Here is a 72,089-nt window from a genome sequence, read left to right as displayed (position 1 = left end):
TCCTGATTCGAATAGCTATGATAGTCGGCCAAAGTGATAACATTTCAGGAGAAATAGGATTAGGGAGACACCAAGTACCGTTAGCGATGAACTCGGAAACCTTCCAATCTTTGGGAGCCCCAAGATCTTTTCGTATTCTGTCGCCATATAATTGAAATATACTCTTCCCATTCACCCAAGGATCGTACCACATATTAGTACTAGTTCCAGAAGAGATTGCATACGAAATGTGTTTGATTAGCCAATTCCTTGCCTTTAAAATTCCTTTCCAAGCTGCAGAGTGGTATGTTCTTGTTGAAATTTCCCATATTGATTCCTTTGAGAGATACTTAGCAGAAACCCAATGTGACCATAAGGAACATTTGTTTTGCAAAAGATCCCACAATTGCTGTACCAAACATGCTTGATTCCAATCTCTAGTATTTCTTAAATTTAGCCCCCCTTCATCTTTCGGTTTGCAAATACTATCCCAATTTACCATATGCATTGCCTTATCATTTGTGCCATTCCAGAAGAAGTTCATTAATAACCGTTCAATATCTTGGAGAAGTCCAGCAGGCAGAAGAAATGCATTACACCAATATATAGAGTAGGAGTGCAATACCGAACGGATGAGTTCGAGTCGTCCTGCTTTTGATAGAAACCTATTTTTCCAAGAAGAAATTCTATTCTTTATTTTTTGCAAGATAGGTTGACAGTGGGTTTTGTGAATGCCTGTGGATATGAGCGGGAGACCCAAATAAGGAACTGGCAAGCTTCCTTCACTAACCCCCAAAGTTTGTGAAATAAAGACCTTATCCTCAACGTAAGGGCTCATATATACTTTACTTTTCGCATGATTTAACTGAAGTCCAGAAACCATACCAAAGTCATTCATAATAGTAGCCAGGTTCTTTACTGAAGTTGGTTCATTTTGGAGAAAGATAAGTAAGTCATCTGCAAATGTTATATGTGATATATGAACAGAACCAGCACTGGGTACCTTAATGCTGTCATTTAAGACTGCGTGTTCCAACATACAGCTAAGTCCTTCCATCGCAATAGTAAAGAGATACGGAGAGAGTGGATCACCTTGTCGGATGCCATTCGTGCTCCCAAAAAAACCAATAGGTGAGCCATTAAAGAGTATCGAAAACTTTGGAGTTTCTAGGCAAGATTGAATCCAATTAATCCATTGCTGTGGGAAGTTCATATCAAGAAGCATCTTATAGATAAATTTCCTATTAACTGAATCAAAGGCTTTCCTTAGATCAGCTTTAATGCAGATTTTTGTCCCTCTTGCTTTTGAATGCAAATCTTTGACCAAGTCATTAGCAAGCAAAATGTTATGATGTATACTTCTCCCTTTGATGAAAGCAGCTTGATTTGGGCTAATGATCTTGTGTAATACCTTTTGCATTCTATTTGCCAATACTTTGGAGATGATCTTGTATATAAAGTTGCATAATGATATGGGTCGATAGTTCTCTAGTGAATCAGCCCCTGCATTCTTCGGAATTAAAGAAATAAAAGTGCAATTCATCTCTCTAAGAATATGACCTGAAGAGAAACCACTTGATATGTGTTTATGATTTAATCTACATTTTGAGTGATGCAGGTCTACTCGATCAGGATTAGACAGTTACGCAGGAGGAATTGACGTTGCGCTGGAGGAGATCACGTTAGGATATTGGATGACAGAAGGCTTCGGACGTCGGGCATCGGGCCAAGAGTGGAATTGCGCCAAGGATATCGGGGTTACGGAGGTCAACCGTCAATTGGGCAACAAGCCGCAAGAGAGGACGATGCGTTGAAGAATCGGATGAAGCACCAACCAATGACGTGTCGGGCAACAAAATGTCAATTCGCGTTGTAATAATTGTCTAGATCGGAGTAGAGTTTTGGCTTGTGTGTGCAGGATAAACTATGATAACGATGAAGACATAAAGCGAAACAAAGTGTCGAAGTCAAGCGTGAAGGATTTGTTGCGAGTTCAAGAGTTCGATGGAAGTCCGAAGGTTCGTCGGGAATGCTGCTGGAACTAGCCGAGAATGAGTAGGGAGCTTGCCGAAGGGTTTTTCGGAAGCTCGCCGGAAGGTTTGTTGGAAGTTCGCGGAGCTCGCCGAGAAAGATTGGAGCTTGCTGAAGAAGCTCGTTGGAACTCGCCAAGATCAAATCGTGAAGTCTAGGAGCTTGCTGGGAGTCCGCAGAATGGTTTCCGAGAGTTCATCGGAAGACCGCCGGAAGCTCACCGAAAAAAGTCTTGAGTTGTGGACTTTGTAATAGCTTAGGAAATGTCTTTAAATTCATAGTTAGCACATTAATTAGGGTTAGGATTAGGTGTGAATCTTATAACCCAAGTATGGGCCAATTGGGCCTGCGTTCGGACTGGTTTGGGACAAGTTTGGAGCCCAACAAATGAGCTGAAATAGTGTAGGCGGTGGCACCGCTAAATTAGGCGGTGGCACCGCCCAGCACCCGAGAGCCAAGCAGTGGCACCGCCAGTACACTATCAGTGTTAGACACTAACAGACGGTGGCACCACCACTAACAAGCGGTGGCATTGCCAACATCGGGAACCAAGAGAATTCAAATTTTGGAGCCTAAATTTGAATCCTCTTGAGGCCTATAAATACCACTCAATTCTCAGCTGAGATTACAACTTTTTGAGTAGCAATTGATTGAGAGAAAGGTCTTAGAAAAGTCTTAGCAAGTCTTGTTTTCAATTTGCTAGAGTGTTCACGTCCTTCTTTATTGCTGAAAATTTATAAGAGTGTGAACCGCTTTTAAAAGGTTGTAAGAGGGGTATTTGCCATTCTCCTTCAAGAGATTTGCTAGTGGAAGGTGGGAGCCTCATCGAAGAGGGCCTCGCAAGTGGATGTAGGTCATTTGACCGAACCACTTTAAAATTAGAGTGATCTCTGGTTTGCATTTTCATATTGCTATTTACATTACTGTAAACCTTCTTACATGCTTTATTTCCTCGTTACCTTTGCTGCATACCTTTACAAACACGTATTCAAGTTAAGCTTTTCAAGTTCGGTTTTTATCGTATCAAAAGATTTTTCCAAAACTGAAGTTTTAATCCGCTGCACTAATTCACCCCCCCTCTTAGTGCGGCTCCGATCCTAACAATTGGTATCAGAGCCTGGTATTTCTCATTTCGGATTTACACTTGAGAAATGGCTCTTCATGGCTTTCAAGAGGGCTTATCGGTTGTTCGTCCACCGTTGTTTAACGGATTGGACTACACTTATTGAAAAACTCGAATGAGAGTTTTCTTGATTTCTATGAATTTGGATTTATGGAATATTGTTGAAAATGGTTTTCAACTTCCCTCTAAACCGATGAACGAATGGTCGGATTTGGAGAAGACATATTTTTCTTTAAACGCAAATGCTTTGAATGCCTTATTTTGCGCTTTCGATAAAAATGAGTTCAATCTGATTTCTACGTGCGTAACGGCTTTTGATATTTGGCGAACACTTGAAATCATGCACGAGGGAACTAGTAGAGTCAAAGACTCGAAAGTAAACATTTTATTGCATGATTTTGAGCTTTGTCAAATGCAACCAAGCGAGACTATAGGCGACATGTACACCTGTTTCACGGATGTCGTCAATAATCTAAGAGTTCTTGATAAATCTTTTTCGAATTTTGATCACGTAAGTAAGATCTTAAGATCCCTTCCAAAAAGGATGGATCCAAAAATAACTACAATACAAGAAGCAAAAGATTTAAATATTTTTCCACTTAAAGAACTAATTGGTTCGTTGATGATATTTGAAATGATGCAAATGCACATGATGAACTTGATGAACAAAATCACCTTCCAAAGAACAGGAAGGATTTGGAACTCCAAACAAATGAATACCACTTGAGCGATTACTCAAGTGATGAGGACAATGATGAACTTGAACTTTGAACACTAAATTTTAATAAGTTTATTAAAAAAAAATCTAAAATAAACAATGAACTTGAACGGAGGAAGAGGCCAAAGAAGAGGAAGGCAACCAAGGATGAATAAAAAACTTCCAAAGGTGAAACGACGAATTGGGCTTTGATGAACATCGACTACAAGGTAAGTAACTCAACTCTCTTGAATTATTTTGAAATTATATAATACTTTTCATGAGTTATTTTTTATTTAGTTTAAGATTAATTTTCTTAAAAATTACATGAAAATAAAAAAAATAGAAATCATGCTTATTATTCTAGTAATTTTTAAAATAATCAAGAAAATTATATGTTTATGATAAACAAAATGATTTTGATTAAAAATACCTTATGAAAAATGATATCATGCCTAATAAATTTATTTTTTGAAGCTATGCATGATAATGATGAGTTTTGGGTAATTTATAGTTTATTGATTATTGATGATTTCCATAATAATCTTTTACGATTTATGGATTATCGATTTATACCATGATGAAAGTTGCTTTCCAAAATGATGCACGACTTTTGTATACAAACTAAGCATGAAAAGATAGATTCACCTAAAAAGAAAAATGTATGACTACAACAAATAACAAATGATTTTGGTTGAAAATACTTTATACTCAATGAAACCATCATTGATGAATATGCTTTATGTTTAATAGTTTTTTTGGCTTATATGCTCTATCAAGTTGCTCCTCCACCATATCCTCTCCAGAGAGAAACTCCTTCGATGGAGCAGCATCGAAGCAGGTCGCGCTCTAGATCGCGGCAGCCTGCTCTAATTTCCAATGACCCTCGGCCTTGGACTAGCCTATTCAAGGCTCCGGTTGGAAGTCCAGATCTAAGCTTGGAATTCATTACGCCAGAAGTTCAGACTGATAAGAAGATTGCTGTATACGAGACTACTGATTCAGCAGAGCTTATTGAGACATGGTCAATGGCGATTGTTGGCTATGTGGTAGGTCTCAAAACATCTTATTTCCCATTATCCTCATTTATCAAAACTCGATGGGGAATATCGTCATTTGATCTTCATATGCTGGAGAACGGATTCTTTGTTTGCAAGCTATACTCTGAAGAAGATTTGCAACGAATCCTCGAAGGATTCTGGACTATCCGCGGTCATCCAATGATTTTACGACGTTGGTCTCCTGATGTCCGTTTGGAGTTAGATAGCCTACAGTCTATTCCATTATGGGTATCCTTTCAAGGACTGCCTCTACATCTTTGGAGTCGACGTTTTATTGCAAAGTTATGCAGCACTCTGGGACAGCCACTCTACATCGACAAAGCAACAGCAGCTCAGACGAGATTAGCATTTGCACGAGCATGTGTGCTGGTTTCTTCCGATGAAGATCTTCCTAATGAAGTTTTCTATCGCGATCTTGACGGGAACACTCGGAAGGTACATGTCTCATATTCCTGGAAGCCACAACGATGTCAGCGTTGCTTATCTTTTGGTCATGCAAATGGAGCTTGTCAGCAAACCCCACAACCAACCACAAAGGTCTATCGACCACGTCAAGCACCTCAGCAACAAAGTGATTCTTCTCTAATGGCAGTAGCAACGATGGTGGCGAAAACTATTGAGCATTCCGACTCGCAAGGAAAGCACCGCGGACAGAAAGACAATTCCAAAACTTTATCTCTTCCTATAATGTCAGAGCCTTCCACAACAGAGGTTTCCCATGGTACTAGTGGACAGGAGAAACATAAGTCAGGAACTTCATCTCTTCTAATATCATCGGATCCATCCACAATAGCTCAACGAACTCAGGCCCAAGCAAATCTCGCCAGCAACGATATTCTTCCTCAACAAACTCAGGCCACAACAAACATCGCCAACAAGGATATTCCGACTCAACAAACTCATGCCCCAACAAACCTCTCTAGCCATGCTGCTCCAACAAGTACTATCCAGGATATTGTGCTGCAACAATCTTATCGAGCTTCAACAAACCCTGCCAATCAAGACCACATGATTCAAGGTACTTTAAAGTTTAAAAATCTGCAAGCTGTAGATGAAGTGGATAAATATAGGAATAAAGCCATAAAAGGTAAGGATATTGTGCGGGAAGAAAATACAAAACCGAAGGATAAGAAAAAGGATGGTACAATCCATCCAAAGTCGTAGGATGAATACCTTACTACCTTTTCATTTGTTTATTACTAATGAAGATAACATGCTGGAATGTTCGCGGACTTAATAAGTCGGAGAAATGTCGGGAGCTCAACAGAATAATCAAGTCTGCCGCATGTGATATTGTTATTCTAGTGGAAACGAAAATTAAACAATCGCGCGTTCAAGCTCAAAAGAATTTAATATGGCCGGACGCAGAACTGTTTACCAATGACTCAAATGAAACTTTTGGTAGAATATGGGTCTTATGGAATCCTAACTCTATTAATGCTTGGTTTATTTCTGCTACTGATCAATTCATTCATCTTAAGGTAGAGGATAAAAAGAATGGCTGTCAATTCAATTTCACTGGTATATATGCTTCAAACAGTATGCAAGAAAGAAATACTCTTTGGTCTGACCTGACTAATATTGTAAATGGCTGTCTCAATGTACCTTGGATTGTTCTTGGAGACTTTAATACTGTTCGGTACACAAATGAAAAAGTGGGGGGTAGACAACTTTCAGAAAGTCAGCTTCAAAGTTTTAATGATTACATTGACACTGCAGCATTGTTTGATATGAAATCTGTGGGTAATTGGCTCTCCTGGAGTAATCAAGGTGCTGCTAACAGAAAAATAATGGCTCGACTTGATAGGTGTTTGATTAACCATGAATGGTTAACAGTTTACCCAGATTCACTTCTTGAGTATGGTGCTCCTTTGTTTTCTGACCATTCTTTAATGTATATACACGCAGAAAAAGCGACACCAAGAGGCAAGAAACCGTTTAGATTCTTTAACATGTGGAGTACTCATCCTCAATTTCTTGATGTTATCAGATCTGCTTGGAATGTTAATGTGCATGGATCTCCCCCTTACATCTTATGTCAAAAGCTCAAAGCCTGTAAAGCAGCACTAAAGGAGTGGAATACAAATACCTTTGGCAATATTACCACCAGAGTTCAATTTTGCAGAAAGGAACTAATGTCATTGCAACATGAGCTACAACTTCAGCCAAATGATGAAAATATTATCTACAAAGAGACGGAAGCCAGAAATAACTTCATGCAAGCCTTAAAACAGGAGGAAAGTTTTGCAAAGCAGAAGTCTCGACAGCATTGGCTTACACTAGGGGATTCCAATACTAAATTTTTCTATGCTTCAATTGCTACTCGAAGGGCTGTTAACCGTATCAGCAAATGCAGAGACAAAGATGATAATCTTATTGAGAATTTAGATGAGGTTAAAGCACACACAAAGCAATTTTTTTATTCCTTACTCAATCAAGCTGGGAAACCTAATAACATTCATGTGGAGCCGACTAGAAAACTTGATTCGGAAGCTATTTCAATCCTCAATGCCCCAATTACAGATGACGAAATTGTATGTGTTATCTTTAAGTCACCAAAGCACAAAAGCCCAGGTCCAGATGGATTTCCAACTGAATTTTACCAAACTGCTTGGTCTATTATTGGAAATGATGTGATCAAAGCTTGCCAACATTTTTTCTCTTCAGGTTATATTCTTAGAGAGATGAATTGCACTTTTATTTCTTTAATTCCGAAGAATGCAGGGGCTGATTCACTAGAGAACTATCGACCCATATCATTATGCAACTTTATATACAAGATCATCTCCAAAGTATTGGCAAATAGAATGCAAAAGGTATTACACAAGATCATTAGCCCAAATCAAGCTGCTTTCATCAAAGGGAGAAGTATACATCATAACATTTTGCTTGCTAATGACTTGGTCAAAGATTTGCATTCAAAAGCAAGAGGGACAAAAATCTGCATTAAAGCTGATCTAAGGAAAGCCTTTGATTCAGTTAATAGGAAATTTATCTATAAGATGCTCCTTGATATGAACTTCCCACAGCAATGGATTAATTGGATTCAATCTTGCCTAGAAACTCCAAAGTTTTCGATACTCTTTAATGGCTCACCTATTGGTTTTTTTGGGAGCACGAATGGCATCCGACAAGGTGATCCACTCTCTCCGTATCTCTTTACTATTGCGATGGAAGGACTTAGCTGTATGTTGGAACACGCAGTCTTAAATGGCAGCATTAAGGTACCCAGTGCTGGTTCTGTTCATATATCACATATAACATTTGCAGATGACTTACTTATCTTTCTCCAAAATGAACCAACTTCAGTAAAGAACCTGGCTACTATTATGAATGACTTTGGTATGGTTTCTGGACTTCAGTTAAATCATGCAAAAAGTAAAGTATATATGAGCCCTTACGTTGAGGATAAGGTCTTTATTTCACAAACTTTGGGGGTTAGTGAAGGAAGCTTACCAGTTCCTTATTTGGGTCTCCCGCTCATATCCACAGGCATTCACAAAACCCACTGTCAACCTATCTTGCAAAAAATAAAGAATAGAATTTCTTCTTGGAAAAATAGGCTTCTATCAAAAGCAGGACGACTCGAACTCATCCGTTCGGTATTGCACTCCTACTCTATATATTGGTGTAATGCATTTCTTCTGCCTGCTGGACTTCTCCAAGATATTGAACGGTTATTAATGAACTTCTTCTGGAATGGCACAAATGAAAAGGCAATGCATATGGTAAATTGGGATAGCATTTGCAAACCGAAAGATGAAGGGGGGCTAAATTTGAGAAATACTAGAGATTGGAATCAAGCATGTTTGGTACAGCAATTGTGGGATCTTTTGCAAAACAAATGTTCCTTATGGTCACATTGGGTTTCTGCTAAGTATCTCTCAAAGGAATCAATATGGGAAATTTCAACAAGAACATACCACTCTGCAGCTTGGAAAGGAATTTTAAAGGCAAAGAATTGGCTAATCAAACACATTTCGTATGCAATCTCTTCTGGAACTAGTACTAATATGTGGTACGATCCTTGGGTGAATGGGAAGAGTATATTTCAATTATATGGCGACAGAATACGAAAAGATCTTGGGGCTCCCAAAGATTGGAAGGTTTTCGAGTTCATCGCTAACGGTACTTGGTGTCTCCCTAATCCTATTTCTCCTGAAATGTTATCACTTTGGCCGACTATCATAGCTATTCGAATCAGGAACAACTCTTCAGATATACTTATTTGGCCTCATGACAATGGTAAATTTAGTGCCACATCCGCATGGAATCAAATTAGGCAAAGAAATAACAAGTGGGTCCCAAGCAATTGGACATGGGATCGACCGGGATCACAAAGACACTCCTTATGTACATGGCAGGCCCTGCTCAATAAACTACCTACAATAGACAATATGAAAAGAAGAGGTATCTATCATGTTAACCGATGCTCCCTTTGTTTACAAGAAGAAGAAACTGTTGACCACCTCTATTTTGCTTGTGATTATACAAAATGGATATGGAAGGAGATTCTCCAGCGATTTGAACTCAATAGACTGCCGCAACCAAACTTGCACCAAGAACTAGGCGACCTTATGCAATGTTTCTCAAGAAAAGGGCCTCTTACACAACTGGCAAAGGTTATTTTCAGATGTGCTATTTGGTGGATGTGGAAGGAGAGATGTAATAGAATCTTTGAATGTCAACACACAAACAATGCACAGCTCTTGAAAGAGATTATTAGAGACTCAAGATCCTGTATGGAGCATGAACTCAAAACCGAGCACTTCACCCGAAGAGAAAAAGATATTTTTATCAAATTTAATTTTGCTATTAGCTAAAGATCTTGGGAATGATGCCAAATAATGTACCCACAGGTAGTTATAGTCTACAGCATGTGTAGTCATAACTATCGCATTAGCACTCTATGAGTTACTTGGCTTTGTCTATGACTTGTATAGATAAAGCTATTTGTAGAAACTTTACACATAATGAATTTTACTTTTACTTACCAAAAAAAAAATTATATGCTCTATCATGATAAATATTTTGAAATTAAATGAAATCATGTTTGATTTAAAGTAATGCATAATGATCATGCTTAATGATGCATTTTTTGATTTGACATAAAAGTGTCTTTAAAAAAAATGATGTATGTTTTGATTTGACATAAATGAAATAGGCATGCTTATATGAAATAGTGAAGTGTCATGCTTGACAATTATATACTTAATGATGCATAAAGTTGTAATAAAAATATTAATATTTTAATACTATGATTTGACGATTTTATGCATGACATTGTAAAGTTATATATAATGATGCATAATGATGAAATTATGTAATAAACATATTAAATATTTTGAAACCATGTTTTAGTGTCATGCATATTGATCATGCTTAATAAATTTTGAAATTATGCATGATGAATCTTACGATTTATGAATTATTTATTTTACCATAATGAAAGTACCTTATTGATCTTTATTGAAATAAATCTTACTCTTTCGGTTTTAAACATGATACATGTTTTATTTGGCATAAATGAAACAAAATCTTATGTTTTGAAACAATCGAAAATAGGAAAACATTCTTGAAAATTATTTTGCTCAATCTTATTGATTTCGATGAATCCATTTATATCATCTTTGTGAATCTCTTGGATTTTGACAATGATTTTGATGAGTTAAATTTGAATAATTTTTTATCGAAATCATGATCTAGATCTCCTAAAATTTATAACATGAAATCCTTTATGAATCAAGATTGTTTTCTATTTAAAAGGAGATTTGTCGAAATGTTTTATAGTCTTTTAGTATTCATGATCTTGATAATTATGTTTTGAAACTTTATATTAACCAAGAATGTTTATCATGATTCTCTTGTTGAATATAAAGAGGAGAATTTTCTAGATGAATCATGATTTTGACGATTGAATATTTGATGTGCATGAATTGAGATCTTGCTCTCCTATTATTCTTTTTGCTATTCACCAAAAGGAAGACTAATTCTAATAAACTATGATATTCTATATGAATTTTATTGTATTCATAAAGTAATATCTCATCACTAATTGTTGTTTATATTCCTTCATGTGATGATATGAATGTATAAAACACTTATGATATGATTTTTTATACAATTCCATGTATTCGTGAAATATTTATCTCATCACCCAATTAATTCTTCTTGATACTCCTAATGTGATGAAGTGAAATTATGCATGAAATACAGATGGGGAGAAGTTTTGATCATGCATGATAGGATATAATTTGACAAAATGATACCATCATGATATGAAACATTTATGATTTGCAATGATCTATGCAATACTTATGCTTTCTAATTTTGATGTGATGTATTACATATGATGTAAATCATGATTTAAAATACTATGAGTTGTTGCTAAAATGATGTATTATAAATATTGATTTAATGTTTTGTATCATGAATACTCTAAATGATGAATGCTTGGTATCATGACCAAAATGTTGATAAATAGTTAAAAAATTTTAGTATCATGTATGATATCCTCATAATGTTGATCGATTTATTCAATATCGTGCATGAATGAATATAAGGTTTTTAAAAATGTGCATATTCTAATTTGAAAATATGATGATGCACAAATAAGATTGATACTTACCTTTGTCATAATTGATATAAAGGGTCTTTCCTTCTTTTTGACAATAACAAAGGGGGAGATGGCTAGCTTGCACAAGTCAAGAAGATGCAAAAACTTGATTGCTAGCTTACCTATCTTAAGTAGCAAAGATTGCTAACTTGCTTATTTCAAGAAGCAAAAGTTGTCTTCTTGAACATCACTATCTTGCCTATCTCAAGAAGCAAATCTTGCAACCTGCATATTATAATAGGAAGCAAGAATCGATAGCTTACACACTTCAAAAAGAAAGCTATCTTGTATTTGCTTTTGAAATTTTTGCTAGCTTGTATGTTGCAAAACTTGATCACATTTTCAAACACTTTGCTAGCTTGCACTTTGTAAAGGAAGCGAAAATAGCACTTCTCAAATGAGAAGAAAGAACTTACTATCTTGAACATCACAAAAATTTGCTATCTTACATGAAGTAAAATTTGCTAAGATCACTATCTCAAACGAGTTGCTATCTCAAAAAAAAGTAAATGTGCTATCTTGCCTATCTCAAAATACAAAACATGCTAACTTTTTACGGAAGCAAAATTGCTAGCTTGCAACTTGCATATCATGAAAATTGCTAGCTTGTAGTCTAAAGAGAAGCAATTAGTTGTTACCTCAAGAAAAGTAAACATGCTAAACTTACACATTTTTAATTGCTAGATTGCATGACGATAAAATTTGATACTATGTTTTTCATGCAATGTATGAAACTTTTTATCTCTAAACACATAAGAGTAGGAACTTCTCCTTTTTGTTGATGACAAAGGGGGAGAAGTATGATGACATGACATGTTATGCATATGTTTATGATGACATTTTGCTTGTATTCTTGAATCCAAGAGTTTCTATCAATAAGCCATATTGATAGGGTGAGTTTGTTTAAACTCCGGGAGTTAAGGTTAACTCCGTCATCAAGTGGTTGTCATCATAAAAAATGGGGAGATTGTTGAATCTCGTATTTTAATGATGAAACCACTTGATATGTGTTTATGATTTAATCTATGTTTTGAGTGATGCAGGTCTACTCGATCAGGATTAGACAGCTAACGCAGGAGGAATTGACGTTGCATTGGAGGAGATCACGTTATGATATTGGATGGCAGAAGGCTTCGGGCGCCGGGCATTGGGCTAAGAGCAAAATTGTGCCAAGGATATTGGGGTTGCGGAGGTCAATCGTCGATTGGCAACAAGCCGCAAGAGAGGACGATGCGCTGAAGAATCGGATGAAGCGCCAACCAAAGACGTGTCGGGCAACAGAATGTCAATTCGCGTTGTAATAATTGTCTAGATCGGAGTAGAGTTTTGGCTTGTGTGTGCACGATTAACTACGATAATGATGAAGACATAAAGCGAAACAAAGTGTCGGGGTCAAGCATGAAGGATTTGTTGCAAGTTCAAGAGTTTGACAAAAGTCCGAAGGTTCATCGGGAATGTTGCTGGAACTAGCCGAGAATGAGTAGGGAGCTTAAGGAAGGGTTTTTCGGAAGCTCACCGGAAGGTTCGTTGGAAGTTCGCGGAGCTCACCGAGAAAGATCGGAGCTTGCCGAAGAAGCTCGTTGGAACTCGCCAAGATCTAATTGTGAAGTCTAGGAGCTTGCCGGGAGTCCGCAGAATGGTTTCCGAGAGTTCATTGGAAGACTGCCGGAAGTTCGCCGGAAGCTCACCGAAAAAAGTCTTGACTTGCAAACTTTGTAATAGCTTAGGAAATGTCTTTAAATTCATAGTTAGCACATTAATTAGAGTTAAGATTAGGTGTTAATCTTATAACCCAAGTAGGGGCCAATTGGGCCTGAGTTCGGACTAGTTTGGGCCAAGTTTGGAGCCCAACCAATGAGCTGAAATAGTGTAGGCGGTGGCATCGCCTGGCTGGGCAGTGGCTCCGCTAGTACACTATCAGTGTTATACACTGATAGGCGGTGGCACTGCCACTGATAAGCGGTGGCTCCGCTAGCATCGGGAACCAAAGAGAATTCAAATTTTGGAGCCCAAATTTGAATCCTCTTGAGGCCTATAAATACCCCTCAATTCTCAGCTGAGATTACAACTTTTTGAGTAGCAATTGATTGAGAGAAACGTCTTAGAAAAGTCTTAGCAAGTCTTGTTTTCAATTTGCTAGAGTGTTCACCTCCTTCTTTCTTGCTGAAAATTTATAAGAGTGTGAACCGCTTGTAAAAGGTTGTAAGAGGGGTATTTGCCCTTCTCCTTCAAGAGATTTGCTAGTGGAAGGTGGGAGCCTCATCGAAGAGGTCCTCGCATGTGGATGTAGGTCATTTGATCGAACCACTTTAAAATTAGCGTGATCTCTAGTTTGCATTTTCTTATTGCTATTTACATTACTGCAAACTTGTTGAATCTCGGATTTTGATGATGAAGTTAATTGTTATTTGTTATCTAATCTATATGTTAAGTTAATTGCTTAGGATTAATTGTCTCGATCAAAGTTTTGTTTTAAGTGTGCAGGATTAACTACGATGAAAGTAAGACATGCAGCAGGAGTTGCGCCGGAGTCAAGACATTGATCACATTGGGAGTTTGAGAGTTCGATGGAAGTTCGGACAGTCGTCGAAGGTTCTGCGGGAACAAATCCGAGAAGTCCATAAGCTTGCTAAAGAAGCTCGTCGGAACTCGCCAAGTGGATCGTCGCAAGTCCAGGAGTTTGCCGGAAGTCCGCAGGAGCATCACCGAGGGTTCATCGGATGATCGACGGAAGTTCGCCGGAAGCTTGCCGGAAGAAGCGATTGACGCACCGCTTGGGGCTCAGTCTCCGAGCGAGACTAGGCGGTGCAACCTCCCCTGACAAGAGGTGGCACCGCCTGAGCTCAGTCTTCGAGCTCTGCCAGGCGGTGCAACCGCCTCAGTCAGGAGGTGCAACCACCTGAGCTCGGTCTTCGAGCTCTGTCAGGAGGTGCAACCACCCCTGACAAGAGGTAGCACCACCCAGAGGCTCAATCTTCGAGCTCTGCCAAGAGGTGCAACCGCTCCAGTCAAGAGGTGCAACCGCCTGATCCCGGAATTCCGGGAATTGACAGTTTTGAGCTCCAAATTTGAATTGGGTTGGGGCTTATAAATACCCCACCCATTCAGCACTGAAAGGCAGCAATTTAACACCGAAATCTTGATCCTTTCTGTGATTCTTAGAGCTCAAAATTGTTGTAAAGGCCAAAAGGTCTTCTCCCTCTGTTCTTCCAAGTTCTGAGTTGTAAAGAGAGGAGAGAAAATTTCTGTAAGGGTTGTCTCCTAAGCCCGTCAGAAGGAGTGAAACTGTAAAAGGGTGGTTGGCCTTCGCCTATTGAAGGAAGGAGAGAGTTGACGTCGGTGACCTCGTTAGTGGAGGAAGCCAAAAGTGGAGTAGGTCAAGATTGACCGAACCACTCTAAATCTCGGTTTGTATTTACTTTGAGCATATTATCTTTACTGCAAACCTCCTCTGAAGCTTACTGCTTTCTGTGTATATACGATCGGGTTTCAAGCCTTTCACTTTCCAAATCAGCGTTTAGACGTAAATCTGCTTTTTCGTACAATCATCATATTTCAGATTGCGTTTATGTTTTGAGCTCTACCATAATTGCAAACTGCCTTTATACTCTTGATTAAACTGCATCTTGCCTAATCAAGTGATTTACAAATCAGCATTTAGACGTAAATCAGTTTCTTCGTACGAAAGTCGTATTTCAGTTTGCGCCTATATTTTGGTTTTCATCATAGCTGCAAACTGCCTTCATAGATTGACTTTAACATCATCTTGCTTAGAATCGGCTTTCACACAGAAATCATTTTTATCGTTCGAACGCAGTTTCGTTTTAATCGCAGAAAGTTTTCTACTGCACTAATTCACCCCCCCCCCCTCTTAGTGCTCTTGATCCTAATAATTCCTTCTTACGTGCTTTATTTCCTCGTTACCTTTGCTGCATACCTTTACAAACACGCATTCAAGTTAAGCTTTTCAAGTTCGGTTTTTATCGTATCAAAAGATTTTTCCAAAACTGAAGTTTTAATCCGCTGCACTAATTCACCCCCCCTCTTAGTGCGGCTCCGATCCTAACAATTGGTATCAAAGCCCGGTATTTCTCATTTCGGATTTACATATGAGAAATGGCTCTTCATGGCTTTCAAGAGGGCTTATCGGTTGTTCATCCACCGTTGTTTAACGGATTGGACTACACTTATTGGAAAACTCGAATGAGAGTTTTCTTGATTTCTATGAATTTGGATTGTTGGAATATTGTTGAAAACGGTTTTCAACTTCCCTCTAAACCGATGAACGAATGGTTAGACTTGGAGAAGAGATATTTTTCTTTAAATGCAAATGCTATGAATGCCTTATTTTGCGCTTTGGACAAAAATGATTTCAATCGGATTTCTACGTGCGAAATGGTTTTGATATTTAGCGAACACTTGAAATCATGCACGAGGGAACTAGTAGAGTCAAAGACTCGAAATTTAACATTTTATTGCATGATTTTGAGCTTTTTCAAATGCAACCAAGTGAGACTATAGGCGACATGTACACCCGTTTCACGGATGTCGTCAATAATCTAAGAGTTCTTGATAAATCTTTTTCAAATTTTGATCTCGTAAGCAAGATCTTAAGATCCCTTCCAAAAAGGTGGGATCCTAAAATAACCGCAATACAAGAAGCAAAAGATTTAAATATTTTCCATTGAAGAACTAATTGCTTCGTTGATGATATATCAAATGGTGCACAATGCACATGATGAACTTGATAAACAAAATCACCTTCCAAAGAACAGGAAGGATTTGGAACTCTAGACAAATGAATACCACTTGAGCAATTACTTAAGTGGTGAGGACAATGATGAACTTGAACTTCGAACACTAAATCTTAATAAGTTTATTAAATAAAAATCTAAAATAAACAACGAACTTAAACGGAGGAAGAGGCCAAAGAAGAGGAAGGCAACCAAGGATGAATCAAAAACGGCGAATTGGGCTTTGACGAGCTTCGACTACAAGGTAAGTAACTCAACTCTCTTGAATTATTTTGAAATTACATAATACTTTTCATGAGTTATTTTTAATTTAGTTTAAGATTAATTTTCTTAAAAATTACATGAAAATAAAAAAAATTAGAAATCATGCTTATTATTCTAGTAATTTTGAAAATAATCATGAAAATTTTATGTTTATGATAAACAAAATGATTTTTATTAAAAATACCTTATGAAATATGATATCATGCCTAATAAATTTATTTTTTGAAGCTATGCATGATGATGATGAGTTTTGGGTAATTTATAGTTTATTGATTATTGATGATTTCCATACTGATCTTTTACAATTTATGGATTATTGATTTATACCATGATGAAAGTTACTTTCGAAAATGATGCACGGCTTTTGTATGCAAACTAAGAATGAAAAGATAGATTCACCTAAAATGAAAAATGTATGAATGCAACAAATAACAAATGATTTTGGTTGAAAATACTTTATACTCAATGAAACCATCATTGATGAATATGCTTTATGTTTAATAGTTTCTTTGGCTTATATGCTCTATCATGATAAATATTTTGAAATTAAATAAAATCATGTTTGATTTAAAGTAATGCATAATGATCATGCTTAATGATGCATTTTTTGATTTGACATAAAAGTGGCTTTAAGAAAAATGATTATGTTTTGATTTGATATAAATGAAATAGGCATGCTTATATGAAATAGTGAAGTGTCATTCTTGACAATTGTATACTTAATGATGCATAAAGTTGTAATAAAAATATTAATATTTTAATAGTATTATTTGATTATTTTATGCATGACATTGTAAAGTTATATATAATAATGCATAATGATGAAATTATGTAATAAACATATTAAATATTTTGAAACCATGTTTTATTGTCTTGCACATCGATCATGCTTAATAAATTTTGAAATTATGCATGATGAATCTTGCGATTTATGAATTATTTATTTTTACCCCAATGAAAGTACCTTATTGATCTTTGTTGAAATAAATCTTACTCTTTTGGTTTTAAATATGATACATGTTTTATTTGGCATAAATGAAACAAAATCATATGTTTTGAAACAAACGAAAAGAGGAAAACATTCTTGAAAATTATTTTGCTCAATCTTATTGATTTTGATGAATCCATTTGTATCATCTTTGTGAATCTCATGGATTTTGATAATGATTTTGATGATTTAAATTTGAAGAAATTTTTATCGAAATCACGATCTTGATCTCTTAAAATTCATGACATGAAATCCTTTATGAATCAAGATTGTTTTCTATTTAAAAGGAGATTTGTCAAAATGTTTTATAGTCTTTTAGTATTCATGATCTTGATAATTATGTTTTGAAACTTTATGTAAACCAAGAATGTTCATCATGATTCTCTCTTTGAATATAAAGAGGAGAATTTTCTAGATGAATCATGATTTTGACGATTGAATATTTGATGTGCATGAACTGAGATCTTGCTCTCCTACTATTCTTTTTGCTATTCACCAAAAAGAAGACTAATTCTAATAAACTATGATATGATATATGAATTTTATTGTATTCATGAAGTAATATCTCATCACTAATTGTTGTTTATATTCCTTCATGTGATGATATGAATGTATAAAACACTTATGATATGATTTTTTATACAATTCCATGTATTCGTAAAATATTTATCTTATCACCCAATTAATTCCTCTTGATACTCCTAATGCGATGAAGTGAAATTATGCATGAAATACAAATGGGGAGAAGTTTTGATCATGCATGATAGGATATAATTTGACAAAATGATACCATCATGATATGAAACATTTATGATTTGCAATGATGTATGCAATACTTGTGCTTTCTAATTATGATGTGATGTATTACATATGATGTAAATCATGATTTAAAATACTATGAGTTGTTGCTAAAATGATGTATTATAAATATTGATTTAATGTTTTGTATCATGAATACTCTAAATGATGAATGTTTGGTATCATGATCAAAATGTTGATAAATAGTTAAAAAAATTTAGTATCATGTATGATATCCTCATAATGTTGATCGATTTATTCAATATCGTGTATGAATGAATATAAGGTTTTTGAAAATGTGTATATTCTAATTTGAAAATATGATGATGCACAAATAAGATTGATAATTACCTTTGTCATAATTGATGTAAAGGGTCTTCTCTTCTTTTTGACAATGACAAATGGGGAGATAGCTAGCTTGCACAAGTCAAGAAGATGCAAAAACTTGATTGCTAGCTTGCCTATCTTAAGTAGCAAAGATTGCTAACTTGCTTATTTCAAAAAGCAAAAGTTGTCTTCTTGAACATCACTATCTTGCCTATCTCAAGATGCAAGACTTGCAACCTGCACATTATAATAGGAAGCAAGAATCGATAGCTTACACACTTAAAAAAGAAAGCTATCTTGTATTTGCTTTCGAAATTTTTGCTAGCTTGTATGTTGCAAAACTTGATCACATTTTCAAACACTTTGCTAGCTTGCACTTTGTAAAGGAAGTGAAAATAGCACTTCTCAAATGAGAAGAAAGAACTTACTATCTTGAACATCACAAAAATTTGCTATCTTGCATGATGTAAAATTTGCTAAGATCACTATCTCAAAAAAAAGCAAATGTGCTATCTTGCCTATCTCAAAATACAAAACATGCTAACTTTTTACGGAAGCAAAATTGCTAGCTCAAACATTGGAAAGGAAGCAAAAATTTGCTAGCTTGCAACTTGCATATCATGAAAATTGCTAGCTTGTAGTCTAAAGAGAAGCAATTAGTTGTTATCTCAAGAAAAGTAAACATGCTAAACCTACACATTTTTAATTGCTAGATTGCATGACGATAAAATTTGATACTATGTTTTTCATGCAATGTATGGAACATTTTATCTCTAAACACATAAGAGTAGGAACTTCTCCTTTTTGTTGATGACAAAGGGGGAGAAGTATGATGACATGACATGTTATGCATAAGTTTATGATGACATTTTGCTTGTATTCTTGAAACCAAGAGTTTCTATCAATAAGCCATATTGATAGGGTGAGTTTGTTTAAACTCCAGGAGTTAAGGTTAACTCCGTCATCAAGTGGTTGTCATCATCAAAAAGGGGGAGATTGTTGAATCTTGTATTTTGATGATGAAACCACTTGATATGTGTTTATGATTTAATCTATGTTTTGAGTGATGCAGGTCTACTCGATCAGGATTAGACAGTTAACGCAGGAGGAATTGACGTTGCGTTGGAGGAGATCACGTTAGGATATTGGATGGCAGAAGGCTTCGGACGTCAGGCATTGGGCCAAGAGCGGAATTGCGCCAAGGATATCGGGGTTGCGGAGGTCAATCGTCGATTGGGCAACAAGCCGCAAGAGAGGACGATGCGCTGAAGAATCGGATGAAGTGCCAACCAATGACGTGTCGGGCAATAGAATGTCAATTCGCGTTGTAATAATTGTCTAGATCGGAGTAGAGTTTTGGCTTGTGTGTGCAGGATTAACTACGATAATGATGAAGACATAAAGAGAAACAAATTGTCGGAGTCAAGCACGACGGATTTGTTGTGAGTTCAAGAGTTCGACGAACGTCCGAAGGTTCGTCGGGAATGCTGTTGGAACTAGCCGAGAATGAGTAGGGAGCTTGCCGAAGGGTTTTTCGGAAGCTCACCGGAAGGTTCGTTGGAAGTTCGCTGAGCTCGCCGAGAAAGATCGGAGCTTGCCAAAGAAGCTCGTTAGAACTCGCCAAGATCAAATCGTGAAGTCTAGGAGCTTGCCGGGAGTCCGCAAAATGGTTTCCGAGAGTTCATCGGAAGACCGCCGGAAGTTCGCCGGAAGCTCACCGAAAAAAGTCTTGACTTTCGAACTTTGTAATAGCTTAGGAAATGTCTTTAAATTTGTAATTAGCACATTAATTAGGGTTAGGATTAGGTGTTAATCTTATAACCCAAGTAGGGGCTAATTGGGCCTGAGTTCGGACTGGTTTGGGCCAAGTTTGGAGCCCAACCAATGAGCTGAAATAGTGTAGGCGGTGGCACCGCCTGGCTGGGCAGTGGCTCCGCCAGTACTCTATCACTGTTAGACACTGACAGGTGGTGGCACCGCCACTGACAAGCGGTGGCACTGCCAGATCGGGAACCAAAGACAAGCGGTGACAAGCGGTGGCTCTGCCAGTACACTATCAGTGTTACACACTGACAGGCGGTGGCACCGCCACTGACAAGCGGTGGCACCACCACTGACAAGCGGTGGCACCGCCTTGGCTTAGTCTCCAAGCGAGACTGGGCAGTGTAATCGCCCCAGCCAAGAGGTGGCAACGCTTGGGCTCGGTCTCCGAGCTCTGGCTGAGCGGTGCAACCGCCTCAATCAGGCGGTGGCACCGCTTGAGCTCGGTCTTCGAGCTATGGCAGGAGGTGCAACCACCCCTAACAAGAGGTGGAACCGCCCAGAGGCTCAGTCTTCGAGCTCTACCAGGCGGTGCAACCGCCTCAGTCAGGCGGTGCAACCGCGAGATTCCGAAATTTCGGGAATTGACAATTTTGAGCTCCAAATTCAAACTGGGTTGGGGCCTATAAATACCCCACCCTTTCAGCACTGAAAGGGCACTGAAAACACACCGAAATCCTGATCTTATTCTGTGATTCTTAGAGCTCAAAATTGTTGTAAAGGCCAAAAGTTCTTCTCCCTCTTTTCTTCTAAGTTTTGATTTTTAAAGAGAGGAGAGAAAATTATGTAGGAAGGCCTCTAGTTGGCCTTCGCCTATTGAAGGAGTGAAATTGTAAAAGGGTGGTTGGCCTTCGCCTATTGAAGGAAGGCCTCTAGTTGACGTCGGTGACCTCGTCGGTGGAGGAAGCCAAAAGTGGAGTAGGTCAAGATTGATCGAACCACTCTAAATCTCGGTTTGCATTTACTTTGAGCATATTATCTTTACTGCAAACCTCCTCAAAAGCTTACTGCTTTCTGCGCATATAAGATCGGGTTTCAAGCTTTGCACTTTCCGAATCGACGTTTAGACGTAAATCAATTTTATCGTACGATCATCATATTTCAGTTTGCGTTTTCGTTTTGATTTCTATCATAATCGCAAACTGCCTTTATAACCTTGCTTTAACTGCATCTTGCTTAATCAAGTGATTTACGAATCAGCATTTAGACGTAAATCAGTTTTTTCGTACGAATATCATATTTCAGTTTGCGCCTACTATCTGATTTGAACCATAACTGCAAACTGCATTTATATCTTTGCTGCATCTCGCTTAATCAAAAGTTAAAGTGATTTACGAATCAGCTTTCTTACCGAAATCACTTTTATCGAACGAACGCAGTTTTTTAATCGTAGAAGGTTTTCCGCTGCACTAATTCACCCCCCCCCCCCCTCTTAGTGCTCTTGATCCTAACAATTGGTATCAGAGCAGGGTTAACTCTCAAACGGATTAAAACCCAAGAGAGATGGCATACGCCGGAAACCAAGAGGGCCATTCTATTACACGTCCACTCATGTTTAATGGGACGGACTACACTATTGAAAGACCCGAATGAGGATCTTTCTTATTTCTATGGATTTTGAACTTTGGAATCTTGTCGAAAATGGATTTTCGAAGTCTTCTCTTCCAATGATCGATTGGAATGAATTGGAGAAGAAGGCTTTCACTCTTAATGCAAAGGCTATGAATGCCTTATTTTGTGCACTTGATAAAAATGAGTTCAACCATGTTTCGGTTTGTGAAACTGCATTTGATATTTGGCACACACTCGAAGTGACTCACGAAGGCACAAGTAGAGTGAAAGAGTCAAAAATCAATCTTTTGTTACATTTTTTCGAACTTTTCAAGATGAAACCGAGTGAGACTATTGGCGACATGTTTACCCATTTCACGGATGTCGTCAACGGTCTAAAAGGACTCCGAAAAAGTTTTTCGGATTTTGAGCTCGTAAAAAAGATTCTAAGATCTCTTCCTAAGAGTTGGGATCCTAAAGTCACTGCTATTCAAGAGGCGAAAGATCTAAACAACTTCCCTCTTGAAGAACTAATCGGGTCATTAATGACCTACGAGATGACTTGCAAAGCTCATGAAGAGCAAGAAGACATCCTTCCAAAGAACAGGAAGGATATGGCACTCAGAACTTTAGAAGACCACTTGAGAGAAAACTCAAGTGATAAGGACTGTGATGATGACTTGGCACTTCTAACAAGAAAATTTAAAAAATTCATTAAACGAAACAAATTTAAGAATGAAATAAAAAATAAATTTGAACCCAAGAAGGACCAAATTATTTGCTACGAGTGCAAAAAGCCGGGACACTACAAAAGTGATTGTCCCCAAGTTAAAAAGAGAACATCAAAGAAGAAGGCGCTCAAAGCAACGTGGGATGACTCGAGCGCGTCCGAAGAAGAGGAGTCCAACACCGAGCAAGTTGCTCATTACGCCTTAATGGCCATCGGAGAGGAGGTAACTAATTTAATAGATGCAGATTTATCATTTGATGAATTATTAAATGCCTTCCATGACTTATTTGATGAATGCAAGATTATTAGTAGAAAATATAAATTGCTAAAAAAGGAGCATGATAGTCTTACTTGTAATTTTGATAAGTTAAAAACTGAATATCATAATAGTTTAGGTTCATGCATAAAATGCCATGATCTAGAAACTCTCCAAAAGGAAAACTTGCTACTTAAGGACACCTTGAAGAAATTCGAGGTTGGTAGCAAGTCCCTGAACATGATCCTTACAAACAAGGGTCACGTTCCCAAAAGAAGTGGAATCGGATTTGTGTGAAGTCCTCACCAAAATCCAACCACCTTCATAAAAGGCCCCTTCTTACATGTTCGACACCAAAGCAAATGTAATTTTTGTTGCAAACATGGACACAAAACACATTATTATCCATTCAAGAGAATTAGTACGAACATATTTGTCACGCCCCTCAAAATATCGACAATATTTAAAATTTCACACAAATCAATCCAGGATCCAAACTAACGTTTGAGGACACTGAAAAACATTCAATCAAATTCACATCCATAAAACCTATGCATTTTAAAATCAAATATCACATCACTCGATAATTCACATTTATGGCAACCCAAGCCAACTTGACAAATATGAACAACATTTATAAATTCACAAGCAAAATAAATTATAAAATCAGAACTCCAACTATTCACCACAAGTTCATATCGTCATAAATTAGACTTAACATTCCGAAATTCACCCATCCTAGTACTACTCTCGACCAAGCACGCTTAACTTCGGAGTTCTGATGGGATCCGGTGCTTTAGTGCTGGTATGATCGCACTCATACCAATATGAAAAGAAGAGGTATCTATCATGTTAACCGATACTCCCTTTGTTTGCAACAAGAAGAAACTGTTGACCACCTCTATTTTGCTTGTGATTATACAAAATGGATATGGAAGGAGATTCTCCAGCGATTTGAACTCAATAGACTGCCACAACCAAACTTGCACCAAGAACTAGGCGACCTTATGCAATGTTTCTCAAGAAAAGGGCCTCTTACACAACTGGCAAAGGTTATTTTCAGATGTGCTATTTGGTGGATGTGGAAGGAGAGATGTAATAGAATCTTTGAATGTCAACACACAAACAATGCTCAGCTCTTGAAAGAGATTATTAGAGACTCAAGATCCTGTATGGAGCATGAACTCAAAACCGAGCACTTCACCCGAAGAGAAAAAGATATTTTTATCAAATTTAATTTTGCTATTAGCTAAAGATCTTGGGAATGATGCCAAATAATGTACCCACAGATAGTTATAGTCTACAGCATGTGTAGTCATAACTATCGCATTAGCACTCTATGAGTTACTTGGCTTTGTCTATGACTTGTATAGATAAAGCTATTTGTAGAAACTTTACACATAATGAATTTTACTTTTACTTACCAAAAAAACAAAACCATATGAAGTAGGAGGACTAAATGTCCTCGTCATCCTAGACTCCTAAAATGCATCAAAGAAAATTTTCACCGATCACTATAGTTCACTAGACCTCAATATATTTTGCACGCCAACATATCAAATATTTCAGTGATCCTCAAATTATGCTCTGATACCACCTCTGTCACGCCCCTCAAAAATATCGATAATATTAAAAATTTTCATCACAAACTAATCTAGGATCCAAACTAAAATTTGAGGACACTGAAAAACATTCTATCAAATTCACATTTATAAAACCTGTGCAGTTTATAATCATATATCACATCACTCGATAATTCACATTTATGGCAACCCAAGCCAACTTGACAAACATGAACAACATTTATAAATCCACAAGCTAAATAATTTATACAATCATAACTCCAACCATTTACCATAAGTTCATATCATCGTAAACTAGACTTAACATTACGAAATTCCAAATAAGAGAGATCTTCTAACACTTTTACACAGTATATCCATTTTGATTCATCGACAACATTTCATTACATACAAAATATGCTTATACAACAATAACATAATAACCAACAAGACTTGCCCATAATTATGAATAGCTATCCACTGCCTCAACCCAATTCAAACATCTCAAAGAGTGACAAGCTGACCTGAAAGATTTTATATAACAACGGAGTGAGCTAAAAATAGCTCAGCAAGTGACAAAGCATATCTAGCACGAGAAAGGACAGTTTCAAACAAACAAGATATCACAATACAAGACAGAATCCAAGAGATTCAAGGATATCATCTCATTAGATACAGAATCACAAATGTCATTTCATTCATAACATATTTGGTTCATAACAAATGAAGCATAGAGTAATTGGAATATCAACAGCGTACGAGAGGTTCCGGAGTATATCAATTGCAAATAGGACATTTCAGAACATATCAGTTCATAGCAAATGGAGCATAGAATAATTGGAGTATATCAATAGCGTACGACATGTGCCGGAGCATATCAATGGCAAATAGGACATTTCAGAACATATCAGTTTATAGCAAATGGAGCACAGAGTAATTGGAGCATACCAATAGAGTATAAAATGTTTCGGATCATATCAATGATAAATGGAACATTTCGGAACATATCAATGGTATGTGAAGCATTTTGAAGTATATCAATGGCATAGGAAACATTTTGGAGCATATCAATACAAAATACGAAACAGAAGCTCAGACGTCGTACCCTAGCATAGTGCATGTGAGGTTTAACTCAATGGTGGCTCCACGCCATGATGAGTTCTCGACTCCATCCATGGGTAGCCCTTTCCTACTCGAGCCCTCTCACCCTGCCCAAGTGCTAGGTCGGCTCTGAATTTTATATCAAATAGATAGATGGTAAAGTGGGATTCCAAACATAATATGGTATATCCATTTTCGAATGACCACCAAACATAATCTAGAGCATCGTGGGCTCTAAGCACATACCCTTTATCATTTCTGGCAAAGGTCCAAATAATCCCACAAACACCAGAGAACAAAAGGATATTATGAATAATAAATTGGGACATATCGGAAGCACATGCAGAATAATGAAATGTACATGTGCCTTTATGAGTTAATACGATGCAAACATAATCCTTTACAAATGTATTCAAATTTGAAAGGAAATGAAAGTAAGAGTATACAAGGATTCCAAGCAATCACATATAGCTTAATTCAAATAAGAAGGTTAGATGAAATCAATTTCCAAAGGAATGAAACAAGAATATGCGAAATCGACCAAAGCTCGATTTCTGGTAGAATTCAAGAGGCACATTGAACAAATTATTCAAACTATCAATCGTGCTCCAATTTACTCAGAAATATATCATTGGAAAGATATTTCAATCTACTTCCAAATAAAACAAGCTTCATATGAATTGAACTGTCCAATAGAGAGAGTTACAAATAATTTGGTAAACAAGGGTCGCAGAACAAAATCTCTGTTTGGCATAATTCATAAGGTCAGATTCAATAGATAACTGGGTAGGTGTTTGGACTCCAAATATTTCAATCCATATATCAAAAGAAATATCTACGAGTCTAGTTTCCAATGAAATCAGTTTTGAATAAATCGGAGTTTCCAACAAAGACTTATAGGCCGCTCGGTATCAAAAGGTCAGAATCTCAGAAGTTGCACAGATTCGAATAGTTACGTCTAAACAGGAGATATATCAAATGCAAGGCTAGAACAATTTAAAGTTCCTCATATTCAAAGCAAATGTATAGATAAAATTGTAGTAAGAAAAGATTAGGACACTTGAAATAGGAAAGATTAGAAAGCTTAGAATAAGAAGGATCGGAACACTTGCCTTTCAAAGATTTTGATCCAAAGATCCAAAGAAGGTGTCAGCCTAAATCCATCTACTTTTCCTCCACAACTATAGCTCATGCAGAACATAGAGGCATAGTCACCTACTCTCTCTTACTCTCATTCCTTCGTTTTCTTTTTCAAACGCAACTGTTGCAGCCATCGCCACTGCCACTACCACAGTCGTAGCCACGACCGTAGTTGTTGTTATAACCGTAGCCCCTTCTACTGCACTACGTCCTTCCTCCCTTCTCTCGTTCCTAATTTTTCTTTCCCAAACAAAGCTGCCGCAAATGCAGCCACCACCACCGCAGTCGTAATCACGACCACAACCCCTTTTTTTTTTTCCCTTTCCTTTCTTTCTCTTTCCCAAAAGCAGCTGCTGCAGCCACCACCATTGCCACAGCTACCGCAGCCAACGTCACAGCCGCAGCCGCAGTCGCAGCCACGGTCGCAGCCACCACAACCGCAGCCTCTTCTTCCTCCCCTGCTCTATTTTCCTCTCCTTCTCTTCCAGTTGCAACTGCCACTGCCGCAGCTGCCTCCCCTTCTCCTCTTCCTCTCTTCTTCCCTTTTCCTTTCTCTTCTTCTTCCTTTCCTTCTCTTCTTTCCCAGCTGCACTGATGCAGTCGCAGCCTCGGCCACTGCTGCAGCCTCTTCTTCCTCCCCTGCTCATCTTCCTCTCCTTCTTCTCTTCCAAATGCAGCTGCCATCGCTGCAGCCGCAGCCCCTTCTTCCCCTTCTCTTCTTCCTCTCCTTCCCTTCTTCCTTCCTCTTCCTCTTTCCCTGCCACAGCTGCAGCTGCCACAACCGCAGCCATAGCTACTTCATCCCCTTCTCCTCTTCCTTCTCCTTCCTTTCTTCTTCTTCTCTTCTTCTCCTTCCTCCCCTTCTTCTCCCCGTCGAACAGCACCTCCTCTCCTCTGTTTCCTCCTGCAGGAAACAGAGGTGTCACCTCTTCACCCGCTTCTACTTCTTCTCCTTCTTCTCCTTCTTCTTCTCCTCTTCTTCCCTTCTCCTACCCGACACCCCACACCTTCTCACTGCAGCCCATGCCGCAGCCATCCTTCTTTTTTTTCTTTTTCTCTTCTTCTTTTTCCTCTTCTTCTTCTTCTCCTCCCCAACACCCCACACCTCGTCTCCTCTGTTTTCGCCTGCAGGAAACAGAGGTGCTGCAGCCCTAGCTGCTGCCACCTCTCGCTCCTCTCCCACTTCCCTCTCTTTTTCTTCTTCTTCTATTCTTCTCTTCTTCCTCTTCTTCCTCCTCTCTTCTTTTCCCCTTCTTCTTCTTTTCTTTCTTCTTCTTCTTTTCTTCTTCTCCTCTTCTTCCTTTCTCCTCCCCAACGCCCCAAAGCTCCTCGCTGCAGCCCTTGCCGCAGCCACCTCCTCTTTTCTTCTTCTTCTTCTTCTTCTTCTTCTTCTGCTTCTCTTCCTCTACTTCTCTTCTTCTCCTCTTATTCCCTTCTCCTCCCCGACGCCCCACACATGAATTCCTCTGTTTCTCCTACACGAAACAGAGGTGCTGTAGCCCTAGCTGCTGCAGCTATCTCTCTTTCCTCTCCCTCTTCCCTCTCTTCTTCTTCTTCTTTTCTTCTCTTCTCCCTCTTCTTCCTCTCTTCTTTTCCCTCTTCTTCTCTTCTCCCTCTACTTCTCTCCTTCTTCTCCCCATGCCCCACTGCCCTAGCGTGGGAGGCGGTGGGATAAAACCGAAATTCTTGGTTTTTTTTTTTTTTTTTGTAACTTAATAGTTTAGTCCGTGAATTTTCTATATTTACATATAGGTCCTCCGATTTATAAATAAATCTTTATTAATAATTTTTAAAAGTGATGGATATTACAGCGTCCTGGCTCGGGAATTTTAACCCGATTCCCTTTCGGAGCTCGCGCGGAGACATGCTCTCGGACGGGCTTCCCCTGTCCCTTAGGATCGGCTAACCCATGTGCAAGTGTCGTTCACATGGAACCTTTCCCCTATTCGGCCTTCAAAGTTCTCATTTGAATATTTGCTACTACCACCAAGATCTGCACCGACGGCTACTCCGCCCGGGCTCGCGCCCTGGGTTTTGCGGCGACCACCGCGCCCTCCTACTCATCGGGGCTTGGCGCTTGCCTCGATGGCCGGGTGTGGGTCGCGCGCTTCAGCGCCATCCATTTTCGGGGCTAGTTGATTCGGCAGGTGAGTTGTTACACACTCCTTAGCGGATTTCGACTTCCATGACCACCGTCATGCTGTCTTAATCGACCAACACCCTTTGTGGTGTCGGGGTTAGCATGCAGTTGGGCATCGTAACCCGGCTTCCGGTTCATCCCGCATCGCCAGTTCTGCTTAACAAAAATAGCCCACTTGGAGCTCTCGATTCCGCGACACGGCTCAATGAAGTAGCCGCGCCGTCTTACCTATTTAAAGTTTGAGAATAGGTCGAGGGCATTGCTCCCCCGATGCCTCTAATCATTGGCTTTACACGATAGAACTCACATGTGGGCTCCAGCTATCCTGAGGGAAACTTCGGAAGGAACTAGCTACTAGATGGTTCGATTAGTCTTTCGCCCCTATACCCAAGTCAGGCGAACGATTTGCACGTCAGTATCGCTTCGGGCCTCCACCAGAGTTTCCTCTGGCTTCGCCTCGCTCAGGCATAGTTCACCATCTTTCGGGTCCCGACATGTATGCTCCAACTCGAACCCTTCATAGAAGATCGGGGTTGGTCGGTGGTGCAACCCCTCGAGAGGGTTCCTGCCCATTAGCTTCATTGTGCCTTCAAGGTTTCCGCACCCATCGACTCGCACACATGTCAGACTCCTTGGTCCGTGTTTCTAGACAGGTCGAATGGGGAGCCCACTGGCCGATGCCTAGGTCACGCGTGTACCCTGTGGGGCACGCCGATGGCGCGTGTCATGTCCTCGACCGCATCGACGGTATCCCCTCGAACGAACGATCCGTCCGGGCTTCGGCCGTCGATGCAGCCCACATCGATCCGCACCCCAAGCCGAGCGGTAGACCGGCTAAACGTCGTTCCGCATCCGACCGAGGTGCATCATCAGCCCCCATCCGCTTCCCTCCCGGCAATTTCAAGCACTCTTTGACTCTCTTTTCAAAGTCCTTTTCATCTTTCCCTCGCGGTACTTATTTGCTATAATTCTCTCACCCATATTTAGCTTTGGACGGAATTTACCGCCCGATTGGGGCTACACTCCCAAATATCCCGACTCGTTGACAGCGCCTCGTGGTGTGATAGGGTCCATGTTGGACGGGGCTCTCACCCTCCCCGGCGCCCCTTTCCAGGGGACTTGGGCCAGGTCCGTCATTGAGGATGCTTCTCCATACTACAATTCAGACGACGCAGCCGCCCGATTCTCAAGCTGGGCTGATCTCAGTTCGCTCGTCGTTACTAAGGGAATCCTCGTAAGTTTCTTCTCCTCCGCATATTTATATGCTTAAACTCAATGGGTAGCCCCACCTGACCTAGGGTCGCGGTCCGTGGCATCGACTCGCACCACGACTTGGGTCCTCGAGGCCTCGCCCGGGTCCCGAAGGCATGACGTATGGCTCACAGAAGGCATCTGTCAGAACCCTTGCAGATTCTAAACTTGTGGTTGATCTCTTTAGGGGATCGGCCTCCTTGGAACTCTATAGGGGTTCCTCCCTCCAAGTTGCTACTCAAAGGCTGCGGAAAAGATTCATTTATTGCTTTAGAAAAGAGAAGGAATACATGGCTATTTATAGGGCTTCTAAACCCTAACTCCTAATAGGACTCCTACTTAAGACTCTTACTTCTAACCAACTCCTAATAAGACTCTTACTCAAGACTCCTATTCCCTTACAACTCCTAATTCTTCTCTAAGAAAAAACCTCATACATGAATGTCCCTCTTAATTAGGACTCTCCTAGCTAGAGTCCTAACAAATCCACCCTCTTCAAATTAGCCTTGTCCTTAAGGCTTAGATTCCATGAACTCAGGGAACCGGGTCTTCAGCTCCTCATATGGTTCCCATGTCGAGTCTTCAAGTGGTAAATTATTCCAATGCACTAGTACATCAGTAGAGGGACGTCGGCGATGCATCACAATCCTGCGATCGAGGAAGGCTTGTGGTTGAGCTTGAATAACTCCATCCTCAGTGGTATTGGGCAGTTTGATCTGGGGTGACTCGTGTTCTCCCAACTTGGGCTTCAAGTATGACACGTGGAAGATAGGGTGAATTTTGGCATCCTCAGGTAATTTAAGTCTATACGCCACTACTCCAATACGCTCTGTGATCTGATAGGGCCCAAAAAATCATGGAAATAGCTTCATGGAGGCTCGAGTGTTGATGGAGAGTTGCTTGCATGGTTGTAGGCGAAGATAAACCCAATCTACTACTGAAAATTCTCTTTCACTTCAACGTGTGTCGGCTTGCTGCTTCATTCTGGCTTGAGTTGTAGAGAGATTATCTTTTATCAGTTGTAAGAGTTTGTCCCTATCAATCAATTCTTGTTCAACCTGATCTACCTTGGCCGAGCCAATTACATACTTTGGAATCACAGGGGCCGGTCGACCATACAATGCTTCATAAGGGGCACATTTTGTAGATGAATGATATATAGTATTATACCACCATTCGGCCTAGGGAAGCCATTTTGCCCACTCTTTTGGTCGGTCACTAGCGAAACACCAAAGGTACGTCTCTAAACACCTGTTTACCACCTCTGTTTGGCCGTCAGTTTGTAGATGATACGCTGTGCTCATCTTGAGTTTGGTGCCTTGTAACTAGAATAACTCGGTCTAAAATTTACTAGTGAAGATCCTATCATGATCACTTACAATGGACCTTGGCATCCCATGTAGTTTAACAATATTTTCTATGAAAACTTGGGCAATACTAGCAATAGTGTAGTAGTGTAGAGAGTTCTCACAGCACAAAAATGAGCATATTTCGTAAGTCGATAAACCACCACGAGAATTGTGCTTTTACCTTTGGCAGGTGGCAGCCCTTCAATGAAGTCCATAGAGATGTCTGTCCACACTGAGTCTGGTATAGGTAGTGGTTGTAGTTTCCCTGGATTTGCTACAGTTTCACCCTTGTGGTGTTGACATACATCACATTGTGCCACATATTTAGCAATAATTTTTTTCATCCCTCTCCAATAAAAATTTTGCTTCACTCTTTTGTAGGTTCTTAGGAATCCAGAGTGCCCTACTAACGGTATGGAGTGCATTTCATGCAAGATGATTGTGATACAAGGGGAGTCAGGTATAAGCATAATACGACCTTTGTAGCGTAGATCCCTCGAATCCCAAGTGTAGTGGGCTATTGCACTTGGATCCTCCTCAAATTTTTTTATAATGTTGCTGATCTCTGGATCCTTCTTCCATTCTTCTGTTAGGACTCTAGCTTGGAGAGTCCTAATTGAGAGGGACATTCATGTAAAAATGTTAGGACTCTAGCTAGGAGAGTCCTAATTGAGAGGAACATTCTGTTAGGACTCTAGCTAGGAGAGTCCTAATTGTGAGGGGCATTCATGTAGGAGGTTTTTTCTTAGAAAAGAATTAGGAGTTGTAAGGGAATAGGAGTCTTGAGTAGGAGTTCTATTAGGAGTTGGTTAGAAGTAAGAGTCTTAAGTAGGAGTCCTATTAGGAGTTAGGGTTTAGAAGCCCTATAAATAGCCATGTATTCCTTCTCTTTTCTTAAGCAATAGATGAATCTTTTCTGCAGCCTTTGAGCAACAACTTGGAGGGAGGAACCCCTATAGAGTTCCAAGGAGGCCGATCCCCTAAAGAGATCAACCCCAAGTTTAGAATCTGCAAGGGTTCTAACACCTGGTATCAGAGCAGCGTTCTTGGCTTCTCGCTGCCCTTCCACAGCCATCCATCAACCCTCTACAACCATCCAAAGCAATTCCCACAATTGCTTAAAAGATCGTCACCGAATTCCGTCATCATCTCCACCACCATGGATCATCCTTTGATCTCCCTGTGAATTGCAACAGGTTCTGGTTTCCTACCTTACTACTGCTGCAATTTAGTTATCCTTATTCGAAAATCCAAAAAAAAAAAAAAAATCATTCCTATATTGCTGCATAAACTTTTCGTCACAAAGTTTTCATCTCTACGACGAAAGAAACATTGCAGAATTCCAACCGCATAGCACCATCTGTTTGATCTTGCTACTGTGCTTTTTCTATCCAAATTTTTATGACATCTTTGACACTTCTTAACAGTGGATTTCCCTTTGGTTTCATCAAAAAATTCTCAATATAAACTACTGATCTTTTATGTCCAATCTGCTGCACTTGAATTGCAGAATTCAAGCTACATAGCACCATCTGTTTGATCTTTCTACTGTGCTTTTTCTATCCAAATTTCTACGAAATTTTCATGACATCTTTGACACTTCCTAACAGTAGATTTCTTTTCGGTTTCATCGAAAAATTCTCAATATAAACTACTGATCTTTTTTGTCCAATCTGCTGCACTTGAAAATCTATGCTGCAGAAAATTTCAGCTGCATATCGTTGCCTTAACCCATCTATTTGCAATATTTTTATAATGAAATTTCTTATACACTTCATAGATCATATTGGTTTCCATCTAAGATTGATCTATTAAGAAATTCATCTCTAAAAATGATTTTATGTTGCTGAAAATTTTCATCGTAACCCGCTGAAATTTTTCGACGATAATTCTGCAATTGCAACTTGCACCAATTTCCTTGCTGTTATACTACCGAAATTTTCTTGATTAAATTAGATATCCTTGCTGTCATATAAATTGTGATTTTGCTATCAATTCCCTCCTCAATTCTCTCAAGTTTTTGGTGGAAATTACGTCGAGAAACCGTTGTTTCTTCGACGATAATTCTACTCTTACAAGACAGCACATACTTGCTGCAACTTCCACGGATTTCTGTCAAACCTTTGCTACCATCTACCACAGATCCAAAACTTTCATCCACAGCCCTAAAACTCTGCTAGTCATAAGTGCCCAGCAAGCCAATCACGTGAGTGATGGCACGTGTGACTTGATACAGAATCTTTTTGCTTATTATATTTTGGCGTATATCACTTTATAACTATTGGATAAATGCATATATATTGTGATGTCCTTGGATTTGTGCAATGGGAATCGGATCGTGATGAGATCACGATAATGAGATCGATTCACCTTTAAACACATATCCTAAATAATCCCGGTCATAGGTTACTCGAGAGGGACATCGTGATAACCGGATAGACTGGTGTGCTGTATACCCGTCCATATGATGGATGCAGCTGGTCTCATAGCTGCTCGTGTAGGGACACTAGGGATACAGTACAGGTGCTCATTGGAGAATGTGTTCACTGATTGATCCGCTTACGAAATTCTGGATGGTTGATGATGCCTAATTGTCAGACAACGATTCCGTAGTCCTAGTGGTGTATCTGGTTCTTAGACTTGAGACACCAAGGATGTCCTGTATGAGTGCTCCACTCTTTGATACCAGACTTATAGGTTTGGCTGTTCCCAGATCTAGTACAGCTGGTCATTGGGAGTGGTAGTCGATCTTACGAGGGCTATTGAGTGTCGATAGAGGATCATCCACTCTCGGTATCATGAGAGGAATATCCCATGTGTTCTTGCTCAGAAAAATCCCTGGCCAGGGTCATTCGGGTTGAGAGAGAAAGAGTTCTCCGGGAGAATCCGATTAGAGCGAGACTCGAGTAGAAACCGTATGGGTCTGACAGCACCATGCTCGATATACGGTCTCTGGGATATTAGATGGATGAGGGACTATAGGTACATGGTAACTGAGGACAGACAGGTCCAATGGATTGGATTCCCCTGTATCATCTGGGGACTACGGCGTAGTGGCCTAGTACTTCCGTAGTCGATGAGTCGAGTGAATTATTACAGAGATAATAATTCACTGAGTTAGAAGGAGTTCTGACAGGTATGACTCACGGCCAGCTCGATATTGGGCCTAGAGGGTCACACACATATGGTAGGCATTGCGATGAGTAGAGGTTCGGATATGAGATATCCGACGGAGCCCTTGTCTTATTGGATGCAGATCCAATACCCACTAGGGAAAGGACCCATTAGGGTTTTGACACGGGATCTCTATAAATAGGAGGGATTCACAGCCTCATAGGCTAGAGTCTTGGCTTGCCCTTCCTATTCTCCTCTCCCTCTCCACCTCAGAGTAGGCCTGGAGTTTTGAGGAGCGTCGTCGCAACCCTGCTGTGTGGATCACCGCTAGAGAGGAGGACGCTTGACCTCCTTCACCCTCTCCTAAGGATTTGCAAGGAAACAGGGATATACGATCTCCCTAGGTAACACAATCTCTATACGCAGTTTTTTTCTTGTTCTTCCGCTGCGCATATGATGTCGCCCCCCCTATGATTTCCCAACAAACTCTACTAAACCACACCCTCAAACTGCACCAAAACAGCCACAAAACAAGCCTAAACCGCAGCCTACATCCACTAATCCACCAACCCTTTCGACCATCACTTCTCTCAACCTATACATGCCTTTAACCTGACAACAAAAGAGAGATCTTAACATCATAGATTTGGAGGCATATACTATGGCATCTAAGGAGGCAATCGATGCTAAATTCGAAGCCTTGGAGGCGCGAATGGAGGATAAGATTCGGACGCTCTTTACCGAACTCAGATTAGGCCGACTACTAAGCCCGAAGAAATCACATCAAGGAGAGAGCTTTGCCCAATCACACCAAGCCCGAAGATATGACTTCCAAGAGAGGGGAAGCTCTATGACCAACCCCAACTATCCATGCATGAGAGTGGACTTCCCTAGATGGGAAGAAGGAGACCCGATTGGTTGGATCTCGCGCGCGGAGCGATATTTTCGGTACCACAAAACCGCGGATGTATCTATGGTGAAAATTGCAACTATACATCTTGAAGGGGATGCTATACAGTGGTTTAACTGGTTTGAATATACTTATGGAGTCCTTTCATGGCGACAATTCAAAGAAGGACTGCTGATTCGCTTCAGACCAACCGATTACGGGAATATTGACGAACAACTAGCAAAGATCCAACAAACCTCCACCATTCAGGAGTACCAAACCAGGTTTGAATGGTTATCTAATCAAACTCATGATTGGTCTCAAAAACAGCTATTGTGGACCTTCATTAAGGGCTTGAAGCCAGAGATCCGAGGAGAAGTTAAAGCGCGACAACCATATACGCTTATGGCAGCCATCTCTTTCGCACGACATCAAGAGGAGCAATTGAACCATGAAGCTCGGAGGACTAGGGTCTCTCCTCAGCCAGTAATATTGAAGCCCTTAGCCCCCCCTACAGTCGACCAAGTCCCTACACTAAAGAGGTTAACAAGAGAAGAGCTTCGGGAGCGATATGCGAAGGGGTTATGTTGGCATTATGACGAGCCGTGGAGCCGTGAGCATCGTTGTAGTAAAGGGGGACTTCTTATGATTAAACCGATAGAAGTAGAGGTCATTGAACATCCAAAAGAGAGCCTTGAACATGGAGAAGAAGATGCAGAAGAAGAGCCACAACCGACCGGAGTTACGGTACATACACTAGCTAACTACTCAAACCCGCAAACGATGAAAATTGGAGGCCTTCTCAAACAACAACCAATCACTGTTCTCATCGACACGGGCAGTACTACTAACTTCCTAAACAGTAAGCTTGCTGTTCAGATATCATTACCTATCGAGAATCGCTGCAGGTTTGATGTTAAGGTCACCGACAGACGGATTTTGAATTGTGATCATAGGCGCTTGCAGGAGAAACTATTGCTGCAGGACCAAGAGATAATTGCAGATTTCTTCCTTCTCACTCTTAACAATCATGAGGCGATGCTCAGAATTAAATGGTTGATAACATTAGGTGATATTTCTTGGAATTTTATGAAACTAATTATGAAATTTTACAGTAAGGAGAAACAGGTGACATTGCACGGGAAACGTGGGGGCGACATAACAACGATTTGCACACAACAAATGGAGAATGTTTTGCATAAAGCATGCAGCGGCTTTTTGGTACAACTTGAGCAGCAAACTAAGGGAGAGCCAACAGAATTTGAAGATCCAAATCTACTTCCTTTGCTTACTGAATTTTCAAATATATTTGACGAACCGCGCAACCTACCTCTTACCTGTCGGCATGATCATTGTATAATGATTCTTCCAGGCAAATCTTCAGCAAATGATCAGCCATATCAGTATCCACATCTCTAGAAGGATGAAATAGAAAGGATTATAAAAGAGATGCTCGAAACAGAAGTTATTCGGCCAAGTTGCAACCTCTACTCTTCGCCGGTGCTACTTGTACGCAAGAAGGACGGAACAAGGCGAATATGTGTTGATTACCAAGCTCTCAATGGCATAATCATCAAGGACAAATACTTTATTTCAATAGTAGATGAATTGCTAGATGAAAGGGAGCACAAATATTTACAAAGCTGGACCTTTGATCCGGGTATCATCAAATACGAGCATGCGAAGAAGACATACGGAAAACCACCTTTTGAACACACAACAACCATGAATTTTTTGCTTTCTTCAACAAAAGGTGCAATATCTTGGGCATATCATATCAGAGGAAGGTGTGGCAGTGGACCCCTTCAAAATTGGAGTAATGCAAAACTGGCCGACCTTGAGAGACATAAAATTGCTACATGGCTTTCTGGGTTTAACAAGCTACTACCGCAAGTTCGTGAAAATCTATGGAAAGATCAGTGCACCACTTACTTCCTTACTAGAAAAAGATGTCTTCCAATGGTTGGACAGAGCCTTCGCTGCCTTCGACAAACTTAAGGCAGCCATGACGACGACGCTGGTGCTAACACTACCAGATTTCAACCGACCCTTCATTATTGAGGCTGACACATCTGGAGTCAGAATTGGAGTCATTCTCATGCAAGATGGTCGACAACTCGCATACACTAGCAAGGCATTATCTCCCTCCGATAAAAATATGTCAACATATGATAAGGAGATGCTCGCCATTGTGCGCGCAGCAACGAGGTGGAGATTGTACTTGATCAGGCGATACTTTCAAATCAAGACCGACCATAAAAGCCTAAAATATCTCTTGGAGCAGAAGATATCTTCCCCCGAGCAGCAAAAATGGGTAACAAAACTTCTTGGATTTGATTTTGAAATAACTTACAAAAAGGGGAAAGAGAATGTTCTTGTAGATGCGCTTTCGCAGCTGCCCGAGCAAGTTGATGTTTCGACCGTTTCACTTCCGATCAGCGACTTCCTTGAGGATATTAAGATGGAATGGCAGGAAGATTCAGATACTAGGAAGATTATAAAAAAATTGGAGGAAGCACCAAGCCCCATGGCTCATTACAATTGGGACTCAAAAGAATTACACTATAAGGGACGCATTGTGCTTGTGACAAATTCTACTTGCATCTTCAATAGCAGATTTTGGACAAAGTTATTCTATATGCAGGGTACTAAATTGAAAAGGAGTACGACATATCACCCACAAACCAACAGCCAACCGAAAGTTTTAAACAGGTGCTTGGAGACAGCCCAAAGCCACCCACCAAATATGACTACCCAAAGAGAACTCGAGACCCAGCCAAGTGCCATTATTGATCTACGGATCGTGACTCGACGACGACGACCCACTAATGAAGTGCTAATACAGTGGGCGAACCTACCAAAAGAAGATGCCACTTGGGAGAACTGTGACAACTTGAAGATCAAATTCACAGAATTCATGAATCATCAGCCTCGAGGACAAGGCTGATTTGAAGAGGGCGGGTCTGTTAGGACTCTAGCTTGGAGAGTCCTAATTGAGAGGGACATTCATGTAAAAATGTTAGGACTCTAGCTAGGAGAGTCCTAATTGAGAGGGACATTCTGTTAGGACTCTAGCTAGGAGAGTCCTAATTATGAGGGGCATTCATGTAGGAGGTTTTTTCTTAGAGAAGAATTAGGAGTTGTAAGGGAATAGGAGTCTTGAGTAGAAGTTCTATTAGGAGTTGGTTAGAAGTAAGAGTCCTAAGTAGGAGTCCTATTAGGAGTTAGGGTTTAGAAGCCCTATAAATAGCCATGTATTCCTTCTCTTTTCTTAAGCAATAGATGAATCTTTTCTGCAGCCTTTGAGCAGCAACTTGGAGGGAGGAACCCCTATAGAGTTCCAAGGAGGCCGATCCCCTAAAGAGATCAACCCCAAGTTTAGAATCTGCAAACGTTCTAACATCTTCCCTAATGTCCATGAGGAGACTAGTGGTAGGAAGGGAGATGGCTAAAACCTTAGCTTGCTAAGGTTGCCGTGAGAGTGCATATGCAACAACGTTTTCTTTCCCCTTTTTGTAAATAATTTCATAATCAAATCCAAGAAGTTTGGTTATCCATTTTTGTTGCTCAGGGGATGATATCTTTTGCTCCAAAAAATACTTGAGGCTTCTATGGTCGGTTTTAATTTGAAATCGCCGGCCGATCAGGTAGGGTCTCCACCTCATTACTACGTGTATAATGGCGAGCATCTCCTTATCATATACTGACATGTTTTGATGGGAGGGAGATAATGCCTTGCTAGTGTATGCGAGTGGTCGACCATCTTGCATGAGAACGGCTCCAATTCTGACTCCATATGTGTCGGTCTCAATGATGAAGGGTCAGCTGAAATCTGGTAGCGCTAGCACCGGCGTTGTTGTCATGGCTACCTTAAGTTTGTCGAAGGCAGTAGAGGCTTTGTCCGACCATTGGAAAGCATCTTTTTTCAGTAGAGAAGTGAGTGGTGCACTGATCTTCTTATAGGCCTTAACAAATTTTTGGTAGTAGCCTGTTAGTCCAAGGAACTCGCGTAGTAATTTCACGTTTGTAGTTTTCGGCCAGCCTCGTATTGACTCAATTTTTGTTAGGTCTACCATCACTCTTTCTTCTGATATTATGTGCCCAAGGTACTCTACTTTTTGCTGGAGAAAGCTATACTTTGGTTGCTTAACAAAAAGAGTATTCTCCCAAAGGATCGTCAGAACAATCTATAAATGCTGAAAGTGAGTCTCAAGAGAAGGGCTGTAAATGAGAATATCATCGAAAAATACCAGCACAAATTTATGAAGAAAGCTCCGAAAAATATCGTTCATGAGACATTGAAAGGTCGAAGGAGCATTAGTGAGTCCAAAAGGCATTACCAAGAATTCATAATGACCATCAAATGTGTGGAATGAAGTTTTTGGAATGTCATCTTCACATACCTGAATTTGGTAGTAACCGGATCGGAGGTCCAACTTCGTAAAGACTCGAGCTCCTTTTATTCATTAAGAAGTTCATCCACCACTGGTATTAGGTACTTGTCCTTGACGGTGATGCCATTTAAAGCTCGGTAATCGATGCACATCCGCCAAGTTCCATCCTTCTTGCGTACAAGTAGCACTGGTGAGGAATAGGGGCTGCAACTTGGCTGAATCACCCCTATTTCAAGCATTTCCTTTACGATCTTTTCAATTTCATCTTTTTCAAGGTGAGGATATCAGTACGGTTGAGTGTTCGCTGGTGGCTTGCCCGGAAGGATTGGAATTCGATGGTCATGTTGTCGAGAAGGAGGAAGACCGCATAGTTCAGCAAAAATGTCGGCAAATTCAGTAAGCAATTGGGCAAGATTTTGATCTTTAATTTCTATTTTCTTCCCCTTTGGTTGCTGCTGGAGGTGCATCAAAAAGCCACCATTTACCTTGTGTAAAACTTTCTCCATTCGTTGAGTCGAAACAGTGGTAAAGTTGCTTCCGCGCTTCCCGTGTAGGATGATTTGTTTGCCCTTACAGTAGAATTTCATAATTAATTTAGAAAAGTTCCAAGAGACATCATCTAGTGTAGTCAACCATTCTATACCAAGCACTGCCTCATAGTCATCAAGTGGTAGGAGGAAGAAATTGGTGATAATTTCTTGGTCTTGCAGTAATAGTTTCACCTACGGGCATCTTTGGTCACACATTAGGATTCTGCCGTCGGCCACCTTTACATCGAACTTGCTGCAACCTTCAATATGCAGTGCCATCCGAGCAGCAACCTTACTATTCAGGAAGTTATTAGTGCTACCCGTGTCGATGAGAACAGTGATCGGCTGTTGTTTGAGAAGGCCTCCAACTTTCATCGTTTGCGGATTTGAGTAGCCGGCTAGTGCGTGTACCGTAATGTCGGTCGGTTGTGGCTCTTCTTCCATATCTTCTGTTTCGTATTCAAGGCTCTCTTCTGGATGTTCAATGACCTCTTCTTCTACTGGTTCAATCATAAGAAGTCTCCCTTTGCTACAGTGATGCTCGTGGCTCCACGGCTCGTCACAATGCCAACATAACCCCTTCGCAGATCGCTCCCGAAGTTCTTCTCTTGTTAACCTTTTCAGTGCAAGTACTCAGTTGATAGTAGGGGGGGCTGAGGGCTTTAGTATTGTAGGTCGAGGAGTGATCCTAGTCCTCCGGGCTTCATGGTTCAATCGCTCCTCTTGAAGTCGTGCAAAAGAGATGGCTGCCATAAGCATGTATGTTTGTCGCGCCTTAACTTCTCCCCGGATCTTCGGCTTTAAGCCCTCAATAAAGGTCCCCAATAGCTATTTTTCATACCAATCACGAGTTTGATTAGATAACCTTTTAAACCTAGTTTGGTACTCCTGAATGGTGGAGGTTTGTCGGATCTTTGCTAGTTATCCGTCAATGTTCTCGTAATAAGTTGGTTCGAAGCGGTTCAGTAGTCCTTCTTTGAATTGTCGCCATGAAAGGACTCCATAAGAACTGTATGGCATCCCCTTCAAGATGTATAGCTGCAATATCCACCATGGATGCATCCGTAGTTTTATGGTACCGAAAATATCGCTCCGCGCGCGAGATCCAACCAATTGGGTCTCCTTCTTCCCATCTAGGGAAGTCCACTCTCATACGCGAATAGTTGGGGTCAGTCATAGAGCCTCCCCTCTCTTGGAAGTCATCTCTTTGGGCATGATGTGATTAGTTATAGCTCTCTCCTTGATGTGATTTCGTCGGACTTGGTGGTCGACCCAAACTGAATTCGGTAAGGAGAGTCCGAATCTTATCCTTCATTCGTGCCTCGAATGCTTCAAATTTAGCATTGATTGCCTTCTCAGATGCCATAGTATATGACTCCAAATTTGTGATGTTAAGATCTCTCTTTTGTTGATGGGTTAAAGGCATGTATATGTTGAGAGAAGTGATGGTTGAAAGGGTTGGTGGATTGGTAGATGTAGGCTGCGGTTTAGGTTTGTTTTGTGGCTTTTTTGGGTGCAGTTTGAGGGTGTTGTTTGGTGGAGTTTTAGGGCTGTGGATGAAAGTTTTCGATCTGTGGTGGATGACATAAAAGGTTTGTTAGAAATAAGTGAAAGTTTGCTGCAGAATTATGTTGTCTTGTAAGAGCAGAATTGTCGTCGAAGAAACAGCGGTTTCTCGACGAAATCTCCACCAATAATTTGAGAAATTTGAGGAGGGAACATACAAGACGTCCTTAGTATCTCAAATCTAAGGACCAAATACACCACTAGCACTATGAAATCACTATTTAACAATAAGGCATCATCAATCATTCGGCATTCCTTAAGCGAATCAATCAGTGAACTCATTCCCCAATAAGCACTTGTATTGTATCCCTAGTGCCTCGACACGAGCAGCTATAAGACCAACTGCATCCATCATATGGATGGGTATACAATATACTAGTCTATCCAGTTATCTCGATGTCCCTCTCGAGTAACCTATGATCGGGATTATTTAGGATCTGTGTTTAAAGGTGAATCGATCTCATTAACGTGATATCATCACGATCCGATTCCCATTGCACAAATCCAAGGGCATCACATTATATAAATACATATATGCAACAAGTAATATAAAGTGATAAATGTTAAAATATAATAAGTAAAAAGACTACATGTCAAGTGATACGTGCTATCACTCACGTGATTGGCTTGCAGGGCACATATGACTAGCAATCTCTCACTTGAACTAAAGCCAATCACCTATATGTCTGATCCACATCAGACCCTTGTGACGCTCAAAAACAATATGAGACATTGGCTTTGTTAGTAGATCTGCAATGTTATCTTCGGATGGAATTCTTTATACTACTATATCTCCTTGGGTCATAATTTCTCTAATAAGCTAGAACCTCCTCAGAATAATTTTAATGAGACCTAGGTTCTCTTATTTGAGTAATTATCCCGTAGTTATCGTAATATAAGGGAATCGACTCCTTATTGCCTAACATGACTCCCAGATCTGTAATGAACTTCTTCATCTAGGCTCCCTCCTTTTGTCACGCCCCCCCTGAATTATCACATTCAGGAAGTGTGACCCTGTCTAAAAATCAATAATATTATAATTCATCAATCAATTCAATCCAGGATCCAATCTAACAATTTGAGGATACTAAGAATCATTCAAAAATCTCTATTCACAATTCATAAACCTGTACATTACATAATCATAATCCACTTCACTCAGAGATTCACAAAATCCAAAGACAACTCAACTAAACATCAACCACACCACAAATCCATAATCATAGAAGTATATACAATCATAAAAAGATAATTATTTACCATGAGTTCTTATCCTTACACATATTAAACTTATCATTCCATACACATGAGCGGTCCTTTGACATTTTACAACACATAAGTATCAATAGATCCTTAACATTACATCAGAAGTAAAGTTTACTATACAACAAAAACCATCATCCAACAAAGATTAGCTCAAAAATCTTCTAGCCTTTCATTGCTTTAACCCAATTTTAGCTTTTCAGTGCGTGACAAGCTACCCTGAAAAATTTATATAGCAACGGGGTGAGCATAAAGAGCTCAGCAAGCGACTAACATATCCATGGCGATAGGAGAAGTTCAAGCAGGCTTAGTATCAAGATAACAAAAGCAGAAATACAAGTGTTCATTTGAAGTCATCTCATTTGATATAAAATCACAAAGGTTTACCTCGTTCAAAAACAGGCATTAGACATAACAATAGGAGAAAAGAAATTGGAGCATATCATTGGCATAAGGAGCATATCGATGACATATGATAATTTCAAACCATAACAAAGACGTAAGGAGCATTTTGGATATCTATGGCATACGAAACAGTTCGGAACATATCAATGGTGAATGAAATGCTTCAGAACGTATCAATGGCATATGGAAATATTTCGGAAGCATAAGAAGCATTTCAGAACATATCAAAGAACAAATATGAAATAGAAGCTCAAACGTCATACTCTAGCATAGTGCATGTGAGGATTAACTCAGTGGTGGCTCCACGCCGTGATGAGTTCTCGACTCCATCCACGGGTAGCCCTTTCCTACTCGAGCCCTCTCACCCTGCCCAAGTGCTAGGTCGGCTCTGAAGTTTATATCAAACAGATAGAAGGTGAAGTGGGATCATAATATAATATGGTCCATCCATTTCTGGATGACCACCAAGCATAAGTCTCCCACGTCTGGGAGCTCCATCCACCCACGTCTGAGTGAAGTCAATGGGGCCGGCAGAGCAATCGCGGGCTCTAAGCATAACTCCCTTTACCATTTCTGGCAAAGGTTCACAATATCCCACAAGACACCAGAGTACAAAAGGGTAGTATGAACAATAACATTGACACATATCAGAAGCACATGCGGAACAACGAAATGTACATATGCCTTTCGAGTCAATACGATACAAACAGAATCTTTCACAAATGTATTCAGATTTAAAAGGAAACAAAAGCAGGAGTATACAAGGATTTCAAGAAATCACATATGGCTCAATTGAAATAAGAAAGTTAGATAAATTTAATCTCCAAAGAAATGAAACTGGAAGAGGCACATATCGAAAGCAAATGCGGAACAATGGGATGCATGTGCCGAATCATTACGCTGAAAACATGAACTTTAGATGATAGCTGCAGACAAATAAATAAAGGACAAAAGTATACAGGAATTTAAGGTAATAATGTAAAGCTTAACTGAAGAGTGTTTGCCGAAATCGATTTCCAAAGAGAAGAAACAAGGAGAGCCGAAATCGACCAAAGCTCGATTCTGGCAGAATTTGATAAGGACATTGTATGAACTATTTCGATAACCAATTATGCTCCAATTTATGCAAAATATGTGTCATTAGAAAGCTTGATCAATCTAATTTTAGGAAAATTAAGTTTGACAAGAATTGGAATTTACAACAGGGAGTTACAGATAATTTCATAGCCAAAGGTCTGAAAATATTTGCTCTGTTTTACTGAATCCATTGGGTCGATGAAAGTAGATGTTTTAGTTAGCAATTATTATCCGAAAATTTCAAATCAGGTATATAAAGAAAGAATTTTGAGTCTAGCTTCGAATAAATCATACTTTGTATGAATCTGAGTTCACAGTATAAAGTTATAAGTAGTTAAGCAACAAGAGGTCAGAAATTTCAGTCTCTATTTTGCAGAATCTGTAGGGTTAATTGAAACAGAAGTCTTAGTAGGCATTTAAACTCCAAATCATTCAATCTTAGTGTCAAAATAAAGATATTTGAGTCTACTTTCAAATGGAATAGGTTTAACCTAAATCAGAGTTTAGTGCTAAAAGTTAGATCGAAAACAATATACAGAAGTCAGATTACCGAAAAATTTCAGATTCATGGCTTTGTATCAAAAGGAAAGAACGGTTTGGTACTAAGCTGAAATCTTTTGCATTATGAAGAATTAAAAGGAAAACAGAGATTAGGAATTCTGTAGGAAGAGGTTAGAACACTTGCCTTAAACAAATTTGATTCCCAAATGGGGGGAGTTGATGCAAAACCTCAATCAAATCTTCTTCTTCAATTCCTCTTCTTCTTCTTCTTCTTCCCTTCTCTTCTCTTCTTAAACTCACGTTGGATGCAGCATCTGAATGTTACATTTAGTTTCTCCTTTAATCTCTTATTTAATTACTTTTGGTTAACACAAGAGTTGCAAAGTTTCAAGGTGGCAAGCATGCATGAAAAGTGCTAGATGTCATCCTTAGAGCAAACTTAGGTGGCACCATTAGGTTAGCTAGTGACACATGTCCACTAATTTTTATTTTATTTTATTTTTATTTACTCAATTCTGAATATTCTATAAATCATATCAATATTTTAATATTTACTCTTAGGTCCTTAGCCATAAACTTTAATATAATATTATTTAATATAAAATAATTATTAAATAATCCTTATTTTTACAAACAAATATTTTACTAAATTTTCAAAAATGGGGGATGTTACACTCTCCCCTCCTTAGAATAAAATTTAGTCCTCTAAATTTGTCATATCTCTTTCGGCGAAAAGATGAGGATAAACCAGATTTGTTGTCAAGGAATCCCCAACAATAGTAGTTACGTGTAGCAAATAATCTAGTGGTTTAGGTTGAATGCCCAAGTGACAAGCAAAATATTGTGAAACAAAAGACAAGTTGGAGCCAGGATCAAACAAAACTTTTGCATTTCTATTAGAAACATGTAGAATACCTTCAACCACTGATTTAGAGGCTTTGGAATCTTGTTATGTGATAGCATATACTCTAGCATGGGCTGTAGGCTTAGGGAGTAGTGGCTCTTTCTTCTTGTTTAGTGGGCAGTCTCTGACTTTATGATCTAACTTTCCACAGGCAAAACAGGCTCCAGTCACCCAAAAACACTCACTTGTTTCATGATTACGTCCACATTTTGTACACGATAGAGTTCTTTGCGATGGAGTTCCTTTCTCAAATCTAGGTACCTTTACCTTCTCGTTACTTCTTTCTGCTTCATTTCCTCTCTTACTTTTACCAACAAACTTATCCTTGCTATTCTTGTCCCTGATTTCTTGGATCTCCGCCAAGTCTTTTTCAAGTATGAAAGCTCTTTCTACTACATCAGTGTATACTTGGAGTTTTCAAAGCTGATATCCGGCTTCTTATTGCCGGCCTTAATCCTCTTTCAAGTCTTCTTGCTTTCCTATATTCATCATCAATCATATGTGTGGCAAATCTAGAGAGCTCGGTGAATTTAGACTCATATTTGGCTACTGTCAAATTTCCCTGGATGAGATTCAGGAACTCCAATTCTTTCTGCTCTCTGATACAATCCGGAAAATATTTATCATTGAACTTTTCTGTAAATACCTTCCAAGTGATTGGCTCTTGTCGAGCTTCAGAAATCCTCTTCAAGGTTCGCCACCAGTGCTCAGCCTCTCCTTCTAGCATGAAGGTAGCAAGAGAAACCTTCTTATCATCTGTGCAATTTAAAACATCAAATATTTTCTCCATCCGCATCATCCATTGTTCTGCTACCATTGGATCAGGCTCACCACTAAAACTGGGAGGACTAAGCTTCTTAAACTGTTCAATTCCCAACCCAGTCTAGTTTGAATTCCCAACTTCATCATTTCTTCCTTGTCGGACTTGTTGTTGCATTACTTGTGTCATCAACTCTAGAGTTTTCATAATTCCACTCAATTGATCAGAAGTAGATGCAACAGGAGTACCAGATGACCTCGTCATCCTGGCTTCCTAAAAATAACAAAAGAAAACTTTTGATCAATCTCTAAATAGAAATCACTAAACCTCAAAATTTATTACACATTTAGCATATCAAAATTCTTAGAAATCCTCAAATCATGCTCTGATACCACTCTGTCACGCCCCCCCTGAATTATCACATTTAGGAAGTGTGACCCTGTCTAAAAATCAATAATATTATAATTCATCAATCAATTCAATCCAGGATCCAATCTAACAATTTGAGGATACTAAGAATCATTCAAAAATCTCTATTCACAATTCATAAACCTGTACATTACATAATCATAATCCACTTCACTCAGAGATTCACAAAATCCAAAGACAACTCAACTAAACATCAACCACACCACAAATCCATAATCATAGAAGTATATACAATCATAAAAAGATAATTATTTACCATGAGTTCTTATCCTTACACATATTAAACTTATCATTCCATACACATGAGCGGTCCTTTGACATTTTACAACACATAAGTATCAATAGATCCTTAACATTACATCAGAAGTAAAGTTTACTATACAACAAAAACCATCATCCAACAAAGATTAGCTCAAAAATCTTCTAGCCTTTCATTGCTTTAACCCAATTTTAGCTTTTCAGTGCGTGACAAGCTACCCTGAAAAATTTATATAGCAACGGGGTGAGCATAAAGAGCTCAGCAAGCGACTAACATATCCATGGCGATAGGAGAAGTTCAAGCAGGCTTAGTATCAAGATAACAAAAGCAGAAATACAAGTGTTCATTTGAAGTCATCTCATTTGATATAAAATCACAAAGGTTTACCTCGTTCAAAAACAGGCATTAGACATAACAATAGGAGAAAAGAAATTGGAGCATATCATTGGCATAAGGAGCATATCGATGACATATGATAATTTCAAACCATAACAAAGACGTAAGGAGCATTTTGGATATCTATGGCATACGAAACAGTTCGGAACATATCAATGGTGAATGAAATGCTTCAGAACGTATCAATGGCATATGGAAATATTTCGGAAGCATAAGAAGCATTTCAGAACATATCAAAGAACAAATATGAAATAGAAGCTCAAACGTCATACTCTAGCATAGTGCATGTGAGGATTAACTCAGTGGTGGCTCCACGCCGTGATGAGTTCTCGACTCCATCCACGGGTAGCCCTTTCCTACTCGAGCCCTCTCACCCTGCCCAAGTGCTAGGTCGGCTCTGAAGTTTATATCAAACAGATAGAAGGTGAAGTGGGATCATAATATAATATGGTCCATCCATTTCTGGATGACCACCAAGCATAAGTCTCCCACGTCTGGGAGCTCCATCCACCCACGTCTGAGTGAAGTCAATGGGGCCGGCAGAGCAATCGCGGGCTCTAAGCATAACTCCCTTTACCATTTCTGGCAAAGGTTCACAATATCCCACAAGACACCAGAGTACAAAAGGGTAGTATGAACAATAACATTGACACATATCAGAAGCACATGCGGAACAACGAAATGTACATATGCCTTTCGAGTCAATACGATACAAACAGAATCTTTCACAAATGTATTCAGATTTAAAAGGAAACAAAAGCAGGAGTATACAAGGATTTCAAGAAATCACATATGGCTCAATTGAAATAAGAAAGTTAGATAAATTTAATCTCCAAAGAAATGAAACTGGAAGAGGCACATATCGAAAGCAAATGCGGAACAATGGGATGCATGTGCCGAATCATTACGCTGAAAACATGAACTTTAGATGATAGCTGCAGACAAATAAATAAAGGACAAAAGTATACAGGAATTTAAGGTAATAATGTAAAGCTTAACTGAAGAGTGTTTGCCGAAATCGATTTCCAAAGAGAAGAAACAAGGAGAGCCGAAATCGACCAAAGCTCGATTCTGGCAGAATTTGATAAGGACATTGTATGAACTATTTCGATAACCAATTATGCTCCAATTTATGCAAAATATGTGTCATTAGAAAGCTTGATCAATCTAATTTTAGGAAAATTAAGTTTGACAAGAATTGGAATTTACAACAGGGAGTTACAGATAATTTCATAGCCAAAGGTCTGAAAATATTTGCTCTGTTTTACTGAATCCATTGGGTCGATGAAAGTAGATGTTTTAGTTAGCAATTATTATCCGAAAATTTCAAATCAGGTATATAAAGAAAGAATTTTGAGTCTAGCTTCGAATAAATCATACTTTGTATGAATCTGAGTTCACAGTATAAAGTTATAAGTAGTTAAGCAACAAGAGGTCAGAAATTTCAGTCTCTATTTTGCAGAATCTGTAGGGTTAATTGAAACAGAAGTCTTAGTAGGCATTTAAACTCCAAATCATTCAATCTTAGTGTCAAAATAAAGATATTTGAGTCTACTTTCAAATGGAATAGGTTTTACCTAAATCAGAGTTTAGTGCTAAAAGTTAGATCGAAAACAATATACAGAAGTCAGATTACCGAAAAATTTCAGATTCATGGCTTTGTATCAAAAGGAAAGAACGGTTTGGTACTAAGCTGAAATCTTTTGCATTATGAAGAATTAAAAGGAAAACAGAGATTAGGAATTCTGTAGGAAGAGGTTAGAACACTTGCCTTAAACAAATTTGATTCCCAAATGGGGGGAGTTGATGCAAAACCTCAATCAAATCTTCTTCTTCAATTCCTCTTCTTCTTCTTCTTCTTCCCTTCTCTTCTCTTCTTAAACTCACGTTGGATGCAGCATCTGAATGTTACATTTAGTTTCTCCTTTAATCTCTTATTTAATTACTTTTGGTTAACACAAGAGTTGCAAAGTTTCAAGGTGGCAAGCATGCATGAAAAGTGCTAGATGTCATCCTTAGAGCAAACTTAGGTGGCACCATTAGGTTAGCTAGTGACACATGTCCACTAATTTTTATTTTATTTTATTTTTATTTACTCAATTCTGAATATTCTATAAATCATATCAATATTTTAATATTTACTCTTAGGTCCTTAGCCATAAACTTTAATATAATATTATTTAATATAAAATAATTATTAAATAATCCTTATTTTTACAAACAAATATTTTACTAAATTTTCAAAAATGGGGGATGTTACACCTTTGCTGCCTCTACTAGAGCAATATACTCCGCCTCTGTAGTTGAGTTAGTAGTAGTATCATACTTGGAACTCTTTCAGCATACTACTCCTCCATTCAAGGTGTACACATACCCCAAATTTGACTTACTATTATCGACATCGGATTGAAACTCGAGTCTATGTAGCCTTCAACCCTAAGGCTACTATCACCATATACTAGTAAAGATCCTTAGTCCTTCTCAAGTACTTAAGGATACACTTTACTGCTTTCTAGTGCTCCAAGCTTGGATCTGCCTGATACCTGCTTGTGATACTCAGAGCATAAGCTATATTAAGCCTGGTACATAGCATGACATACATGATAGACCATATCGCTGAGGCATAGGGTATCCTATCAATGTTCGCCCATTCTTAAGGAGTCTTTGGGGACATACTCCTAGAAAATGATATCTCATATCTCATCGGTATGAGACCTCTCTTGGAATTTTCTATGTTAAACCTTTTGACAATGGTGTCTATGTACCTAGATTGGGATAAGCTAAGCATCCTCTAGAATCTATCTCTATAGATCTAAAACCCCAAGATTTAGGTTGCTTCCCTTAAGTCTGTCATGGAGAAGTATCTAGATAACCAAGCCTTTACTATGGATAACATTCCTACATCATTCCCAATTATCAAGATATCATCCACATACACCACCAAAAAGGTGATAGTGCTCCCACTTACCATCCTGTACATACAAGGCTAATCTTCGTTCTTAACGAAGTCATAAAATCTAATTACCTCATCAAATCTTATATTCCAACTTCGGGAAGCTTGCTTTAGTCCATAGATGGATCTAAGCAACTTGCATGCCTTTTTTGGGCAGTCCTTGGACATGAATCCCTCAGGCTGTAACATATATACCTCTTCCTCGAGGTTCCCATTGAGGAATACGATTTTCACATCCATCTGCCAGATCTCATAATCATATTGTGGTACAATAGCCAATAGAATTCGGATGGATTTTAGCATGGCTATGGGTGAGAAGGTTTTGTCATAGTCAACACCTTGCCTTTGACGATACCCCTTAGCCATTAGCTTTCCTTTATACGTCTCTACCTTTCCATCTGCTCTGATATTTTTCTTAAAGATTCACTTGCAACCGATGGGTACAATACCCTCGGGTGCATCAACTAGGTTCCAAAACTTGTTGGAATACATAGAATCTATCTTAGAATTCATGACTTCTTGCCACTTTTCGGAGTCTATACTCATAATAGCCTACTTGTAGATTTGAGGATCAATATCTTCAACATCCTCTCCTCCAATATGTCCCACATATCTCTCAGGAGGGTATGATACTCTATAGTACATACGTAAAGTTGGAACTTATGTGTTATATACATGAATATACTCGGGCTGTAGAGTGGTGCTTGTGCTAGGTTCTCTAACCTTGCTCAACTCTATCATTCTCCTACTATCTCTGCCAAGAATGTGTTCCTTCTTAAGGAACATCGCTCTCTTGGTTATAAAGACCTTTTGGTTCTCGAGATGATAGAAATAATACCCACAAGTTTCCTTGGGGTATCTTATGAACTTGTACCGCTCCATCCTCGATTTCAAGTTATCGGGGCTGTCTTTTAACGTGGGCAGGGCAGCCCCAAATCTTAACAATATTAAGATCGAGCTTCTTTCCTTTCTATATCTCATATGGTGTAGACACTACCGACTTAGTTGGAACTCTGTTCAAAAGGTAAGCTGTAGTCTCTAAGGCATATCCCTAGAATAAGATGGGTAGGTCAAGGAAACTTATCATGGACCGTACTATATCTAACAATGTATGATTCATCCTTTCAGATACACCATTGAGCTGAGATGTATACGGAGGTGTCCATTGGGATAGAATCCCATGGTCCATGATGAACTGAGTGAACTATGTGCTCAAGTACTCACCTCCTTGATTTGATCAAAGAGTCTTGATACTCTATCCAGTTTGGTTCTCCACTTCATTCTTATACTCTTTGAATTTCTTAAAGTTCTCGGACTTGTACTTTATTAAGTACACATGTCTATACCTTGAGAAATCATCAGTAAAGGTCATGAAGTAAGAGTAACCACTAATGGCATGAGTTGACATGGGTCCATATACATCACTATATATGAGTTCCAATAGCTCAGTGACTCTTTCTCTAGTTCAACTTAATGGAGAGTTGGTCAGTTTTCCACGAAGGTAAGGCTCGCAGTTGCGTATAACTCATAGTCGAATAGATCTAGATATCGATCCTTTAGCAACTTTTAAATTTCTTCCTCATGGATGTGACCTAGTCTACAATGCCACAGGTATACACTATTCATCTCATCTCGTGTCCTCTTGGACACACTTACATTCATGATATATAGAGTAGTGTCTAGTATAAACAAACCTTGATGTAATATTCCTCTCGCCAATCTCCTTAGCCTTATCAGAATCTATAACAAATTGTTGATGTGATAAGCAATACCGGTATCAAATACCAATGCACTATCACAAAAATATAACAATTAGAGATTGATCATGAATATACTTGAAGCTTCTCCAAGCATCTGTTTTTCCCTCTCTACAAGGTACTCTTTGTAGTTCCTCTTCCAATGCCCATCTTTTCCATAGTGGAAGCACTGGCCTTTATCCTTTACCGGATTTTTCTTAGCAACCTTTGCTTTACCTAGTTTGCCCTTGCCCTTGCCCTTCTTAAGGGACTTTTTTGCTTTCCTTTTCTTTCTGGTCTCACTAGTATAGAGAACTGGCTTCTTTTTTTTTATTATGCTCTCTGTTTGCCTCAACATATTAAGGAGCTTTGGGAGAGTCACCTCAAGCTTGTTAATATTATAATTTATTATGAACTATAAAAAGGAATCTAGTAGGGACTGAAGCACAAAATCCATACACAGGTTATCCTTTAGGACCATTCCTAGACCTATGAGTTTCTCTATCTACTCAATCATCTTTAGGACATGGTTCTGAACTAATGTCCCCTCAATCATCCTAACATGGAAGAGGCTCTTGGATATCTTATATCGTTGAGTCCTTCCCTATTCCTTAAACAATTTACGGATATGTAGAAGAATAGATATGACATCCATCTTTTCATATTATCTATGTAACTCAGGAGTCATGGAGCCCAACATGTTACACTGAGCAAGAGTGGAGTCATCAATGTACTTCAGGTAGCGAGTGATTTCATCCTCGCTTGCACGTTCCTTGGGTGTAGGCATCATTGTATCAAGGACGTATGCAATTTTCTCTACTTTGAGAATAATTCTCAAGTTGTAGAGCCAATCCGTATAATTTGGACTAGTGAGGTGGTTGACATTAAGTATGCCACATAAGAGATTTGAAAGCGACATTTTCTGTAAATAAAGATATAGCAGAAATAAATAACTTACAGATTTTAAAAAAATAAATAATCAAGATATGAATTTCTATCTTAATATACTCCCACTATTTTACTAGTGAGTCACGCGATACCCTCAGCACGCAAAACGAAAGTCTCCGACTAACTTCTAGTGGGGATTAGGATTTAATTAGCGTCTTAGTGTGGCCTCGAGGGACTCGACCAATCACACTAAGCCCAAAAGGTAGGCACCTCTTGCCGATGATAACTCCTTGTGATTCTCGTCCTGTTCGACCTTCGAATCACCATGGTCTCGAGGGACTTGACCAACCATGATATTTGGTTAAGTCAACACCATCATTACATGATGAGTCTGATTCGATAATATACCCTCGAGGGATTCAACCAAGCATACCATGCCCTTAGGTCATCAGTGACATCTCTATGTCGTAGGCAAGATAGCGAATTTCGATATAAGTGAGACTCGAGGGACTCGACCAACTCAACCGACACCAAAAATCGATCCCTACCTATAACAATGGAAGACCACGTGGGTCAATCTAATTGCCTCACATTTATCGACTTAATATTATCGAGAGAGGGATTTCTTTAATTTGGTCTCCTAATATGATATGTCACACATATACATATTTAATATATATTTACATCGCATGAATATATATATATATATACATATACATATCTAGTATGTGTATAAACAATCACATATCACATGAGCAATTATACTAGATGATCATATACCACAGCCTAATAGGATCAGACCCGAGCCAGCGGACCTAATCACTCATATCAAGATATATGTGTTCAGCGGTGCATCTCCATGCCCAATGATCGTTCATCTCATCCTCGTTGGTTCCGTCGGTATCTTGACGCATCTGCATGCATCGCGATCGTTCGTCTCCTAGGTCCTGCTATCACATCACACTCCCACTATGCCTCGTCATGTGAATACAACTTAATCATAGGCACGCAGGCCCAACAATAAATAAGAAATAAAAATGAAGGCTCGCAGGCCATAATAATAATAATCACAAGTACATACATCTACGGTCCATGATTATCCGTTCACATATCATACATCACATGTATAAATAATCATCATGTAGGACTACCAGATAATAATAAAATAAAAATCAATTAAACTTTTTAATTAATTAATATTTTTTGAATTTAGAGACATACAAGAAATTTTTTGAATTTTGAGAGGTATTTTTATAATTTAGACAAAAGGATAAAATTAAAATTTCTCAAATTCACAAGGGCAAAAGTATCTTTTTGCCCAAAACTATAAAACTCCCCATGCCATGCTAGTTGTGGCTGCCACCACCCTGCCGGTGGCGTCCCTATGCAGTGGGGGGAGCGGGGCGGCACCCCTACGGGTGGCACTGCCCCCGCGGGCGACGCCCTTGCGGGTGACACTGCCCCATACAACACCCGCAAGCAGTTGTTCTCGTGGACGCAGCGACCGCATGCGCCCCACGCAACACCCACAAGTGGTTGTGCTCGCGGACGTTGCGACCGCAAGCGCCGTTGCCCTACGGCACCTCAGCTTGTGGGCACAACGCCGCTGTGCATGGTGCCTCTGCTCGCGGGCGAAACCACACCAGTTGGCCAGCGCCACCTGCTGGGGCTCGCTTCTGCCATTGCTGGTGGCTCACGCGCAGGCCCAACATCGACAAGCGTAGTCTGCGCCCATGGGTTGAGCCCCCGTAAGCGCCGCCATTGTGCGCGGACGCAGTGCCAACACGCAGGTGGCCACCATGCCTACGGCCCGCCCTACTTATAAGCATCATTGTAGGGGGCCTGCCTGCACATGGTCGGCCTTGTAGCTACTACTGTAGGTGATGTGCCTGCATGAAGTTGGCAATGCTACCACCTACGACAACAGCAATAGTTGTTGCCCTTTCTTGCATTTGCATTAATGATTTTGACATCAAAAGGTTCTCTAAAACACAACACACGTAGTTCAAAACCAATCTATCACATGAACAACCTGGCTCTGATACCACTATTGGGAAATCTTTGTGGCGACATCACAAGCGCAGCGGAAGAACAGAAAACAAAATTTCCAATTCCCAAATATATGTTAATCGTCGTGAGAAGATTGGTGTGCAATATCCGTGAAACTTAAAACAACATATAAGATAAATTGTGTTACTTGGGGAGATTTGGAAATTTTGTTAAGAGACAAAGAACTTAAACATTTTCCACTGGAATAACTCACTGATTCATTGATGACCTATAAAATGACGTGTATACCACATGACGAACTTGAGAATAACCTTCCAAAGAATAGCAAGTATTTGACACTTAGAACAAAAGAAGGCCACTCGAGCGAAAGCTCTAGTGATGATGACCTTGAACTCCTCACAAGTAAATTTAAAAGTTTCATTAAATAAAAATTAAAAATTAAAAATGAACTTAAAAAGAAGAAGTTGTCCAAGAAGAAGAAATCACTTAAGGTAACTTGGGATGAATCAAGCTCATCCAAAGATAAGAAGCAAACCAACAAAGATGAGGTGGTGAATTGTGCCTTAATGGCTCTCCACGATGAGGTAAATGACTCAACCGAAATGTCTTTACCTTATAATGAATTATTTGATACATTCAATGATTTGTATGATAAATTTAAATTATTTATAAAAATTATAAATTGCTAAAAAAGGATCATGATTCTCTTTCTAATGAATTTAAAAAATTCAAAAATGAGCATGATAACTGCATGTTAAACTCTTGCACTAAATATGAAGAATTAGATTTATGTAAAATGAAAAATTTATTATTACAACAAATATTAGATAAATTTAAAATTAGTAGCAAATCTTTAAACATGATTCTTAGCAATAAGAGTCATGTTCATAGAAAGAAAGGAATTAGCTTTATGAGTAACACTCAACAAAAGCCAATTATCTTCATTAAAGGACCCACATTACATGTTTCCCATGAAAATAGATATAATTTTTGTGGTAGATATGGTCATTTTATTTTTAAATATTTATTTAAAAAGTATAACTCACATAAATTGGTATAGGTTCCTAAAGAAACCATGAATATCTTAATGCCAAAAATTAAAGAGATAAATCCAACCATGAGGGACCCAAAGTCAATGGGTACTTAAAGGAAATCCACATTTCTTGTAGATATCTCTACAATCAAAAGCTAGGAGTAAAAATAAAATTTTAATAGTAGATGCTTAAGGCTTATAACTAGAGATCCAACATACTTCACAAACTCATTGGTCGAAATAAAATAATTTTGATTGAAAATGCTTTATGTTTCATGAAATCAATCTTGATAATTTAATGATTTAATTATGCATGATGATTTGAAGTAATGATGATTTTTGTGATCTATGTTTTATTGATCTTGATGATTTTTATGATGAAATTTATTTTTTTTAATTTTAAATGATAATTTGAATGAGTTTTATCCAAATCACGATCTTGATTCCTTAATAATTATAACTTGAGTTTTTTTTTTAATCAAAATTGTTTACTATGATTCTTTTTTTTGCTATATGATTTATGCAAATAAATCATGATTTTTATGTTGATTTTTTGATTTTTAATGACTTGCATTTTTCATTTGAATCAAGATCGTTTATTATAATTCTTCCTTTTGCTGCTCACTAAAAACGAGATTTCTTTTAATCATGATCTTTCTCTAGATTTCTTGATATTCTTGAAATTCTCTATGATATTTTTATTTAAGAGAAGATTTATACAAATTATAATCTTAATTTCTCAACTTTAGATTCATTGACTCCTTTGTATTGATCCTCAAATTGATATCTTATATTTTGAAATTTTTTTATAATACAAAATATTGATGATCTTTTGCATTGATCTTTCATGATATTTGATATCTTTCATGTGATGATTATTGATGTAAATTTTTGTACCTCCCCTCTTCTTCTTTCTTGTTTGTAATGACAAAGGGGAGAAAGAAAATTACTAGCATCTCAATAGAACCAATTGCTAGCTTGAATGTTAAACTTAGGTATATTAAATCTCCCAATGCATAAATTCTTCTTATACATTTTTTGGATCATGATCATGATTTCTCGATTTTTATGAATTTAGTTTTCTATAAATCAAGAATTTTGCTTTAACTAAAGAAGATTTTTGCTATAAATCAAGATTTTCTATCTCTTCTTTAACTAAATAAGAGATATATTAAAATTAACCATTATATGTCACTTGACTTCTTGATGTTTATGACTTGAATTTTATTATGTACAATTGCCTTGTATTTATAATTTGTATATCTCATGATATGATTGAATTATTGATTAAAAAAGGGGGAAAATTTATACTATTGTATTTTTCTCTTCTCTTTAATAATAACAAAGGGGGAGAAAGTCTTGCTAGCTTGAACATTGCAAAGAAAAGAAAAATTGCTAGCTTGCACATTGCAAAAGGAAGCAAAAATTACTATCTTGCCCATCTCAAGAAACAAAACTTACAATCTTTTTTTTGGTAAGTAAAGTAAAATTCATTATGTGTAAAGTTTCTACAAATAGCTTTATCTATACAAGTCATAGACAAAGCCAAGTAACTCATAGAGTGCTAATGCGATAGTTATGACTACACATGCTGTAGACTATAACTATCTGTGGGTACATTATTTGGCATCATTCCCAAGATCTTTAGCTAATAGCAAAATTAAATTTGATAAAAATATCTTTTTCTCTTCGGGTGAAGTGCTCGGTTTTGAGTTCATGCTCCATACAGGATCTTGAGTCTCTAATAATCTCTTTCAAGAGCTGAGCATTGTTTGTGTGTTGACATTCAAAGATTCTATTACATCTCTCCTTCCACATCCACCAAATAGCACATCTGAAAATAACCTTTGCCAGTTGTGTAAGAGGCCCTTTTCTTGAGAAATATTACATAAGGTCACCTAGTTCTTGGTGCAAGTTTGGTTGCGGCAGTCTATTGAGTTCAAATCGCTGGAGAATCTCCTTCCATATCCATTTTGTATAATCACAAGCAAAATAGAGGTGGTCAACAGTTTCTTCTTGTTGCAAACAAAGGGAGCATCGGTTAACATGATAGATACCTCTTCTTTTCATATTGTCTATTGTAGGTAGTTTATTGAGAAGGGCCTGCCATGTACATAAGGAGTGTCTTTGTGATCCCGGTCGATCCCATGTCCAACTGCTTGGGACCCACTTGTTATTTCTTTGCCTAATTTGATTCCATGCGGATGTGGCACTAAATTTACCATTGTCATGAGGCCAAATAAGTATATCTGAAGAGTTGTTCCTGATTCGAATAGCTATGATAGTCGGCCAAAGTGATAACATTTCAGGAGAAATAGGATTAGGGAGACACCAAGTACCGTTAGCGATGAACTCGGAAACCTTCCAATCTTTGGGAGCCCCAAGATCTTTTCGTATTCTGTCGCCATATAATTGAAATATACTCTTCCCATTCACCCAAGGATCGTACCACATATTAGTACTAGTTCCAGAAGAGATTGCATACGAAATGTGTTTGATTAGCCAATTCCTTGCCTTTAAAATTCCTTTCCAAGCTGCAGAGTGGTATGTTCTTGTTGAAATTTCCCATATTGATTCCTTTGAGAGATACTTAGCAGACACCCAATGTGACCATAAGGAACATTTGTTTTGCAAAAGATCCCACAATTGCTGTACCAAACATGCTTGATTCCAATCTCTAGTATTTCTCAAATTTAGCCCCCCTTCATCTTTTGGTTTGCAAATGCTATCCCAATTTACCATATGCATTGCCAAACTTACAATCTTATCTCGAAAGAGAAGTAAGAATTACTAGCTTATAATCTCAAGAGAAGAAAAAGTGCTATCTTGCCATCCCGGAAGCAAAGAATTGCTAAACTTACACATCACTAAAACTTGCTAGCTTGCATGTTCAAAACTTGCTATTGTACTAACTTGCATATTTCAAAAACTTGCTAGTTGTACTTCTCATTTTTGTTGATGACAAAGGGGGAGAAGGTATGATGATAATCATGTATGGTATAATAAAATTTTATTACTTATGATGGTTTGGATACCATACTTGAACTTATGATGTAAGTAATGATGTGATATATTGCATATAATTCATGATTGAAATTCTGGCATATTGATAGGGGGAGTTTAGTTTAAACTTCCTCATCAATTGGTTGTCATCATAAAAAAGGGGGAGATTATTGAATCTCAGATTTTGATGATGAAATCAATTAATGAGTTTATGATCTAATCTGCATTTGAGTGACGCTAGACTAACTTCGATCAAAAAAGGTAAATCGATTAAAGTAGGAGGAATCAGATGTTGGGCCAGATTAAATATGTTAGAATATTGGACGTCGGTTGGAGGATCGATCAACGTGCCGACAGAAGGACTTCGTGCTGTGAGTTTGGGTATTGAGCCGAAGGATCGGACATTGTGTTAAGGAGATCAAAAGTTGCTGAGGTCAATATGTCGATTGGGAAATATATCAAAGGAGAGGATGATACACTAAAAGATCAAACAAGTGTCGGATGAACTAATGACATGTCGAACAACATAGAATGCTAGTCTTATAATCGATTGTCTTAATTAATCATAATTATGTCATAATTGAGTTTTTTTTTAGTGAAACCATGCCAACTCAATTAGGGGACCATTGAGCCTAAGTTGGGACTATTTTGGGCCTAATGAAAATCCCATTTAGTGACCCAAAAGTTGAGTCAGGTGGTGGTACCGCTAGTCCAAGTAGTGGAACCACTAGCAGCTCAATCTCCAAGACACAGTCTTTGAGACTATGTTAGGTGGTGGTACAACCAGACTAGGTGGTGATACCACTAGTGTCAATCGATAGTACTGCCCAGTGGTAGTTCTGTAGGTAGTGGTACCTATCAATTTATAGGTGGTGGTACTGCCAGTACCCTAAAATCTCAAAGATTTCAATTTTGGTTTTAATTTTTGAAGCCATTTGGGGTCTATAAATACCCCAATCTTTTCTGCTTAAGAGAGTATGAAAGTAGAGTTGAATCTCAGATTTTGATGATGAAATCAATTAATAAATTAATGATCTAATTCATGGGTTGAGATAAGTGATGTAGGACTAACTACGATCATTAGATAGGCAAAATGGTTAAAGAAGAATCTAATGTTGGGCCGAAGTCAATGATCGGGCATCGGGTCAAATGAATCGGGTGATACACCAAAGGATTGGATGATGTAGTGAAAGTTCATCAGAAGTTCACTAGGAGTTTGCCAAAACCTCATCGGAAGTTCACTGGGAGTTCGCCAAAAGCTTGCCAAAAGATCATCGGAGAATTCGTTAGAAGTTCACCAAGAGTTTGGTTGAACAATTAAAATGTCAGACAATTTAAATTGCTTATATCATAATTGTTTTAGCCTTAACTATCATAATTAGGATTTTAATTCGAGTTAGTTTTGGAATAAATCCTAATAACTCAACTAGAGGCTAATTGGGTCCAAAATAGGGCTGAATTAGGCTAGTTGTATGGCCTATGCAGCCACTTGGAGTCACGTCAGGTGGTGGAACCACCCAGATTGGGTGAAGGAACCACTTGAGGCTCAGTCTCCCAGGTGGTTTGGGTTATGGTACTACTTAGATTGGGTAGTGGTACTACCGACAATTAATGCTACCAAGCGGCGGTACCACCTTGTCAAGCGGTGGTACCATCAGATCCCAGTCTCCAAGGCTCTATTAGGTAGTAGTACTGCTAGATAGGGCGGTGGTACTACCTAGTGTCAGTCTGTAGCGGTGGTACCACCTAGTGTTAGTTTTTAGGTGGTGATACCACCTAGTATTGGCGGTGGTACTGTTAGTACTAGAGATGATACTGTTAGTACCTTGGAAACCCAGGATGAGACACTAGCTTCATTAATGAAGTCATTAGGGCCTATAAATGCCTCACTCTTTCCTACATGAAAGAGCATGAAAAGTGTGAACAAAAGTCTTGATATTTTAGTTGTAAAATTGTTGAAAATGTCCTAAGTATCCTCCTCTTCCTTCTTTAGCTTTATAATCATTCTAAGAGAGGTATGAGGATTTTAAAAGTTATCTCCTAACCCTATGAAAAGGATAAAGAGTTGTGAGAGAGTAGTTAGTCTTCACACAACGAAGGAAGACCATTAAAGGATGCCGATGGCCTCAACGGAGAATGAATCAGGAATGGACGTAGGTCACAATGACTGAACCACTATAAAATTGGTATGCCTTCTCTTCTTGGCTATTTACTTACTTTGCAACTACTTTATATCTTCATCACTCTCCTACGAACATCTTTAAGCTTAAACATCTTTCCGATCCGGTTTTATCGTATAAATTTTTCATGATTGACATAGTTCTCTAAAAGCACTAATTCACCCTCCCCTCTTAATACTGACTTGATCCTAACAAATGGTATCAAAGCTAAGTTTTTCTCATTTGGTTTGATAGCCATATGTGCCCTGCAAGTCAATCATGTGACTAATGGCACGTGTGACATGAAACATATTCTTTTTGCTTATTATATTATTTGGTATTTTATCACTTTATATTGTTTATTGCATATTGTGATGTCCATGGATCTATTCAATGAGAATTAGATCATGATAAGATCATGATAATGTGATCGATTTGCCTTTAAACACAGATCCTAAATAATCTCGGTCATAGGTTACTCGAGAGGGACATCGTGTATGTCGTGCTATGTATCAGGCCTGATATAATGCATGCTTTGAGTGTCACGAGCAGGTATCAGGTAGATCCAGGCTTGGAGCACTGAAAAGTGGTAAAGTGTATCCTTAAGTACTTAAGAAGGACTAAGGATCTTTTACTAGTATATGGAGCATGCTAGTCATAGGTGCCCAGCAAGCCAATAACGTGAGTGAAGGCACGTGTGACTTGATAAAGAATCTTTTTTGCTTATTATATTTTGACGTATATCACTTTATAACTATTGCATATGTGCATATATATATTGTGATGTCCTTGGATTTATGCAATGAGAATCGGATCGTGATGAGATCAGGATAATGAGATCGATTCACCTTTAAACATATATCCTAAATAATCTCGGTCATAGGTTACTCGAGAGGGACATTGTGATAACCGGACAGACTGATGTGCTGTATACCCGTCCTTATGATGGATGCAGCTGGTCTCATAGCTGCTCGTGTAGGGACACTAGGGATACAGTACAGGTGCTCATTGGAGAATGAGTTCACTGATTGATCCGCTTATGGAATGCTGGATGGTTGATGATGCCTTATTGTTAGACAGCGATTCCGTAGTCCTAGTGGTATATTTGGTCCTTAAACTTAAGATACCAAGGATGTCCTGTATGAGTGCTCCACTCTTTGATACCAGACTTATAGGTTTGGTTGTCCCAAATCTAGTACAGTTGGTCATTGGGAGTGGTAGTCGACCTTACGAGAGCTATTGAGTGTCGATAGAGGATCATCTACTCTAGACGTCATGAGAGGAATATCCCATGTGTTCTTGCTCAAACAAATCCTTGGCTAGGGTCATTCGGGTTGAGAGAGAAAGTGTTCTCCGGGAGAATCCGATTAGAGCAATACTCGAGTAGAAACCGTATGGGTCTGACAACACCATGCTTGATATACGGTCTTTGGGATATTAGATGGATGAAGGACTATAGGTACACGGTAATTGAGGATAAACAGGTCTAATGGATTGGATTCCCCTGTATCATCTAGGGACTATGGCATAGTGGCCTAGTACGTCCGTAATCGATGAGTCGAGTGAATTATTACAGAGATAATAATTCATTGAGTTAGAAGGAGTTCTGATAGGTATGACTCACAGCCAACTGGATATTGTGCCTAGAGGGTCACACATATATGGTAGGCATTGCGATGAGTAGAGGTTCAGATATGAGATATCCGATGGAGCCATTGTCTTATTGGATGCAGATCCAATACCCACTAGGGGAGGACCCATTAGGGTTTGATAGGGGACCTCTATAAATAGGAGGGATTCAGAGCCTCATAGGCTAGAGCCTTTGCTTGCCTTTCCTATTCTCCTCTCCCTCTCCACCTTAGAGCAAGCCTAGAGATTTGAGGAGCGTCGTCACAACCCTTCTATGTGGATCACCGCTAGAGAGGAGGACACTTGACCTCCTTCACCCTCTCCTAAGGATCTGCAAGGAAATAGGGATATACGATCTCCCTAGGTAACACAACCTACTCTATACGCAGTTTTAAGTTTCGCGGATTTTGCGCACCAATCTTCGCACGATGACGAACATCTCTTTAGGAATCGAGGATTTTGTTTTCTTGTTCTTCCGCTGTGCATATGATGTCGCCCCCAAGATTTCACAACAGTGGTATTAGAGCCAGGTTGTTCGTGCGAATGATTGGTTTTGAACTACGTGTGTTGTGTTTAGGAAGAATTTTGACGTCAAAATCGTTGACGCAAAAACATGGAAGGGCAGCAACAGTTGCTTCCCTCGATCTACGTACGTACAGCGCAGCCGAAGGCGGGCAGCACAAGGGCTGCGTCTACAGTAGCTGGCAGGCGGCCTGCTTGCAGCAGGCTTGAGTCCGGCGGGGCTGGCAGCCCGTAGGCAGAGGCATCTACGGCCGCTTCTCCCACGGGGTGAGGCATCGCAGGGCAGCGGTGCTTGCCGCCGCTGCTCCCGCGGGCGAAACCCCCCCATAGGGGCGGCCACCTAGCGGGACAGTACCGCCTGCGGGCGTTGCCCCACCGGTAGAATTGCCCGCGGAGGCGGCGGCACTCGCGGGGGCGCCCACTTGCAGCGATAGTGCCGCTAGCCGACGTGCCGCTTGTAGGCGAGGGCAGCGCCCTCGCCCCGCCACACTGGCCGTCGCTAGTAGGGTGGCGGCGGCGACAGCAGTAAGTGGGAATTAGGGTTTTGAGCAAAAAGATAGTTTTGCCCTTGTGAATTTGAGAAATTCCAGTTTTTGTCTTTTGTCCAAATTATGAAAATACCCTTAGGAATTGAGAAATTCCCTACATATCCCTGATTTCAGAAAATATTAATTAATTAAAAGGTTTAGTTGATTATTATTTTTATTATTATCTAGTAGTCCTACATGATGATGATTATTTATACATGTGATGTATGATGTGTGGACGGATGATCATGGACCGTGTGATGTGTGTACTTGTGATTATTATTATTGAGTTCTGCAAGCCTCCATTATATTTCTCGTTTATTGTCGGGCCTGCGTGCCTATGATTAAGTTGTAATCACATGAAGAGGTGCAACGGGAGCGTGGATGTGATAGCGGGACCCACGAGACGGACAATCGTGATGCACGAAGATGCATCATGATGTCGACGAAACCGACGAGGACGAGATGGACGATCACAGGGCATGGAGATGCACCGTTGCACACATAGATCTTAATATGAGTGATTAGGCCTACTAGCTCGGGCCTAATCTTATTAGGTTGTGGTCCATGATAATCTGGTGTCATTGCTTATACACATACTAGATATGTATATATATTTGCATGTGATGTAGATATATATTAAATATGTATATGTGTGACATGTCATATTAGGAGACCAAATCATATAAACATCTCTCGATAATATTAAGTCGGTAAACGTGAGGTAATTAGATTGACCCACGTGGCCTTCCATCGTTATAAGTAGGAACCGATTCCCGGTGTAGGTTGAGTTGGTCGAGTCCCTCGAGACTCACCTATATCGCTATTCGCTATCTTGCTAACGACATAGAGATGTCACCGGTGACCTGAGGGCATGGTATGCTTGGTCGAGTCCCTCGAGGGAATATCATCAAATCAGACTCATCTTGTAACGAAGGTGTTGACTTAACTGAACATCATGGTTGGTCGAGTCCCTCGAGGCCATAGTGATTCGGAGACCAAATAGGACGGGAATCACAAGGAGTTGTGATCAGCAAGAGTTGCCTACCTTTTAGGCTTAGTGTGATTGGTCGAGTCCCTCGAGGTTACACTAAGACGCTGATTGGATCCTGAACCCCACTAGAAGTCTGCCGGAGACTTCCGTTTCACATGCTAAGGGTGTCGCGTGACTCGTTAGTTAAATAGTGGGAGCATATTAAGATAGAAGTCCATATCTTGATAGTTTATTTCTTACAAAATCTGCATGTTATTCATTTTTGCTGCATCTTTATTTTCAGAAAATGTCGCTTTCAAATCCCTTACGTGGCATACTTGATGTCAACCGCCTCACTAGTCCAAATTATACGGATTGGCTCCGTAACTTGAGAATTGTTCTCACAGCGGAGAAAATCGTGTACGTCCTTGATACAGTGATGCCTACGCCCGAAGAAGGGGCAAACGAGGATGAGATCGCTCGCTACGTGAAGTACATTGATGACTCCACTCTTGCTCAGTACTATATGTTGGGCTCTATGACTTCTGAGTTACAGAGACAACATGAAAAGATGGATGCCAGATCTATTCTCCTACATGTCCGCAAATTATTTGAGGAACAGGGAAGGACTCAGCGATATGAGATATCCAAGAGCCTCTTCCGCGCTAGGTTGACTGAGGGGACACTGGTTCAGAACCATGTCCTAAAGATGATTGAGTGGATAGAGAAACTCACAGGTCTAGGAATGGTCCTAGAGGATAACTTATGTATGGACATTGTGCTTCAGTCCCTACTAGATTCCTTTTCATAGTTCATAATGAATTTTAATATGAACAAGCTTGAGGTGACTCTCCAGAGCTCCTCAATACGTTGAGGGAGGAAGAGAGTATTATTAAGAAAGAGAAGCCAGTTCTCTACACTGGTGAGACTAGAAAGAAAAGGAAAGCAGAAAGGTCCCTTAAGAAGGGAATGGGTAAGGGCAAACCAGGTAAAGCAAAGGTTGCTAAGAAAGACCTAGCAAAGGACAAAGGCTAGTGCTTCCACTATGGTAAAGATGGGCACTGGAAGAGGAACTGCAAAGAGTACCTTGCAGAAAGGGCGAAATAGAAGCTTGGAGAAGCTTCAGGTACATTCATGATCAATCTCCAATTGTCAGATTTTTGTGATAGTGCATTGGTATTGGATACCAGTATTGCTTATCACATCTACAATTTATTGTAAATTCTAGTAAAGCCGAGGGGAGATTGGCGAGAGGAATATTGCATAAAGGTTTGTTTATGCTAGACACTACTCCACATATCATGAATGTAAGTGTCTAAGAGGAAACGAGATGAGGTGAATAGTGCATACCTATGGCATTGTAGGCTAGGTCACATCCATGAGGGAATGATTCAAAAGTTGCTAAGTGATGGATATCTAGATCCATTCGACTATATGTCATATGCAACTTGTGAGCCTTGCATTCATGAAAAACTAACCAACTCTCCATTTAGTGGAACTGGAGAGAGAGCCACTGAGTTGTTGGAACTCATATATAGTGATGTATGTGGACTCATGTCAACTCATGCCATTGGAGGTTACTCCTACTTCATTACATTTACTGATGATTTCTCAAGGTATGGATATGTGTACTTAATAAAGTACAAATCCGAGGCCATTGAGAAATTCAGAGAGTATAAGAATGAGGTGGAGAACCAGACTGGAAAGAGTATCAAAACTCTTCAATCAGATCGAGGAGGTGAGTACTTAAGTACAGAGTTTACTTAGTTCCTCAAGGACCATGGGATATTATCTCAATGGACACCTCCTTATACACCTCAGCTCAATATTGTCTCTGAAAGGAGAAATCATACGTTATTAGACATGGTACGGTCCATGATGAGTTTCGCTGACCTACCCATCTCATTTTAGGGATATGCCCTAGAAACCGTAGCTTACCTTCTGAACAGAGTTCCAACTAAGTCGGTATTGTCTACACTATATGAGATATGGAAAGGGAAGAAGCCTGATCTTAAGGTTGTTACGATTTGGGGCTGCCCTGCCCACGTTAAAAGACACAACCCCGATAAGTTAGAATAAAAGACAAAGTGATGCAAATTTGTGGGATACCCTAAGGAAACTTGTGGGTATTATTTCTATCGTCTTGAGGACCAAAAGGTCTTTGTAGCTAAGAGAGCAGTGTTCCTTGAGAAGGAACACATTCTTGGCGGAGACAGTAGGAGAATGATAGAGTTGAGCGAGGTTGGAGAACCAAGCTCAAGCACCACTCTACAGCCCGAGTATGTTCAAGTACCTAATACACAAGTTTCAACTTTACGCAGGTCTGATAGAGTATCCTATCCTCCTGAGAGATATGTGGGACATATTAGAGGAGAGGATGTTGAGGATATTGATCCTCAGACCTACGAGGAGGCTATTATGAGTATAGATTCCGGGAAGTGGCAAGAAGCCATGAATTCGTAGATGGATTATATGTACTCCAACAAGGTTTTGAGCATAGTTAATGCGCCCGAAGGTATTGTACCCATCAGTTGCAAGTGGATCTTTAAAAAAAAGATCAGAGTAGATGGAAAGGTAGAGACCTATAAAGCAAGGCTAGTGGCTAAGGGGTATCGTCAAAGGCAAGGTGTTGACTACGACGAAACCTTCTCACCCGTAGCAATGCTAAAATCCATCAGAATTCTATTGGCTATTGCAGCACAGTATGATTATGAGATCTGGCAAATGGATGTGAAAACCACATTCCTCAATGGAAACCTCGAGGAGGAGGTGTATATGATGCAACCTGAGGGATTCATGTCCAAGAACTGCCTAGATAAGGTGTGTAGGTTGCTTAGATCCATTTATGGACTAAAGCAAGCTTCTCGAAGTTGGAACATAAGATTTGATGAGGCAATCAGATCTTATAACTTCGTTACGAACGAAGATGAGCTTTGTGTGTATAGGAAGGTAAGTGGGAGTGCTATCACCTTTTTGGTGTTATATGTGGATGACATCCTGATCATTGGGAATGACGTAGGAATGCTATCCACAGTAAAGGCTTGGTTATCTAGACACTTCTCTATGAAGGACTTAGGGGAAGCATCCTATATCTTGGGGATTAGAATCTATAGAGATAGATCTAAGAGGATGCTTGGCTTGTCCCAGTCCAGGTATATAGAAATAATTGTCAAATGGTTTGGCATGGAAAATTCCAAGAGAGGTCTTATACCGATGAGACATGGGATATCGCTTTCTATGAGTATGTCCCCAAAGACTCCAAAAGAAAGGGCGAATATGGATATGATACCTTATGCCTCAGTAATAGGGTCTATCATGTATGTCATGCTATGTACTAGGCCTGATATAGCGCATGTTCTGAGTGTCACAAGCAGGTATTAGGCGGATCCAGGCTTGGAGCACTAGAAAGCAGTAAAGTGTATCCTTAAGTACTTGTGAAGGACTAAGGATCTTTTACTAGTATATGGAGGTAGTAGCCTTAAGGTTGAAGGCTACACAGACTCAAGTTTTCAGTCTGATGTCGATGATAGCAAGGCGAATTCAGGGTATGTGTACACCTTGAATGGAGGAGCAATGTGCTGGAAGAGTTTCAAGCATGATACTACTGCTGACTCGACCATAGAGGCGGAGTATATTGCTGCATCAGATGCAGCAAAGGAGGGAGTCTGGTTGAAGATGTTCATCACAGATTTGGGAGTCGTTCCGGATAGCGAGAAGTCGACTTCCTTATATTGCGACAACTATGGGGCGATTACTTAAATAAGGAAACCCGGGTCTCATCAGAAGTGTTCTGAGGAGGTTCCAGCTTATCAGAGAGATCGTAACCCGAGGAGATGTAGTAGTGGAAAGAGTTCCATTCGAAGATAACATTGTAGATCCACTAACAAAGCCATTGTCTCATTTTGTATTTGAGCGTCACAGGGGTCTGATGGGGATCAGACACATAGGTGATTGGCTTAAGGTCAAGTGAGAGATTGCTAGTCATAGGTGCCCAGCATGCCAATCACGTGAGTGATGGCACGTGTGACTTGATATAGAATCTTTTTTGCTTATTATTTTTTTGGCGTATATCACTTTATAACTATTGCATATGTGCATATATATATATATTGTGATGTCCTTGGATTTGTGCAATGGGAATCGATCGTGATGATATCACGATAATGAGATCGATTCACCTTTAAAAATATATCCTAAATAATCCCGGTCATAGGTTACTTGAGAGGGACATCGTGATAACCAGACAGACTGGTGTGCTGTATACTCGTCCATATGATGGATGCAGCTGGTCTCATAGCTGCTCGTGTAGGGACACTAGGGATACAGTACAGGTGCTCATTGGAAAATGAGTTCATTGATTGATCCGCTTACGGAATGCTGGATGGTTGATGATGCCTTATTGTCAGACAACGATTCCGTAGTCCTAGTGGTATATCTGGTCCTTAGACTTGAGACACCAAGGATGTCCTATATGAGTGCTCCACTCTTTGATACCAGACTTATAGGTTTGGCTGTCCCAGATCTAGTACAACTGGTCATTGGGAGTGATAGTCGACCTTACGAGGGCTATTTAGTGTCGATAGAGGATTATCAACTCTTGGCATCATGAGAGGAATATCCCATGTGTTCTTGCTCAGACAAATCCCTGGCTAGGGTCATTCGGGTTGAGAGAGAAAGAGTTCTCCAAGAGAATCCGATTAGAGCGAGACTCGAGTAGAAACCGTATGGGTCTGACAGCACCATGCTCGATATATAGTCTCTGGAATATTAGATGGATGAGGGACTATAGGTACATGGTAATTGAGGACAGACAGGTCCAATGGATTGGATTCCCTTGTATCGTTTGGGGACTACGACGTAGTGGCCTAGTACGTCCGTAGTCGATGAGTCGAGTGAATTATTACAAAGATAATAATTCATTGAGTTAGAATGAGTTCTGACAGGTATGACTCACGATCAGCTCGATATTGAGTCTAGAGGGTCACACACATATGGTAGGCATTGCGATTAGTAGAGGTTCGGATATGAGATATCCGACGGAGCCCTTGTCTTATTGGATGCATATCCAATACCCACTAGGGGAGGACCCATTAGGGTTTGACAGGGGACCTCTATAAATAGGAGGGATTCAGAGCCTCATAGGCTAGAGCCTTTGCTTGCCTTTCCTATTCTCCTCTCCCTCTCCACCTCATAGCAGGCCTAGAGTTTTGAGGAGCGTCATCGCAACCCTGCTGTGTGGATCACCGCTAGAGAGGAGGACGCTTGACCTCCTTCACCCTCTCCTAAGGATCTACAAGGAAACAGGGATATACGATCTCCCTAGGTAACATAACCTACTCTATACGTAGTTTTATGTTTCGCGGATTTTGTGCACCAATCTTCGCACGACGACGAACATCTCTTTGGGAATCGGGGATTTTGTTTTCTTGTTCTTCTGCTGCGCATATGATGTCGCCCCCAAGATTTCCCAACAGAGCAAGTAGCCTTAGGGTTGAAGGCTACACAAACTCAAGTTTCCAGTTTGATATAGATAATAGCAAGTATAATTCGGGGTATGTGTTTATCCTAAATGGAGGAGCAGTATGCTGGAAGAGTTCCAAGCAAGATACTACTACTGACTCAATTGAATCTCGAATTTTGATGATGAAACCAATTGATAAGTGTTTATGATTTGATCTGTGTTTTGAGTGACACAGGATGCTTTGATCAGGATGCGACAATTAAAGCAGGAAGAATCATGTTGGGCCGGAGGAAAACATGTTAGAAGATTGGACGTCAAGCCGGAGGATCGGTCGACGTATCAACAGAAGGCTTCGGGCCATAGATTCGGGCATCGAGCTAAGAAGAGCGGATATTATGCCAAGGATATCGATGTTGTAGAGGTCAACTGACCGATTGGGCAATAGGCCGCAAGAGAGGACGATGCGTCAAAGAATCGGACGAAGCGTCGATAGACCAATGAAATGTCAAACGACATGATTTATGCTTAGTAATAATTGTCAAAATTGAAGTGCATTTTTACATGTGCAAGATTAACTATGATAGCAAGGCATAAAGCAAAATGAAGTCCCAGAGTCAAGAACGCGATTTCATTGGGAGTTCGAGAGTTCGTTGGAAGTCCAAACGTTCTTCAGAAGTTCTGTCGAAACCTGTTGGGAAATCTTGGGGCGATATCACATGCATAGTGGAAGAATAAGAAAACAAAATCTCTAATTTCCCAAAAAGATATTCATCGTCATGCGAAGATTGGTGCAAAAAAATCCGTAAAATAAACTGCGTATAGAATAGATTATGTTACCTAGGGAGATCGTATATGTTAGGACTCTAGCTTGGAGAGTCCTAATTGAGAGGGACATTCATGTAAAACCTACCTAAGCTGACCCCTATTAAATAGGTGAAGAGGCCGGCTAGGGTTAGGAGGTTGTTTCTTAGAGAAGAATAAGGAGATGTAAAGGAATAGGAGTCTTGAGTAGGAGTCCTATTAAGAGTTGGTTAGAAGTAGGAGTCTTGAGTAGGAGTCCTATTAGAGTTAGGGTTTAGAAGCCCTATAAATAGTCATGTATTCCTCCTCTTGTCATAAGCAATAGATGAATCTTTTCTGCAGCCTTTAAGCAGCAACTTGGAGGGAGG

The 72,089-nt window shown here is 39.5% G+C and overlaps 2 pseudogenes; one reads left to right on the top strand and one right to left on the bottom strand.

Annotated features, from left to right (window-relative positions):
* Window positions 1-23,700: 23,700 nt before the first annotated feature.
* Window positions 23,701-23,815, bottom strand: LOC135675265 (5S ribosomal RNA; annotated as a pseudogene).
* Window positions 23,816-29,559: 5,744 nt separating this feature from the next.
* On the top strand, window positions 29,560-30,289 carry LOC135675032 (uncharacterized; annotated as a pseudogene).
* The last annotated feature ends 41,800 nt before the right edge of the window (window positions 30,290-72,089 follow it).

This window comes from Musa acuminata, chromosome BXJ1-5, assembly GCF_036884655.1.
Source record: "Musa acuminata AAA Group cultivar baxijiao chromosome BXJ1-5, Cavendish_Baxijiao_AAA, whole genome shotgun sequence".
In the NCBI taxonomy this organism is placed as follows: domain Eukaryota; kingdom Viridiplantae; phylum Streptophyta; class Magnoliopsida; order Zingiberales; family Musaceae; genus Musa; species Musa acuminata.
This window is presented reverse-complemented; position numbering and strand designations above follow the sequence as displayed.